Genomic DNA, 70,856 nt, shown 5'->3' on the forward strand with positions numbered 1-70,856 from the left:
CCCTCTGCGGGGAACAGCCTTCTGGGCAGGAGCAGAGACTCGGCAAGTTCAAGGGCTCAGTGAGGCTGGCTCTGGGGGCCCCTGCCTTTGTCTGGTCTTCCCTACATCCTGCACACATAGGGGGCAGATGAGAGAGGCCCAGCCTCCCATGGCCAACGGCTGATCATCAGAGTGAAACCCACGGTGGTCAGTGAGGGCCGGAAGGGGAGGGGGCCCCCAGAGTTCAGTGGAGAGCCCTGTAACAAGGGCCTTTGCCTCCCCAGAGCAGGAAAGGAGGTGTTCCAGGTTTGGGGAGGCTAAGGGTAAGAGGTGGTGACGCATGCCGTGTCCCCTGGGGGCTCTGGAGGGTTGTGAGGGGCGGTAAAGGCCTGGCTCTGTTCCCACACACTCCTCCCCTGGAAGCTCCAGGACTCACTCAGGGACCCCTTCCCTCCCCCAGCTTGCTCCCAGGGGCCCTTGCCACCCTCCCTGGGAAGGCCCCTTGTGCTCCCTTTGGCTGCTTCCCAGCTGGGCTGTTCTCCGGACACTCGAGGACCCGAGGCTCTGCCTGTGGGAAGGAGGCTGGGCCGCCAAGCAGCCACCATTGTCTCTGTTCAGCCAAGTGTGAGAGCCGGCTGCCTGCCAAAAGGGGCCACTCGCCACCCGCCTGCTGGCTGACGCACGCACGGCCTCTCCAGCCTTCCTGCCGCCCTGCCTTCTCCTTCATGCTTGTAACAAACACTGGGGCCTGCAACTCCACCAGGTGGGGCTGGCACTTGAGGGTCACCAACAAGTGTCTATCCGTGGCTGGGCCACGTACCCAATGGGTGCAAAATAAATACAGGCCAGTGAAGAAGGAGGTGTGTACCAGTGAGGGGGGTTGGGAGGAGCAGGCAGCTCTGGGCAGCTGAGGCCACCTTCTAGCACCTGCCTGAGGGTGGCAGGCTGGGTTCCCTTCGCCATGTGTGTGCATGTGTGTGTGTCTGTGTGTGCATGTGTACATCTGTGAATGTGTGTGCAGCACGCTAATCGTGTGCAGGACTCACATAGGCTGTCGCAGTGGGAGGGGACCTCAGAATCATTGATTCACCCACTCATGGTTCATTCTTTCATTTCTCCAATAATATTAAGTACCTTTATGGGCGAGTACTGTGAGATTGAGGCATGAATCAAGCATGTCCCTAGCCTCCAAGAGAGGACCATCCTGTTTTCTGGTGCGCAACTTGCAGTATAGAGTGGCACTGGAGACATTCCCATCCTACGCCCAGGAATCTGGATCCAGTAGGTCTGGGTCAGAGGCACCAACGGGTATTTTTAAAGCTCCACGGGCCTGGCAACCCACTCCAGTGTTCTTGCCTGGAGAATCCCAGGGATGGGGGAGCCTGGTTGGCTGCCGTCTATGGGGTCTCACAGAGTCGGACACGACTGAAGCGCCTTAGCAGCAGTAGCAGCAGCATGGGCCACTCTGATGGGCAGAGGCCAATTGTCTCATTTGATTGGGGTGGTAGACTAGCGCCATGTGGACGTGACTTGGTCCACAAGTGATGCTTACAGGCTGAACCGCCGTGAGTGGGTTATTTGACCTCACTGACCTGTATCCTTATTTCCAAAACCAGAATAAAAGGCAGAGGTTTGTTTGCATGCATGCATGTCTGTGACGCTTCCATGCTTTTTTGCTCTTGTAGAACTTGTACCTCCCTTTCACCTTGGCACAGGAGGTCTCCAAAGCCAGGTGCTTCAGGCTGCTGGGGTGCCCCCTGTCCAGCGCTGCCCCCGCCGGGTTTGGCCTGGAGGCTTGACGGGCTGTTAGGCTGCGGTTATGACATGTGACCACTAGGGGGCGGGCTTGCATCTCCCAAGCCTCAAGCGCTAGGTGTCCAGCTGCAGCTATGTCTGTAGAAGAACAGGAAGTGAGTTGGGTGCTCCTGGCAGTCACCGGACCAGGCTCCACCATTTCCCTAGGGCCATAGTGGCCCAGGTCAGGCTTCCCACCAGGCCAGGCCTCCCACCATCTGGGAAGGCGAAGGGCTGGTACTTCCTTCAGTGAAGTGCTTGTGCTTATTTGCCCAGGCATGTCTGACTCTCTGCGACCCCATGGACTGTGACCCGCCAGGCTCCTCTGTCTATGGGATTTTCCAGGCAAGAATACTGGAGTGGATTGCCATTTCCTTCTCCAGAGGATCTTCCCAACCCAGGGATCGAACCTGCATCTCCTGATGGTGGTCCTGAGTGACCGACTCATGGCTTGGGAGACAGCCTGGGAGTTTGGCTTTAAGATGCAATAACTTGAGTGAGTGAGCCCAGAATAGGGTAGATAATGGGAATGGCCTAGAGATGTGTCTCCTGCACTGCAGGCGAATTTTTTACCCACTGAGCCATCTGGGAAGACTCTCTTGCTGCTGATGGAGAGGAAAGTTTCTGGAGTCATACGGGACAGCCTAGGATTCCCTGCAGAATTGTCTCAGGGAACCTAGAACAGTGAAAACTAAATGAGTTTAGTTTTCACCCCGTCTCAGTCCTGCGTATGGAACAGATCAAACCCCACAGGCCTAGACTGACCTTGTCTCCACCCTCCTCTTCCTTCCCACCCAGGAGGGGAGTGGGCTGGTCCATTCCTTTGCAGGGGAAGGGACTGGACACGAGTTCTTGGTGAGCAGCTCAGACTGCATAAGGCTGGCTGAAGTCTGTCCTCAGGGCCTCCTTTCCCTTCTAGGGAGCTCAGCTCACTGCCATGAGCCAGGTGACACCCCGGTGCGACCTATTCCCGGTCTCTCAGCATCTCTGCTCTATCTGGCTTTCTGCTAATAACTTTCATTTATTTGTTGTTTGCTGGGCACCAGGGAGGAGTTAAAGGTCACTAAGGCCTGAGGGCTGGGTCATTTCCTTGCGGGGCTCAGAGTCAGATGGAAACAAGAGGGCTTTGTCGGGGTTGGAGGAGCTGCACTGGAGGGTTAGAGGGGGGATGGGGTAAGACACAGAGTGGTCAGGGTGGGCTCAGGCCAGATCATAAAGGAATTAGTGTCTATGGCCGTACCATCCTGAACACACCTGATCTCATCTGGTCTCAGAAGCTAAGCAGGGTTTGGCCTGGTTAGTACTTGGATGGGAGATCATAAAAGAATTGGTGGGCAGCTCAGAAGGGTGAGTTTTGAGCAGAACAGTTACCAACTCATGGCTTGGGAGACAGCCTGGGAGTTTGGCTTTAAGATGCAATAACTTGAGTGAGTGAGCCTAGAATAGGGTAGATAATGGGAATGGCCTAGAGATGTTTATACTATGTGTGCAAATTTTCTGTAAGAAAAGAGGGGCAGAGAGAATGATCTGGAACCTTGGGCCAACCTGGCATTCTCACACCTGGCCTCTCCTCCCTTCCTGTTCCCCTCCCCCAACCTGCGTGCTGCCCTGCTCATTTATGGGGTTTACTAAATGTCGAACTCTGTGTAATGGCCCCTCCTTATCACCCACTCTGCCAACACCTTTGTTATTGTTCAGTAGCTAAGTCATGTCCAATTCTTGCAGCCCCGTGGACTGCAGCACACCAGGCTTCCCTGTCCATCACCAACTCCTGGAGCTTGCTCAAACTCATGTCCATTGAGTTGATGATGCCATCCAACCATCTCATCCTCCGTTGTCCCCTTCTGCCCTCAATCTTTCCCAGCATCAGGGTCTTTTCCAATGAGTCGGCTCTTTGCATCAGGTGGCCCAAGTATTGGAGTTTCAACATCAGTCCTTCCAATGAATATTCAGGACTGATTTCCTTTAGGATGGACTGGTTTCATCTCCTTGCAGTCCAAGGGACTCTCAAGAGTCTTCTCCAGCACCACAGTTTGAAAGCATCAGTTCTTTGACACTCCAGCCTTCTTTACAGTTGAACCCTCACATCCTTACAATAACACTTTTGTCCCCAACTATTCTGCATCTGACTGGCGGCTCCACCTCCACCTGTTCCCTGTCTCCTGTGGAAGGGTGCTCCTTGCCTTTCTGGGACTATCCACCCTCTCTCCCCAATTTTCTGCCTGCCTTAGAGCTCCCCCTTGGGGGTCCCATCTGGGTCTTGGGCCTATGCTCTACCCCTTCATTATCTTGCCTTGTAAACAACTTGAAGAATCACCATCAGAAGGAAAAAGAAAAGCCTGTGTTTGACTCTCTGCTTCCTGTAGCTGAGACCGACGGATGGGTAGTCTTTGCCAGCTGTTTTGCTCCCTCACCTGGTTCCATTCACACCTGGCACATTGGCCTCCAGCCACCACTCTCCACTGATGACCCTCCATCACCAAAGTCTTCTCAATCTCCTCAGCCCTTCATCTCTCAGTGACCTTTGGCCCCATCTGCCCCTTGATCTGTGGACCCTACACGAGGCCCAGCGTGACCTGGCCACTTGCTTAGCCTCTTGTGCTTCGGTTTGCTTCTCTATAAAATGGGGATAATAACACCACTTACCTCACAGGGCCCTTAAGTGAAATTATGCACGTAAACAACTCAGAACAATGCCTGGCACAGGAGGAAGCCCGGTTAGCTATTAGCACTGGCTTTGCTGGCCTTCCCCAGGCACCCTCCCACCTCTGGGCTCCAGTTTACCTTCTGCCCTCAAACATGGGGTCCTTCTCCAAGGCTGGGCCACTGCACTCGGCTCTCTCTCTGCCTGGACATTGTGAGTGACAGATGTCAACTCAGATGGACTTTAGCAGAAACGGACATCATTTGGCTCCAGTAACTTGACAATCCGGGTCAGGTTCCGCACTGAGCCAGGAACCCACTTCTCTCTTGTCCAGGGCTCCACCTCCCAGGTCGAGGGAGACAGGAGCAACCCTCTTGATACCAACACTTATGGACCAAGATGGTCCCTAGGAACTCCCAAGGCTCCCGCTTCTTGGTACAAACCTGGCACACAGAGGATATCTGCTTCTCAGAAATGTCAAACTCAAGTCCAGGGTATGGTCTCTTTGAGCAACCTACCTTGGGCCAGGTGCCCACCTCTGAGCCAATCGGGGTGGGGTGTGGAGGCAATGCTACTCAGAGGATGGGGGCTGTGACCAGCTGCTGAGAAATACTGAGAGCTAGGACTGGGAAGAGGAAAAACCCACTGCCATCTGCATACCACTTCCTCTGTGAAGCCTTCTTTGCATTCTCCTCCCCCAGTTATCCCCTATTACATCAAAGCCGAAGTTTCTACATCCCTCCCCTGCCCTCCTCTCCAGTCTTTCCTGTCTGTCTGCTCTCGATGGAACGTGAACCTCCCAAAGGCGGGAACAATGCAGGTTGTTTTCCATCATATCGCAGGGCCTTGTCCAAGGCCTGGCTCTTGGTGTTGAAAATTATAAATGTCAAAACTTTATCCTCCCTGGGCTTCCGGTACTCCACATTCTCCTGGCTCTTTTTCTCCTTCCTTACATGTTCGTTTCCATCTTTCCTCTGCTTGTATCGCCCCTGCCCCCAGCCTTGAACTCAGCCTTTTCCCAAAGTGTAACCTCAGAGATCTTGCCTCACTGACTTCAGGGGCACCAGAGTAACTGCTGGGAAAGACTTCCAAATCTAAGCTTTCAGCCCTAATATTTTTTTCGGAATTGCAGACCTGGAGTTCTGTCTGTAGGGATATGGAGCCTCAATAAATCCTCCTGGAAATGGTAAATTTCTGTTCCTACCCCCACCCCCATGTGTGCATGCTCAATCATGTAGGACTCTTTGTGACCCCCAAGACCATACCCCACCAGGCTCCCCTGTCCATGGGAGTCTCCAGGCAAGAATATTGGAGTGGGTTTCCATTTCCTCCTCCTGGGGATCTTCCTGACCCAGGGATCGAACCTGCATCTCCTGAATTGGCAGGCAGATTCTTTACCACTGAGCTGCCAGGGAAGCCAAATTTCTATGTAAATGTTACTTATGACCCGTGAGACTGAACTTGAGGTCATCTCCCCTAAATTGTGATGCTGTGACAGGTTGTCCATTGCTTTGAAAGACCACACACCAGGATTATGGGGAGATTTGAGCCAGATGGGCCTTTGCCTCACCTTGGGATCAGGTAGAAGCTTCTGGTTCTCTGATTTCTTTGTCCCCATCTGATGTGACACGGACGGTGGGGGAGGGAGGTGTATGCACAGAGAGGTGCTGACTTCCTCACTGAACGAATGAGACTCAGTAAGTGACTATGACAGCACTTTTGCTTGGCCGCCAAGAGACTCTAGGCATGTTTGCGGTTCAGGACCCATCCTTCTACCCAGTCTATATTTTCTGTGGTTCCAGTGCTTTATTTCCTATTTGTATTTGACTAATTCATTGCATGCAGTTACTGTGAGCTGTCTCAGATCTTCTCTGGAACAAGGTGGGGAATGCATGAATATTTAAAATAAAATAAACAAAATGTCGGCATGTGTGTGTGTCTTAGGTTGGAAATTCCTTAAGGGCAGGGACCGTGTCTGTTTATATAGCACCTGGCACAGTGTCAAATTGAGGCTTAACAAATGAATTTTGATGAAGACGAGAAAGAAGCTGCCTGCAAGAAGATACAAAGGTTTTAGACCTCACCCTCCAGCCAAACCTCACCCAAATCCCCTTTTTGCAAGGAGTACCCTTCTTCAGGCTCCACCCAAATTCTCACCCTGATTCTGATCATCCAGGCTCCTTCTTGCCACCCCTACCTGTCCAAACCCCCCCGTCACCAACCCTGTGTGCGCATGTGTGCTAAGTCACTTCAGTCGTGTCCGACTCTTTGCAACCCTATAGACTGTAGCCCTCCAGGCTCCTCTGTCCATGGGATTCTCCAGGCATGAATATTGGAGTGGGTTGCCATGCCCTCCTCCAGGGGATCTTCCCGACCCGGGGATCAAACCCACATCTTTTATATTTCCTGCATTGGCAGGAGGATTCTTTACCACTAGCGCCACCTGGGAAGCCCTGTCCTCACCCACAAATCCTCCCCTTCCTCACACAGAGAACCTCAACCTCACTTCACTCGGGGTGGCTTCACCCCAAAACACCCAGGCCACCCTTTCCCCCAGTGTCCCAGCCCCGCAGGCCCATCCCCGGCTGGGCGGCAGCACGTGGTGCTGGGAAACACCACCTCTGGCCAAGTGTTTGAGGTGCTGTCCCCTCGCATGTCTTGGCCCCTTGGGGGTCTCCAGCCAGGCAGGGACTCGACAGAGGGAGGGGAGGGGATAAGCTGCTTCAAAACTCCAGATGCAGCAGTTAAAAAGAGGACAGAGGCAATGATCCTTCAAATTGCCACATCTGTATAATCTGCCTTTTATTTTCTGCTTCATGAAGTTTTATTTCCTATTATTTATTCACCTCCCCGCCCTCCCCTCCCCCGCCTCCGCTCTTCTTAGCAGGCGACATGCTCAGATGGGCCCCCGAGCCTCAGCCTGGGTCTCGGCCCCCACCCCTCCCCCACCCTGGGCTGCTGCTGGGAGAAGGCACCTGCTTCTCCACGGCGACTCCCTCTCCTCCCCTAGTCACTGCGTGTCAGCCCCCAAATGGCCCTCCCGCCACCCTCCAGGTAGAGCTGGGTGGAAACGTGCGTGGGGAACAGGTCCTGGAGGTGAGGCCTGTCCCCAAGGCCCAGGTCACTGTCACCACCCTGAGCCAGAGCTCAGGGGGTGGAGGAACCCAGGAGATAGAGATGTGGAACTCACAGCCAGGTGGCGTCCCCATCCCCCATCCCCATCCCCTCCACCTGCCTCCTCTACCCTCTCTACACAGCACCCTCATCCTTCTCTCTTGCCTCCAGTTTTTGGACCTGTGGTCAGGGGGTAGGCTGGCCCCAGCCTGGGTCAGGGAGCTGCTGAGATGGAGAGGAGGGGGCCAGGCAGGACCACAAGGAGGGGAGCTTTTGGTCTGTTTTGAGGTTCTGAGCATCTCCTGTACTCCCTACCCCACTGGAGAAATAAAGATTCCTGACTCAAAGAAAGACCCAGGCTGTCTGGTTCTAGTTAATCATGGCGGGAGGTGGTGGGGAGGCTGGCCCTCAGTGCCTGCAGTGGGGTGGGAGGGCCTCTGGGAAAGGGCGCCGACATTGAGACTTCTTGCCTAGAGCCCTCCCGAGCCCTCCTTGGGACACAGAAGTCAGGACAGTAATCCTTTTAAGGAAGAGGGGTGAGGCTGGAGGTTAGGATTTGCAGTTGGTGTTCCTAGAGGCTCCTGGGAGAAGCTATGGATGCTTGAGAAGGGCCTTGGGGTGGCAGGTGGCAGGCAGGAGGAATTTTGCAAATCTTACCCTGAAACCTGACAACACTTTATATCCCTTCTCTTCTGGCTTTTATCCCTTTCCTACCTTGCTCTATAGTGACATTTTTGTTGTTTATTTGTTTATTTTTGGCTGTGTCCGGCGTTAGGTGCAGTTCAGGGGTTGTTCGTTGCAGTGAACAATGAAGTGCTGGAGAAAGCGGAACTGTGATGGGTTCTTTGTCGCAGTGCGTGGATTTCTCTCTAGCTGTGGTGCTTAGTTGCCCCTGACACACGGGATCTTAGTTCCCTGTGTGCGTGCTGCACGCTAAATGGACTCAGTCGTGTCTGACTCTTTGTGACCATATGGACTGTGGCCTGCTAGGCTCCTCTGTCCATGGGATTCTCCAGGCAAGAATACTGGAGTGGGTTGCCATGCCCTTCTCTAAGGAATCTTCCTGACCTAGAGATCAAACCCATGTCTCATATGCCTCCTGCCTTGGTACGTGGGTTCTTTACCACTAGCACCACCTGGGAAGCCCTAGTTCCCTGACCAGGGCTCAAACCCACATCCCCTGTATTGAAGGATGGGGACAATCTGCACCTTCAACCAAGGAAGTCCTTAGAATGACTTTTGTAAAGGCTCTAAGCTCTGTGGTTTTTTGTTTTGGGTGACGGTGGGGTTGGAGGAGGGTAGTCTCATCCGGTTTGTCCCTCTTACAGGGACAGGCACAAAGTAGGTGGCTTATGATCTACTTCGGAATGAATGAATGAATGAATGAATGAATGAATGGATGTGAGACCTACACCTTCTCATGCCCTAGCCTGTACTAACTGTGGCTGTATTTGCTTTGCTCTGTTTTCTCATCTCTGCCCCAGCCTGTAATCCCCTGGAAGCCTGGCTTTCACCTAGCCAGCTGAGGCAGGACTCTAGTGCCCTGGGTGAGTGGGGCGCCAGAAGCCACTCTGTCCCTACGCCAAACAGAGACTGATTCCACATACGAAGTATGGTGTTTGCCTGATGGAAATTTACCTGGGGAATCTGGAAGAGAGCTTCATACCTGAACCAGTCAAATGAGTCCCATAATGCCTTTGATGACCGGGTGACTACTGATTCATGACCTTAGGGCTGGACATCATTCTGGCCAGAGCCGTGTATGGGGGGGTATGGCCCAGGAAGCTGAGGATGTCCCTGGGGTTGCCACCCAGGAGGTGATGGGGTGGGGACAGAGCCCCACACCCAGGCCCGGACTCTGCAGCAACGCTGTCTCCCGGGGGGTAAACAGATGACCATAACTAACAGCTCCAGTGACACCACAACCTCAGCCCCTAAAATAGCTGGTGACTAGGCCTTGTCTCTCGTCATCAGCAAAGAGGGTGGTTCTGGAGAAGACGTGGTTGTAATTTCAACAGGTAAACCTCAGTTCTTGTCGAGGTCAAGAGGCCTTACTTCCTCCCTTTTTTTTAGCATGTGTGCTCAGCCGCATCCAACTCTTTGCTACCCCATGGACTGTAGCCCGCCAGGCTCCTCTGTGCATGGGATTTCCCAGGCAAGAATACTGGAGTGGGTTGCCATTTCCTCCTCCAGGGGATCTTCCTGGATCGGGGATCAAACCTGCACCTCCTGCATTGGCAGGCAGATGCTTTACTGCTGAGTAACCTGGGAAGCCCTCCTTCTTTTTTACACACTTTCTTTTCCTTCTTTGCTTTGATGGAGAAATAAGTTTCCATTCAGAACAAGGGCATCCATTTATGGCTAGCATCTTTCCCGAAGCAATGTCCCCTGGTGGGTGTGTGACTGGACTGGGGGACTCTCTCTGGGCCAGGACCAATGGGGTGTGCTCCTCTTCCCAGGGGCTCATCTGCCTGGGGAGAGGTAAAAAGTATCCACCTGCAATGCAGGAGATACAGGAAATGTGGGTTTGATCCCTGGGTCGGGAAGATCCCCTGGAGAAGGAAATGACAACCCACTCCAGTACTCTTGCCTGGAGAATCCCACGGACAGAGGAGCCTGGCAGGCTACAGTCCATGGAGTCACAAGAATCAGACATGACTTAGCAACTAAATCACAACCACCACCTCTCCCCAGAGCGTGTATGGGGGCCGGGGGGAGCAGAAACCAATGTTGCCCACAGCTGGGGGCCTCTACTCAGGACTCCCTGTGAAGCAGGAGCAGGTCATAAGAATCGGGACTCAGTGGAGGGATGCAGTGGAGGGGAAGGTGGGTTCCCAGGCCTGGGCTGTTAGTGAAGTGACTAATGCCCCGCTCCTGGCAAAAAAGCAAATACATCTAAAACAAACAAAAAGAGTTATTTGTAAATGAACATGGCTCTCATTCAAGGATGGGCCCTTGGATCTGAGGCAGCAGGCGGGGCTGTGAGTGCACACACGCGTGTGGGCCTGGGCTCCCCTTACACGGGGGAGGATGCCTTGGCTAGGGAGGAGGGGGAGGGAAAGAGGGGGAGTCTGAGACGAGGGAGGACCAGGAGGCACGGTGGGGGGAGGGTGTTGGCTTCACGCTGGTACTAGTGTGATTTATCCCTAATGAGTTCTCAGCACATGGCTGCTCCCGGCTCACTCCGGGGGCCAGCGCGGCCTCCCGCGGGCCCCAGCCCGCCCCCCACTCCAGAACAGCCTCCACTCGCTCAGAAAAGAGCCAATTTCCACACTGCACAGTCCGCTTCACTCAAGGGGAAATCACATTTCCCTGGGAGAGCCGGAGGCAGCGCTTCACTCCCCAGCCTGGCCGGCTGCCACCGGGCACAGATGTGGAAGAGCTGGGCTCCAGCTTCTCTTCTCCCCCCAAAACAAAGCCCCAGACCCTGCACACCCAGCCCTCAACCTAAGTCTCAGGGCAGGCCCTCGGCACCTGAGGTTTAGCCTTTGCCGCTCAGCGAGAGAAGGAGAAAGGGTGATACTCAGGGAGGATGCTGGCCGGGAGGGGACCAGCCTTGCCTGCTTCCTCCAGCTTCATCCAGGAAGCCAGGTACCTGGTTTTGCTTGAGGCACTTAGAGATGTGGAGGTGGGGTTGCTGGTGGTGGTGTGTGTGTGTGTGTGTGTGCACACGTGTGCATGAGAGCAGGGAGCAGTAGGGAATCAGTATCTGCCATCAGGAGATAAAGACCTCCAGCATCTGTATCCCAAGTGCCCCCAGAGCTAGAGGAAGAGGAGAGAGCAGAGAGAAGAGAAACAGAAGGGAAAGGAGCGAGGGAGGAGAAATGCTTGCGGCATTTTCTGAGCAGATGCAGGACCTCTTAAGTCCTCACGAATATTCACTGGAGACACAAAAGGTCTCACAAAGGAATAATTTCTTTGGACTCCTGCAGAAGAGGGACTGGAACAGGAAACTAGAAGAGGTGAGAAAAGGAAGGAGAAAGAGATGAGGCAGGTAGAGAGAGGAGGTGGAGAAGGCAATGGCACCCCACTCCAGTATTCTTGCTTAGAAAATCCCATGGATGGAGGAGCCTGGTGGGCTGCAGACCATGGGATCGCGAAGTCAGACACGACTGAGCAAGTTCACTTTCACTTTTCACTCTCATGCATTGGAGAAGGAAATGGCAACCCACTCCAGTGTTCTTGCCTGAGAATCCCAGAGACAGAAGAGCCTAGTAGGCTGCCATCTCTGGGGTCGCACAGAGTCGGATACAACTGAAGCGACTTAGCAGCAGAGAGAGGAGGTGGCCCTTGTGGGACGAGATGCTTTCACTACCATCACAGCTGTGGGAGCATGGCTGGTCACTCTCTGTCTGCGAATGACACACAAGCTGGGACAGAGAAGCCATCAGATCCCTTGCAGGTGGAGGTGCTTTATGACCCTAAAAGCTGGAGGAGGGCTGAAGGTTCGGCCTGGGGGAGACTTGGGACCAAGGATGGAGGCTCAGCTGGCATTCCCCTCTGGCCCCAGCACTCCTTCCCAACCTGCAAGCTAACCTCTGGGTCCTTCATCCAGGACTGTCCCCACTTTGCGTGAGTGTGGCAGTGCCCCAGGCGGCCGTGAAACTCTGTACCTCACCAAAGAGTTACGGGAGCCTGAGGTCTCTGCGAAACCCGGCCACATCCTGCTATTCAAGGCCTTAGATTAGGATGCAGATTCAGCCTCAGATTAGAGTGCAGGCAGTGGTCTCAGCTCCTCTGAATGACCTTGAAAAATCCAGGCATCTCTTTTTCCCAGTTTCCCCAAGTGCGAAATGAGGCCAACATTCAGAATCGGAGACAAAAGTGGTCGTTGGGGTCAAAAAGAGTCGGACACGACTGAGCGACTAAACAATAATGCCAGGAATATTAAAGAAGTGACAGGAGGGCTCGGAACCAGCCTGGGGGCTGGCCTTAGAGCAGGGCCTTAGACCCACCTGCCCCCCACCCCCAGGCCATGGGGCAGGAGCCAGAGGGTCACAGCAGCTCCAGCCCACCTTAGACAGATGGGTTCTGCTCCACCCTAACTGCTCTGTCTCCCAGCAGGAAACCCACCCACGTGCAGGGGCTGCCTGGCCCACACTGACCCCTGAGCTGCAGGCACCCTGGGCTGGCCTGGTGTGAGCTGGGAGGGTACAGGGGGTGCTGGAGGAGCAGGGCGAGGATGGCAGACCAGGGAGAGCAGCCTGGAAAGCTGAGGAGGGCTCTCCACATAGGTAGTGAAAGGGCTGGTTCCAGGGCACAGTGTGGGTTGGGGATGGGGCAGGGGGTGGTGAGGCTGGGCTCTCTCTGACCAGGTCCAGGTCTTCAGGACCATCCCCTACTTCCCACCCGCTGCCCACAGATGCATCCCACACGCCCCAACCTGATCCTCTGTGGCCACGCCCCTTTCCTCCCATCTTTGTCTTCAGGCTCCTTCTTCACCACGGCCCCCTCATGTACCTCCCCGACTTGTCCCAACACCGCCCCCGAAGACAGGGCACCTCAGATCGTCTCTTTCCCCCAGCAAGTGTGTGCACATGTGCGCACTCAGTTGTGTCTCTTTGCAACCCTGTGGATCGTAGCCCACCAGGCTCCTCTGTCCATGGGATTCTCCAGGCAAGAATACTGGAATGGGTTGCCATTTCCTTCTTCAGGGGATCTTTCCAACCCAAGGATTGAACAAGGGTCTCCAGGGTCTCCTGCCTGTATTGCAGGCAGAGTCTTTACCATCTGAGCCACCAGAAAAGACCCTGACATGTAGATAGCTATATTTTCTAAGCCCCTGGGGTTTGACTATGGACACAATGTCCAGAGAAGTACTGGCTGGGACCCGCTGCACTTGAGCCATGTCACACACCCACGGACACCTGCTCTGAGCAGCATCCTGGGAGGCTCTGCTCACCTCCGAGGAAAAAGGGGAGAGCTGAGCTATCGTCACCCAGCAAAAGCACCGCCAAGTTCCTCTGTCATTCAGGGCTTAGAGAGGCTACCAGGGCACTGGTGTTCCCAGAAACGGTTTGGGTGTGAATAGAAAGGGTTGTTCTGCAGACTCCTTGGGGCACCAAGCAACTCGAGGTGGTTCCTGGGTGGGGACTGTCTTGGGGAGCTCAGGAACCCAGAGGTCTGGGATCATGAAGAGCCTCAGATATAATGGGATTCAGTCCTGCTCTAGGCTAGAGGGAAGTCCTCTTATTGAAGAACAAGACTCTTCTCAGATCCACAAGGAAGACACAAGGACCGGCTTTCTTTGTGGGAGGGTCCGCCTTGTCCATACCACCCTCAGCGAGCACTCCTGGCCTCTTTGTTGGGAGAACCGGGGCGGGGGGGGGGGGGGGTCAGAGTCTCTGCCCTCCCAGCCTGAGAGTCCCTGGGTATGAGGGGTTGTTGAGGAATCCCTTCCTCCATCAGACTCAGCCCCAGGTGCTGTTTGCCCAACTGTCAGCATTGTCCTGGGCATCCTGCCCCCCAACCCCGGCCTCGCTCCAGCTGGGTCCTTAGTGAAGATGGTCCACACAGACACCAGGCAGCTGCTGATGGGACGAGCATCCTCTTGCGGACAGAGCCAGCCCTTGCAGTCACCACCGTATTTCCCACCTTGTTCTGTGGAATTTCACAGAAGAGGGTTGTTCTAAGCCCCCACAGTAACTCCCTCACCCCTTCCTGTCCCCGGCTTCGTGACTACCCAGTCTTGCCAAATATTTCGCGTGTGGTCACTTGAGTAATGTCCAGCTCTTTGCAACTCTATGGACCGTAGCCTGCCAGGCTCCTCTGTCCATGGGGTTCTCCAGGCAAGAATACTGGAGAGGACTGCCATTAATTCCTCCAGGAGATCTTCCCTGGGATCCAACTCAAGACGCTTACCTGAATTGGCAGGCAAGCGCTTTACCACTAGCGTCACCTGGGAAGTCCTACAATATTGCCAAACAGTGGGTTGGCCCAAAAGTTCATTCAGTTTGGCCAACCCAATACTTAGGAACCAAGCCAAAAGATATTAGACTCTCAGGGGTAGTCCCTGGATCTCCCTTGGGTCTAGAACCCCTGGTATCCCTGATGAGTGCCCGTGATGCTAAGCCGTAGTGTTGGACTTAAGGTAAGAGGTTTTGATCTACCACTTCCTGCCTCAGGCAAGTTATTTCTTTATTTTCTGAGCCTCAGCTTCTCCATATGTAAAATAGGGCAAATCTCAGGTTCATTTATGTGAGGATTCCATGCAGCTCCTGGTGGCTCAGACAGTAAAGAATGTCCCTGCAATGCAGGAGACCCTGGTTCGATCCCTGGGTCGGGAAGGCCTCCTGGAGAAGGGAATGGCAATCCACTCCAGTATGCTTGCCTGGAGAGTACCACAGGGGAGCCTGGCAGGCTACAGTCCATGGGGTCACAAAGAGTCGGACATGACTGAGCGACTGACATTCTCAACACTTTCCCAGGCAGCTGAGCCCAATAACTGTCTTCTCTCTTCCCTCCTCTCACACCTCAGGGATCCTAAGAGCTGTTTATGCAGGCTCCTGTGTGGCGCTGTTCCTGGATCTGTCACCAGCCTTCCTGGCTGATTCTTTGGCTTCCTGTAAGTAACAGCAGCCACCACCTGCAGGGAGTCTGTGATTGGTCGGGCACCAGGCCACTTGCTTATTTTCTGCTCTCATTGACTCAGAGATGGAACAATCAAAGCTTGGGGTACGTGGTGTGCCTGGTGTCGAACATATCTCCCTGGGGCAGAATGCTAAGTCAGGGTTCTCCCAGACAGTAGTGGTCCTTTCAACACGCAGCCCCAATAAGAGTTCATTGGCTGCTAGGCTCTGAGGTTTTCTGGAGAAAACCCTGTCACAGGGTGCCTCCTACCCAGTCAACCCCAAAGCCAGAGACCAAGAGCAATGGTTTATTGAGTCATATGGCAATGGTGGGTTGTCTTTTAAAAAAGAAAGAAGCATCAAGGAGAGAAGCTGGACATGGCAGGGAAACGATACTGAGAGGAAAGGGGTAGTGTGACTTAAGTTGAGGCTCATTTACAGTATTTACAGTCAGGCCTGGTGGGGGCGGGGGTGGGAGCTGTGGGGCCCAGAGAGGCAACTGTAGGCGGGGTTGTGTCAGGGTCTCTGGTAGCTGTGGGTTTGGCAGGGCTGTTGGGAGCAGGAGGCGGGGTCCCCAGTTAGTACCTGGTTCTACTCTGGGCAGGGCTGCACTCCACCCCCCAGAGCCTGGGGCGGGGTGGGAGGGGTGCTTTGGAATGTCTGTCTCCAGCTGTAATGGGCTGGTCTGGCTGCCAAGGAGAGGGGTGGATTCTCCACTGCGGGGGAGCCCCTGGGATGGAATTGGTACATTCACAGCAGCAGGTAAGGGGAAGGCAGGTGGCTGACCACCTTGATCACTGGGTGGAGCTCCTGGTTGGCTGGACCCAGGGTTGAGCCTGTGACCAGGAGGGACGAGCAGGAAGAGCCAAGCAAGCTGCGTAGAGAAGGCGGTGCCTCTCAGGGTGGCGGTGGGGGTGAGCCTTTGCACCCACTGTGGCTGCAGGCTGGGCAGAAGCGCTCTGAGCCCATGGCCGTTAGAGCGTGTCGACAGTGGAGACACAGAGGCGCCTCTGTGTGCCCCGGAGCCCGTTGTGGGCCCCAAGGGCCATCCCTCTGCAGCCCTCTTCTCCACATTTCTCCTCCGATTCTGTCTCTTTGGAATGGGACAGTGTGTCCCCCTGGGACTCTTGTCCCTCATTAAGGAGTCCCGGAGGACTGGTGGCGTCTCCTCCACCATCGTCCTGTCTCTCATGGTTCACTGAATCAACCACACAGGGAGGGAGCTGCAGTGCTGGATTTGTGGTTATTTTTCATGTAATAAATAAAGATTCCTTTGTGTGACTCTCGGGGGCCTGTCCCAGGCTGAGTCTTCCCGTGGCTCGGTCGCTCCCACTGTCCCCATGGCAACTACAGATGGTCAAAGGCTGTGGCGGTGGTGGGCGGCGCACTCGGCCTTGATGTGGAACTGTAATAATATGGGGAACCTGGACAGGTTCAAAAAAAAAAAGAACAACAACAACAGTGCCGGTCAGAAGAAAAAAATTGCACCATAGCCTCCCCCTGCCTCTGCTAACCTTTAAGACAGCGTGAGTTAATCATTGATCCCTCTGGCCTATCTGATCATCAAAGATTAACTCCTCTCTGGCCCTTATTTCCTCCTTCTCTGGCCTCACCTTTGAGTTTCTGGCCAGAAGGAGAACAGTGGCTTCTTGCCCCTCCCCTCCCCACGATTCCTTTGACCTTCAGCACCCTTGCATTGAGAGAGGGCAAGCAACAGAAGTTACGACTAGAGCCCTGAAGAATCAAGTACTGACTGGGGGATCACTGGGGTGTTCCCTGGCCTTGCCCAAAAGGCACAAGATCAGAGGATCTTAGGAACCAGGGGGGATGGAAAGCTGACTGCTCAAGGGATATGTGGATTTGAGAATCTCCTCCAGGCTGCTCTGCACACCCACAGGATGGATGGCCAGGGAAAGTTCCATGGGGAGGGCACATCTCTATGCCCTCATCTTTCTGAGCTGAACTGGACCTAAGGGTGGCTTGAACTCACATGGCAAACAGAGCCCAAGTCAGTCAGCCTCCTAGTCATTCCTGGAACATGAGGAGGTAACAGGAGGAGGAGGGGGGGGTCTTGGGAATGGAGACCCTTGGGGTCGGCTGCACTGCGCTGCGGCTTCAACAGGGCTCACGTTTGCTCCCAAACCCTCCAGGTCACCCCTTCATGGAGACTCCAGAGGGATCCCTCACGTTCATTTATGGGGCTTGGTTTCCTGATTTCCTTGGTTTCTCAACCCAACCCCGGCCCAGGGGAAGGGGGGCCGATGAGAAGCCTGCAGTCCAGTTCATTATCTAGACCTCCATACTGAAGGCTGATGCCCACATCTCAAGCCAAATATCAGGAATATGGTGGAACAGAGGGTCTCTGTGTAAGGGCTTTGGGGCTGAATCATGAGTATTTTCGAGCCACTTAGATGGTTAATGAGAGCGACAGGATGGCACTGTTTGCAATCAGCACGCTCCCCAGCAGGAGGGTTGCTGGCACCCTCCTAGATGCGCAGGGGCATAGAGACGTGCCCTCCCCGTGGAACTTTCTTAGCCTGTCCATCCTGCAGAGATGTCCCCTCCAGCCCCACCCTCCCAAAGCCTGAGCCCTGAACCTTACACAGAACAGATTTCACAGACATGGCCTCAGGACAGAGAAGTGAGTGATGCCCAGGAGTCTCCCCTCCACCTCTCCCCGCAGACAACTTGGTACCCTGCCCTTCCCTGACCCGCTCGGATTATGGATAACACCTGTCTCTCCAGGCCCTCCATCGAACTGGGGATTCCTAGCTCTTAGACCACTTTGGTCCAACCTAGCACCTCCACCCGCCCCGAACAGTGGAGGGCCTGCGACGGCCCCAGAGGCAACTTACTCAGTAAGCTGGAGTTGGGGAAGCGCCAGGCCTCGCCGTAGGAGGAGTAGGGGGTGTGGCTGTAGGCGTTGCCAGAGTATTCGCTTCCTGTGGGAGGCACACAGGTGAGAGACCCATGAGGTGGATTCACGGCCTGAGGGCTGGGACTGGGGGATGAGGGTCTGCAGGCTGGACACAGAGCAAGCCCTGGGGGACAGGTGCGGCCAGGGCAGGGACAGTGGGAGCTCAGGAGACCCCTCCAAGAGCCCTTTGGAGGCCCCTCCGTCTGCATTCCTTTGGGGGCCAGTGCCTTTTCCGTCAGGGACTGGGGGTACCGCCCTGACATGACAGCTCTCACAGGAACCCCAGGAGGTAGATGTTATCATGATGCCCGTTTTCCAGATGAGGAAACAGTCTTGGGGATCTTGTAGCTCACACAGCTGCAGGGTTTGGTGGAATTTGAAAGCTGTGCTGTGACTCCAGGTACCAGGTTCTAATCAGTTCTGCTGCTGCCTGGACTTTCTGTAGAAAGGTCTTTCCAGGAGGGATCAATGTGAGTGAGAGAGGTTAGAGGTCAAGGAAGGACTCAAGGGAGTATAAACTGTGTTGTCGTTTAATCACTAGGTCGTGTCTGACTCTTGCGACCCCATGGACTGCAGCCTGCCAGGCTTCTCTGTCCATAGGATTTTCCAGGCAAGAATACTGGAGTGGGTTGCTGTTTCTTTCCCCAGGGGATCTTCCCAACCCACATTTCCTGTATTGTCAGGTGGGTTCTTTGTAGCCTCCTTCAATATGCTTTGTTACAGAGGTGGTGGGGGGGGAGAGAGAGAGAGAGAGAGAGAGAGAGAGTGAGTGTGTGTGTGTGTGTGTGTGTGTGTGTGTGTGTGTGTGTGGTTGGGGATGGGTGCAGAGGATGAAAGGCAGAAAAGGGGAGGGGCCTGGAGAGCATGTGGGTCCTGAGACTTCCTCTGAGGAGACTCTTGTCCCATCTCAAACCTGCCACTTGAAAAAAACTCAGCACACGACTTACACAAAGCAAATCAGATCGCCTGTTTCTGTGAGTGGATTCTTGGCCTCACTAGAATTACTTACCAAAGAAATGACTTGAGAATTCCCTTAAATAACAAAGCAGACCACCGCAATTACTGCTGGAACTCAGACGGAGCTTAAGGTTGGCAAAGCACTTTCCCACACTCGACGCCCCTTTATTCTCACAACTGAGAGGCGCCCATCAATAACGCCAATTTACAGAAGAGGAAACTGGAGTGCAGCATGAGTAAGGAGTTAGCCTCAAATCCCACAGATGGGAAATGGCAGAGGAGAAGTTGACCTGAGGGGTCTTCACTCGAAATTCCAGACCACCCATTTATGCACTTGGGAGACAGTTCCATCCACAAAGCGAGGTTCTCACCAATCCTGAACTCCAATGAATGTCCACACCGCCTTCCAGAATCTCATCTGCTGTTACAAGTCAAGTGCCTCCTTTGGCTCCTGAACTCATTCCCAGGCTCTGGGAGTGGGGCTCGAAGCTGCCTGGCTCTGGAGCCGGCCTGCCTGGAGCCAAATCTCCGTGCCCCACTTCCGACTTGTGCAGCCTTGGACAAGTCACTGAGCTGCTCTGACCTTTAGTTTCCTCATCTGTCAAACGGGGCAGATTATTGCCCCTATCTCACGGGGTTGTGGGGAGGATTCAATTCGATAACATACATCAAATGCTTATGGCACCACTCTTGGAACAGAAGAAGCAGGCAAGGAATGCCAGCATTTATGATTTCCCCATTAGGCAGGCACAAAAATAAAGCTCACCAGAGCCCCACATCCATCATCCAACTAGTGTTAAAGCCTGAGTTGGGGTCAGTGGGTGCTGATTTCCTGCCAGAGAGGTAGGCAATTGCACAGGAGGAATGGGAGCGAGGAGAAAGAGCCTGAAGGAGAGGAAGGCTTCTGGCTCCTTGTCCAGGGCATTAGTGACAGGCAGTAACACAGGAAGTTCATTAGGGGCAGGGATTAATCTAACAGGTCAGGTGAACACAAATACATGGAAGAGAAAGGAGGGAGGAAAAAAAGCAAAGGGATTAAAAAGAGAAAGAAAGAAACTAATGACCTCATCCAATCAATAACCTCAGACATGCAGATGACAACACCCTTATGGCAGAAAGTGAAGAGGAACTAAAAAGCCTCTTGATGAAAATGAAAGCAGAGAGTGAAAAAGTTGGCTTAAAGCTCAACATTCAGAAAATGAAGATCATGGCATCTGGTCCCATCACTTCATGCCAAATAGATGGGGAAACAGTGGAAACAGTGTCAGACTTTATTTTTTGGGGCTCCAAAATCACTGCAGATGGTGACTGCAGCCATGAAATTAAAAGACACTTACTCCTTGGAAGGAAAGTTATGACCAACCTAGACAGTATATTAAAAAGCAGAGACATTACTTTGCCAACAAAGGTCCATCTAGTCAAGGCTATGGTTTTCCCAGTTGTCATGTATGGATGTGAGAGTTGGACCATAAAGAAAGCTGAGCACTGAAGAATTGATGCTTTTGAACTGTGGTGTTGGAGAAGACTCTTGAGATTCCCTTGGACTGCAAGGAGATCCAACCAGTCCATTCTGAAGGAGATCAGCCCTGGGATTTCTTTGGAAGGAATGATGCTAAAGCTGAAACTCTAGTACTTTGGCCACCTCATGCGAAGAGTTGACTCATTGGAAAAGACTCTGATGCTGGGAGAGACTGGGGGCAGGAGGAGAAGGGGACGACAGAGGATGAGATGGCTGGATGGCATCACTGACTTGAGGGACGTGAGTCTGAGTGAACTCCGGGAGTTAGTGATGGACAGGGAGGCCTGGTGTGCTGCGATTCATGGGGTCGCAAAGAGTCGGACACAAATGAGTGACTGAACTGAACCGAGCCGAACCATTCATTTCACAAATGAAGAAACTGCTGCCCAGAGAGGGAAAGACATTTGCCCCAGGCCACATGTTCCCTTAGAACCTGCTAGGACCCTGGCCTTCAGTGCCTCCTCCAGTGCTCTTTCTTGTATTCACAGTGTGATCTGCTTTGTGTGCTGCTGGTGTACCCCATGCCTCCTTGCTTTCAGTGCATCCTTGGAGAAAGCCAATTGTACCTTAGCAATGCTCTCAGGCCTTGACCCTACTCCAGCCAATGCCAACCTCAGCCAGCTCCAAAGGACAGGAAGAAATGTGGAAAACCCAACGTATTTGCCCCTCACTGTGTCGCTTATTCATGCATTCATTCACTTGCTCACTTGTTCATTTATCCAGCGCACACTTACAGGGTACCTATGTGCTTTGGTCACACAGTAGTGGAGGAGAGGATGGGGCTGAGGAGGTGGTACACCCCTAGGTGCAGCATCCTTTCACCATCACGTCCGTCAACCCACCTTCATCCACAGCAGATGAAATGTCCTTGCTCTCATGAGAGGCCAACCTATCCTCTTTGCTCTGTATCCTACCCCACTCATCTTTCCATGGACTGGGTCCTCATAATTTATCCCTTCTCTTCACTCTTTGTCAACATCTCCCTTTCCAATCCATCATTCCCCTAGCCAGCCAATAGGCTCTGCTATTTTCTCTTTCAGAAATCCTCTTCTTAGCCCACATTTCTCTGCAGCTCACAGCCCTTCTCTGATCCATGGTCTCTGCCCTCACCTCCTCATCCCCCCTCCAGTCAGGCCAACGCTGATCCCTTCAAATCCCTACAACCTCTACCCCGATCACTCCAAAGGTCACTTGGCTGACTCTGATTCAGTTCATCACTCCCTCCCTGCCTTTGGGTTTCATGGTGCCAATTCCCCTGGTTTGCCACCTAACCCACTGGCCTTTCCTGCTCTCTTGCCTTGTTGGTTCCTTCTCTGCTATATCTCTAAATGTTGAAGGACCCCAGAGCTTGGTTACATCCTCAACGTCTCGTTTCTCCTCCTTCCCTGCTGCTTCCCTGGCGCATGCCACTGTCATGCCCTGTATCAACCACTGCAATTGTCCCTCCCCTACCTGGTCTCTAGGTGTCCTCTTCTGACTGTCTACCATCTGATTTCCCAATGACCCCGGCAGGCTTAAACTTTGACCTCCCACCTCCCCCCCACTACCAATATCTCTTCATTCTGTAGTGCTTTTCCTACTCACTCCCTGTTCTCAGTTATACTCACACTCTTCCCATGTGTAATCATGCTACACTACTAGTGCCTACCTTGGGGCCTTTGCACTTGCTGTTCTTTTGGGCTGGAGAATGGTCTGCCCCAGTTTATCACTTGGCTGACCACTCTGAACACCTTCTCAGAGAGGCCTCTCCTGATCACCCAATCTAAAATAGTTATCTTTTCTCCCTGCAGCTCTTTATTACATCATCCCATTTTATTGTCTGAACCAGAGCTTATCGCTATCTGAAATTATCTTGTTGATTCATTCGTTGACTTGTTTACTATACTTTTTTCTCCACTGTTAGGCTGTAGGCTCCATAAACAAATGGACCTGGCTTGGTCACTGCATCCCATACCAGAGAATCTCAACTCCTATTTGTTAAGTGAAAACTAGTATATGGATGGGAGGATGCAAGGATGGTTGAAAGGATGGATGACAGAAGTATGGATAATGGATAAAAGAAAGGATAGACGTATGAAAAGGTGCACGGAAGGATGAATAGAGGGATAAAAGGTTGAATAGATGAACTAAAGGATGGATGGATGACGGAAGACAGATGAATAGATGGATGGGAGGAAGGATGGATGAAGAAAAGATGAATAGAGGGTTGAATTGATAGAAGAATGGATGAATGAATTGACGTATGGATGGATGAATGGAAAGATGGGTGAATAGGTGAATGGATGGATGCATGAATAGAAAAATGGGTAGATGGATGGAAGAAAGGATGGATAAAGGAAAGATGAATAGAGGGCTGAATGATAGAATGATGGAAGGATGGATAAGAATATGCATGGATATACGGGAAAATGTGTGAAAAGATGAATGTATGGAAAGATGGAGAGATAGATGGGTGTATCCATCTTTCGGAGTTGTTGTTCAGCTCCAAAACTGATAAGAGGGCCATTAACAGTATTAACAGGGCAGGAAGAGCAACAGCAACAATTAGAAGGGAAAACAGAAGATGAATAGACAAGAGAAATCTGTGCCCTGGTCTTACTCCTGTGTTGCCCTCTTATAGCCCGTGTCGTTACTTCTGATATGATGGGAGGCAGTGTGGTATAGCAGAAAGAATGCAAGATTTGAAAATCAAAAGAATAGTGTTTGAACAACCCAGCCACTTAGTATGATTATAATTATGATCCCCAAGCACACCACTTTGCTTTTCTAAGCTTGATTCCTTATCTACATAAACCTAAGATTATATCAATGCTCCAGTCTTATGGAGAGGATTCAATGAGAAATAAACTTATACCTATGAATGGCCGGGCACCCAGAAAATGCAAACAAATGATCTCCTCTGTCCTTCTACAACTGACTGAAGACTGTCACTGGCATGCCTTGCTGAGAGCATTTTGTATCTATCTAGAACACAGTAGGTGCTCAATGAAAGTTTGACTTTAATGGAAGAAATCCCCCTTCAATCAATCAGGAGATTGTAACCACTGGTAAGAAATGGACAAATAGTTTTCCACCAAAAAAATTCCTTAAGAATTCATTTGTACCACCGAGTTACTAGGAACCAAGGGATGCGTTTAAATAACATTGCATTTTCTAAAAACTGATTTGCGTGAAACTTACTGGGTGCCCATCCACCTTGCCAGGAAAACCCCCTCTTGGAATTCACTTATGGTCCACAGTGTACTTGTGTTATTATTATTTCTTTTTTCTGCAACACCCACTCAGGATGAGGTCTTTAGAGAAACAACCTGGGAGACTTTGATGAGAGGCCTGCACCTCCCAGCTACCTCACAGGTCACATTCTGGGCCCCAGGAACCCTGTGCCCTGGGCCTGCCCCCGGGAAATGATTCATAATTAAGAGAAAAGCCCTGGGCTTTCTGTCTCTTCCTCCTCCTCTAAGCAGGCGGCAGGGAAAGGTGGAGAGGTTGGAAGGGGGATGGGGGCACTGACTGGAGCCTGGGATTGTGATTGAGAGGCCCCATTATCCACACTCTTAAAAAAATAACCGAATCTTTTCCTTTTTTATCTTGACCAATCTCATTTCACGCTCCAAAAGAGGAAGGGAGGGAGGGAGGGAGTCTGGGGCCAGGAGGGAGAGAGGAGTCAGTATTCTGTATTTTCAACGCTGCATTAAGCACATCGCCACGGTAACCAGGCAGCAACAAGTGCCAGCTCAGCGGGTTCCCAGGGAGCCCAGAGCCTCCTTCCCTCCCTCCCTCCTCCATCCCCTCCCTCTGCCCAGGAGCGCCCAGCCCACCTGCCTCACACAGGGCGCCCACAGTGGGTGGCTGGTAAAGAATAACCCCTGCTGGCGGGGGAGGGGAAGCAGGCCTGGGTGAAGGCCTTGAGTCTCTGGAGTCAGAGGCAGGTAGGCTGGTGGGGAGAAGGGGGGTCACAGATGCCCTGATTCAGAGCCTCTTCCAGAAGCTCCAGGTCCTCAGACCTCTCTGGGCAGTGCAAAGGGCTCTGAAAGTGTCCGTTGCTCAGTCAGGTCTGACTCTTTGCAACCCTATGCACTGTAGTCCTCTAGGCTCCTCTGTCCATGGAATTCTCCAGGCAAGAATAGTGGAGTGGGTAGCCATTCCCTTCTCCATGTAGGGATTGAACCCAGGTCTCCTGCATTGCAGGCAGATTCTTTACCATCTGAGCCACCAGGGACCCTATGCGTATGGCTCCACCCTATCCATTCTGAGGTTCTTCCTGTAGGGTTCCTTAAAGTATGAGATGCACCCAGAGAAACTCCCACTGTTCTCACTTGTCCAGACCTTGATACCCAAGTCACTGCTGGGTGATGATCATCCTGTCAGACAAAGAGACCCCCAGGACTGCTGGGGAGGGTTCCAGGACTGTCCAAGTGACGATGGAGACATACTCCCTGCTCATCTCACACTCTAGCACCTTTGGAATGCTCAAGCCATGGGTCCTGACTGTGCCGGGTTGAATGAATGTGAGGTGTGAAGGATATTTCAATCATCTTCATCGCCATCACCACCAACCCCATTCACACCCGTATTTTTCAGAAAGGGTAAACCAGGATTCATCAGAGGTAAATAACTGGGAGACCACAGGGTGCTTAAGAGCTGGGCTTAGGTTTACCTCCATTGTCTAATGGCTTCCGGATGACTCTCTATGAAGGCTTACTGAATCACTGGGACAAACAGCAGAGCTCTGATTTGAATGTTAGTCTGTCTCAGCCTCTTCCTTTGCATCATGATGGGAAATAGGGAGCCTCTGGGAAGAAGCGGGTTGAGCTGGAGGGAGAGTTAAGGGACCAGGACTGTACTGGGGTCTTTTCTCCTGGTGTTAACAAGGAGCTGCATCCCTTGGTCCATCCTTCAGTGTCCAGAAAGTCTGTGCCTGGGGCACACCCTACCTCTTGTACCGTCTTGCTCCACCTGTGGCCACCACTTCCTCTTTACAATGTTTCCCCTCCTGCCCAGCCCCACCCCTTACCTGCCACCATGCCTGCGATGGCAGAAGAGGCATAGCTGCCCTGTCCACTGGTGGGGATGTGGGGTGGGTATCCAGGCAGTGTGGGGCCCACCATCTCTCGCCCTGAAAAAATACAGCAAAGCATTATCAGGCAGGCCACTGTGGGCTCCTGTACTTACTGTCTTGCTCCGCGGAGGCTCTGCAAGCCTGACCTCTGCCATTCCCACTCTCTCCCCAGCCATTCTCTGGGCTTACTTCCTCCCTCCCCTCTCCTTCTCTGAGCCCAAGCTCCTCTCTACTCAGTGGGCCCTCACCAGGCCACGGGCTCCACCATGTAGGGGAGGCCTGGCTATTACAGGCCTCTATTATTCCCTCTCCTCCAATGATTTTATTTACAAGAATCTCAGTCATCATCATGGTATTGGAGAGAGGCTGGGGGCTATGTCTCCTAGGTCTTTGTGGTCCCCTGTGGCATTCGCATAGCAGCGAGCACAGTGGGCCGAAATAAACACATTAGAGGCCACTGGCCACTGGCCACCCTTTCAGCCCCAGCTCCCAGGAGAACCAAGGTCAAGGCCCTGTGAAAGGATGGCAAAGGGGTGGCTGGTTGGCCCATCACTGTCCTTTCCTGGACCTGTGGCAGACATTGTTAATCAAGCACCACACTCTTTGCCTCTGAGCCAGAATGGGGTTTCTGCTCCTCAACCTGGCCTTGCAGGTAGATATAACATATCAGAGCTGCAAGGGACATGAAACATGTTGCCTATTCCTGACCTGGAAAGGAGATGTGGGTTGACAGGCAGTGTTTACACAAGCCTGTGAACCACTGACATCTATCCATGCCATTCCTGAAAAGAACTATTTTCAGCCAAACAGACAAGTATCCCTCTCTTTGTTTATCTATAATTTGTGGGAAATATTCCGGCCTTGGTGACATGGAGGCTGCTCCGTGAAGTTCTGATGTTCTGGCTCTGCCTCTCCTCTCCTTCAGGTAGTCAAGCCTTCCCATTCTGGAGACCCCATTTAACCTGGTGATTTCTCTCCATCCACACCACGTACCAACAACCACAATCCTCCCCCGACCCGTGTCCCTTCTTTTCATGGCCCCTGTCTGGAAGGCCCACAGGATCCTCCCTCACCCAAGGATTCCTGACCAGGTTAAAAGACATCCCAATCTGCCTGGATATGAATACTGTCCCAGCATGTATACAAAGAACGCACATTTCACTCTCTTCCCTCTCAAAACACCCCATTTGATGATGAAGTCATCTGGTTGTCTGAGTTTTTGGTGATGTTTATGAGGTAGATAGGAGGTTTCCCAACCTCATCCCCGTTGACACTTGGGGCCAGATAATTCTCCGTGACGGGGGGTGGGGTGGGGGGAGGCTGTCTTGTGCATTACAGGATGTTGGACAGCATCCCTGGGGTCTACCCTCTAGATGCCAGTAAGTTCCCACCCAGTGCAACAACCCGGAATGTCTCCAGATATTGTCACATGACCCCAGGGTGGCAAAATCACCTCTGAATGAGAACCACTGGATTAGATTGTCACCATTTTATCAAAATGCCTTTACCTCTTTCCACCCTGGGGGCTGCCTTTTCTCCTAGGACCCACATGGATTCCCTGTGAGCCTCTGTCAACCAGGTTACCAAGTCCACCCCACCATGGCACTGTTTGCCCAATTTTCCCTCCATCAACCCCCCACCCCCACCCCTGGGGTCCTTCTTGTGTCAGACCCTCTAGGGGGTGCCTAGCAACAGTGGAAGAGAAGGTACCTCTCACAGAACCCTGTAGGTTGTCAATACAGCAGTAACTGCCTCCTGAAGACAATTCATTCATTTGACAAATATTGATTAATCCTGATATCCTGGGCACTTTAAGAAGCACTTGGGGATACAGCAGTAAGCAAGAATGTAAATGAGCAAGGCTAGGCACTAAGTCAAGGGAGGGTGGACTGGGAGGGGTACTGGAGCCAAGCCTGGGGGGCTCAACAGACGAGACCAGGCCTCCTGGACTTCCACCCTTCCTCTAGGGGGAAGGGTCCAGAAATCAGAGGACTTCGGTCCTCATTCTGCTTCTACAACTAATTTTCCAAGTGCCCTTAGACCAGCCACCTACATGCCCTAAGCCTCAGCTTCTTCACATGTAAAATGAGAAAAAATAAATAAATAAATAAATGAAAGTAGCCATACACACCTTATTACTATTACCATCATGTTATCAGCATCATTCAGAGTCAACAGTTTCATGCCACAGGAGCACACTGATTCATGCAATGGACACATTCTATAAGTTATTACATGCCAAGGGGAAACCTTACAGAATAAATCCTATTGGAAAGAGCTATTGGTGTTCATGGTTCAAAGCTGTGTGAATGTTTTGGTAAAAATGGACACTACCCCTTAAGTTCCTAATTTGTTTGGAGCATACTGCCTGGCAGTGGTTGGTGCTGGACCAAACAGAGTGGAACCCACTGGAATTTGACAGATGTGTTCAGTTGACACAGGCCTGAACAAACGAGGGCTTGGCAACACAGGTGATAGAAGGGGAACTTCAGTATAATGAGAAGGACAGGGGGACACAGGTAGAAAATTGGATCTTTCTTCAGAAAAGACTGCAGTACGATCAGCTCTCAGACTCAGCCCCTTCGACTCTTGGATGAAGCCCCTGGTACTAGAGCCCATGAGAGGCAAGGAGTGGCGTGAAGTCCCTGTGGGCAGATCCAGGACAGAGGGCGGACGTGACGTGAGTAGGAGAGTGACGGAAGAGGCCTGGAGCCTTTCCCCTTTCCTATTCCCTCGCGACTCCCGAGAGATGGACAGACATCTAGGTCTAGACTATGGCCAGGGAGGACAGCATCTAACTTCCCTGGCCTGCATCTTCTCATCTCTCTTATGAAGAGCTCAGTTAGATGACAGATTGTACACTGGGTTCACCTACATCAATACTTGACTGATTGGGAGGGGGCCTCCTGTTGCACTGCTGAGAAGGATTCTGAGGCTGCATCTATGTCTGCTGTGACTGGGGTTGGGGGTAAGTATTGGCTCTCAGACCACCTATTAGCTATTGTTGGCCTAGGTGCTCTCTGGGGCTCCTGTGGTCCCACATCTCCCCTTCTCATGTTACTCTCATCTTGTCCTTTTCCATCACCAGGTCCTGCTGCTTCTTAAGCTCTACAGCTCAGGGGGACAGAGCACCAGGACACAAGCTCTCCTTAAGCCATGATTTAATTTAGTCACAGTTGCCCCCCTCAGTCCCATCCCACAAGAACTAGCCCCTAAAATGCTCTTGGAAATTGAATTTCATCAGCTTTACTCCCTTGTATTCTGCGATTTTTAATCTTCATTTCTTCTCAGTCACCTAATTTTCTGCCAGTGGGACAGAGGTGTCTGAGTCAGATGCTGGAGCGTCAACTCCTGGAGGCTTCCTCCCCTGAAACTTGGCCCCCTTGAAAAGCCGGCTGAGACTGTCTTCAGGACACCCTTCACCCTCAACTTTTCCGTTAGTCCCCAGGAAAGAGTGAAAGTGTTAGTGGCTCAGTCATGTCTGACTCTTTGGGATCCCATGGACTGTAGCCCACCAGGCTCCTCTGTCCATGGGATTTCCCAGGCAGGAATACTGGAGAGGGTTGCCATTCCCTTCTCCAGGGGATCTTTCCAACCCAGTGTTTGAACCTGTGTCTCCTGCATTGCAGGCAGATTCTTTACCACTAGTGCTACCTGGGAAGCTCCAGGACTCTGCTTCAATTCCTTAAATATTCGGTTTCTTTCCCCAAAGCCAAGAACTTTACAACCTTCTTAGGAATGAAACTACAGAAGCCATGAGGTGGAGGCATGCCTTCACAGCCTATTTTCTGGACTTAATTGATTTTTAAGGCTCTTCACCATAAGCTTATCTTTGGTTTGTAATTCCATCTCTTCTGCACTCAAATATATTTTCAAAATAGTTCTATTTTTAAGAAGCGGATGTAGGACTTCCCTGGTGGTCCAGTGGATACGAATTTACCTGCCAATACAGGGGACATGGGTTCAATCCCTGGTCTGGGAAGATTCCACATATCTTGGAGCAACTAAGCATGTGCACCACAACTACTGAGCCTATGTTCTAGGGCGAGCAAGCTGCAGCTGCTGAAGCCTGTGTGCCTACAGCTCCACAACAAGAGAAGCCACCGCAAGGAGAAGCCCGCGCATCCAACTAGAGAGTAGTCCCCACTCTCCCCAACTAGAGAAATAAAAGTGGTAACACACTACTGTAGCACAGCAACAAAGATCCTGCACAGCCACACAAAGTAAAATAAATTATATATATATATATGGATACATATGAAAAGAAGCTGATGTAGACAAAGCTGCATATTAAAGGAAGTCAGGTTCTGCAAGAAAACACTAGCACCACAGAAATGCTGGTAAATATCCTACGTATCGATAGAGGCCAGCATCAGAAAACCAGGACTTGGGGGAATTCTGAGGGTAGAGGTGATTTCAGACCATTTATCGGCTCCTTTGATGTCCGCCCTCTATGTGACCTCTTTTCAACTCCTTATCTCGCTCTGATAGCAAGGAGAATTTATGGCAATCCAGAAATCTCTTTGGCAGGATTAAATATAATTTTGCACAGAAGGATGGAGGCGGGTAACGGACTCTTTGATGATAAAGCCAAAGTCAGGGCTTCCTCAACAGCTGAGCTGGAGTCAGCCGGGGAACAGACAGGACAAGGACAGCATCAATATTGCTCTCGGTCAGTGTGCTGGGACGCTAGACAGGGGCATCTGGGAGGAGCTTTTAGGGGCAATCTTCCTGCCTCCCAAACCCTGAGATTTTTTTCTTTTTTTGCTGATTAGGGAGAAGCTGAGACCCAGAAAAAAACATCCTTAACATTGCATTAGCAGAGGCTGGGCTGGGGAGAACGTGACCTGGTGGTGACTCTGAGGCAGGCAAAGACCTGGTGGGAGGCGGTAGGCAGGGTCCAGTCCATAGGTAGCTACTCAGAGAAGGAGAGCTGGGGAGGGCGTTCAGATAGGTGATGATTATGGAATGAAAATTTACCTAGTCCTTCATCCTCTCCCCTGTCTGAAGCATCATTACCTTGCATTAATTTGGTCTTGGCTTTCTTTTTATTCTTCCAAATCAATCCCTCGCTCCCTTGCATAGGTTTCCAGCCCCCAGACTCTTGATATCATTCCCTTCCTTTTTTTTTTTTTGGCCATGGTGCCCATGGCTTATGGGGTCTTAGTTTCCTGACCAGGGATTCAACCTGGGCCCACAGCAGTGAAATCGTGGAGTCCTAATCACTGGATCTTCAAGAAGTCTCAAATTATTCCCTTCCTAATCTGGTTTCTTCCTACCCCGTCTCCCCAGTCTGCTCACTCCGGCTTAGCCACGTGGTAGGCATTTAGGTCCAATCTTGATTGGAGGTTGCAAGGGGACAGTCTTTCAGGAGCTCCAGGCCACCACCTGGGCTCAGCATGGACACCAGCCATCCTGAACCCCTGTGCTGAGTCACAGGGCAGGCCCAGTTCTGTGGACTGTGGCCTTGACTTGCCTCCTGCTCTTAGTAACCATCTAGACCAAGCCTCTCCAAGCCTGGGCCCTGCTTGCTCTTCCCAGAGCCTCTGCCTCTGTGCTGCCTCTTCCACCCTCAGGCTGGGCTCCACAGCCTTCACGGGGATCACACCCTGCACATCAGCCTCACCAGAGTCTGCCTCTGGGGGGCCCCCGCCTGAATGACCACTGTGTGTCTGCTGCCTGCTGCTTTGCCCCATGCAGGGATGACCTCCCAGTCCTGCATGGACAACGGACACAGGACATGTCCGTTAAACTAAGAGCTCGTAGAAGTTGGAAGCATGATCCTTGATTTGATCGCATGTTGTCTGGAGGTGCCTGAAGCCCTTAAGGGAGGGGAGAAAGTAGAGGAGGGGGTTGAGGGTAGGTTCTCTGCACTGGGCTGTTTCAACCACACTTCACACCAATGCCCAGGTCTGTGCTCTGACCTATCTGCTTCCCACTGCCCTGGGTCCTTCTTGCTCCTCTCTGGCTGATCCTGCCCAGCCTCTTCACAATTCCCAGTAAGTGAAGAACTGCTCCCCGACACCACACGCTTCACCCACACCATCATCCCTTACCTGCCTCTTCTCGGCCCTCCTGGCCATCGCCCACCAGATACACAGGCAGGCAGTGGTGCCCAGTGAGTGGGCCCCACCCCACCACACATTGCATTTAAGTCTCTCTGACTTTCCCCCTCCTCTCTCCCCTCCTAACCCTGTCCCATTTTCTCCGGCTGACATCACTTCACTCAGCTCACAGCCTTTTCTTCTTTAATCACTTTGGTCAAAACAAATGACCCATCTCCGCTGACTTCACCCTCTTTTGAAATTCTGCACTGAGTCAACACTTTCCTCCTTGCTTCAGATCCTTCCTCACTGCCTCTCTGCCCACACGCTGGGCTTCCTTTATGAACCCTCTACCTCTGTGCCCACCTCCTCTAAGAGGTCCTCCTTCATTAGACATGGGGATGCACAGAGTGGGGAAAAAAGTCCTAGGTGCCAGACAGACATAAAATGTAGAGACAGTTATAATGAAGGGTCAATGGACTTGAATAAGATGACCTTGAGTTCCCTCTGGGTGGACAGAGGTCTGGTTCTTATGACGCAGTGATTTTCAAGTGCAAGGGCTTTCCCTGGGCAGAGCCCCTACTTTAGACAGAGCAGCTCTTCATTTGTCTGGTCTGGATACCTGACTTCTGTCAAACTTTTCATTTCAAGAGAGTGTTGTGAGGCCTGGCAAGCTTGAAAACCACTGGTCCAGAAGGGCTGGCCCACTCCTGGTTTCTTCCCTGGGTCCTGGTTCAATGCCTTGGACCCACTTCTGAAATAGTCTCATCTCTGTGGCCGCCTTTCAAATATCTGAAGACTGTTATGGACCTCTGTTCCCTCCCTCACTCCACCTCTAGCCTTCTCCCTGCCTAGCCAAACACCTCTGACTTTTTCAGCCACTGCTCAGACTTTGCCTGGACAGGCCAGTGTCCTTCTGCCAGGGAGACTCAGCTCTGCTGGGATCTGATCCACAGGGCGCACACAGGCTGACATGTCACCATGTTCCTATTCAGGGATTTTGGCCGGGTCTTTCTCTCTGGGCCTGTTGCCCATCAGTATAAGGAGAGATTTGAACTAAATGTCCCTAAGGTGCTTCCAGCCTTGAGTTGGATGAGGGTCTTGATGAAAAGTCCCTGTTTTCCTATCTCTTGGGTTGGTGAGTCACTCTGCCTGAGTGTCCTCCAAGAGAGACACTTAAGCTAGGGACACAAGAGTTACACTATGGAGACACAATTGGGACTGACCCTCCATCCTTAGAAATTTGATCCAGAATTTGGCCCCCAAAGCCAATGCCATTCTCTCTCCAGAGTTTTCTTTTTCTCTTCTTTTGCATTTTTTTTCACCCAGACCAAGGGTTTGGGGCTTTACTGAAGTCTGGCTCCTGGTCTTAGGGTTCTGGCATTTTCATGGGGCTTTGGGGCAAGGTTTTGGAAATCCACCAGGCACCCCCACTTCCAAGAACCCCCAGAGTGCCTGCCCCTCCCACGGCCTGACTCTGCAGGCATAGAGGACAGCATCTTGGCGCCTCCAAAAGCGGCCGGAGGAATGAGGGAAGAGGATGACGGTGGAGAGGACTCGGGGGGGAGTAGGGGCTAGACCCAAAGTAGGGAACTGGCGGCCGGCCGTGAGGACTCCCCCTCCCGCCCCCCGCGATGGCTGTACGGCCCGGGACCTCCCTGTCGTACCTGAGAGGAGGGCCTGGCCCGTGAACTGCCCGTACACGGAGGCAGCATGGGGAAAGGCATTGAAGGGCGGGACCGAGGCACCGGCTGGGACCCCGGAGCCGACTTGCTGCAGATCCAAAAAGGCGGAGCTAGATAAAGAGGAAGGGGTGGAGCTAGAACTGGACACCTCGGGGGTTTCCTGCTTTATGGCGAAGGGTGAATGAGGATCTGCCGGAGGGAGGGAGACAACAAGGAGAGAGGGGTGTGAGATGATGGGGCGGGAACATGCACAAACCAAGCCATGAGATGCGGGAGGGGCAGGGCGGCGAGGCGCGGGCGGGCTCCTCCCTGAGGCGGGGCGTGGGGAGTGGGCGGGGCTACGCGGTGTCACTCAGGGGAGGAGGTGAGAGGGCACTTCTGCCTCCCTGCTGTGCCTCTGTGAGTGTAGACGCAGGTTGCGTGTGCCCCGCGCTGGAGGGCAGGCGGAGAAAGGGCCGAGGACAGAAGGCTAGATCCTCTCGACCCGCCTGCTGACCGGCCAGCAGAGTTCCCCTCTCCTCTCCAGGCCCAGGGCCCTAACACCTTCCTCCTCTCCACCAGCCAGCTCTGCCCGCCAGCCGGCCCCCGCATGGCCCAGGAGATTCTGGGCTTCGTACCTGCCACCACGGGGTAGGTCTGATGAGTCGAGAGGTTGCGCCCCAAGGGTGTATTGGAGGGGGTCAGGGTGGCCTTCCCGTCGTCCAGGGCGCTGTTGAGCAAGGGCAGCGGGTAAAGACCCTGGGGAACAAGAAGAAGTGAGCGCACAGAGGCTGTGGGCGGCAGGCTCTCCTTTTAAAGCCCCCCCACCCTACCCCCGCCAGCCGGCTCCCCCTAGAAAATACCCGCTTCCTCTGTCCCCTCTCCCCGCTCAGTCGCTCAGTCTTGACTCCACTTAGTCTGTTTAATCAGTTCTTATTCTCTGACTGACAGCCCTTCTGTTTTTCTCCCAGTTCTAGGGGCAGAACTCGCCCTCCGACAGCTCTGGAATTCAAGGCTGGCTGGTGGCAACGGCGCCAGACACAGAAGAGAGTGGGTCCTTCTAAGGACCACACCCTGGCTGGATGCGGGGCTCCTTCCGGGTTTCCTCACCCTTTCTGGGCCCACGGAGGGCAAGATGCAGGGCTGGGGCAGTTAGCACGTGGGACTGTTCAGGGTGCTTTCCTCCTTTCATTAAAATATTCTCCAGATGGGCAATGGAGGCACAGGGCTGGTCAAGACACTTCTCACACTCCCACAGGTCACACTCCCCTGGTCTGACTCCAGGACCTATGTTCTCAACCACTGCTCTGTGGTGGATAATATCATAACATCTTACATGTAAAGAGAGCAGGCATTAGATGTTGCCTGTGTTATCCTGATCCATTTCTCCCAACAGCCTTGTGATGTAGGCAAGCAATATTATGTCTGAGATGCTGAGAGCCTGAAGACCAGAGAGGTGAATGTCCTAGGTGAGTATGAAGTGGAGTCTAAATCTGATCCTGACCGCTGTGCTCTCTCCTTCAGTAAAAGGACAGATCTGACACCTAAGCAAAACAGGTAGACTTCTTCCCTCTCTCTCCATGTCCAAGCAAATACAAATGTGCACATTCAGCTTGAAGATGATATTTGTGGTTACTTTTGTTTAAAAATTATCAAGTGCCCCCAGGGGTTTTCTTTGTGAACCTCATTTTAGACATCACTGAGCCTCCCCTGACATGAGTGGGCCATCTCCTCCAGTGCTTCTTCCAAGAAGAACTTGTTCAATTAAAGGCAAGGGTACATCACCCCTCATCATGATACCCTCCCATGAGCCCATGAAATAGCACACACCTCTGCTCCCCACATGCAGATCACACATGTCACCAATGTGCTCTGTGAACCAGTGTGCAAAAACTGAAACCAAGGCTTGTGCTCCGTGGTTATATAACAGCTCTCTAAAGGCAATCACTTTCAACGATTTGAGCTGGGTTCTCCAAGGAGCCACAGCAGTTTCTGGTTGCATGCCAGGGACTTATGGAAGTTGCAGTCAACTCTGGAGACCACAAGGGCACCATTATCCTGTAGCAGCAATTACTGACTAAATGGCACTCTGGTTCTACACCTTCTGAGGGAGCTTCCTGCTTCTAGGCAGGGTAGAGTTACTTAGAGCCTGGTTTCACGAAATTGAACAAAATGCCTGATTTCTAGAAAGTGTAAGAAAAGTTTAAAATGTTTTGTGGACATGTTGATCTGATACAAAATACCTCCTCAAAACCCTGGTGATGTTAGTTACTCAGTCATGTCTGACACTCTGCGACCCTATGGACTGTAGCTCACCAGGCTCTCTGAGCATGGAATTCTCCAGGCAAGAATACTGGAGTTGGCTGCCCTTCCCTTCTCCAGGGGCTCTTCCCGACGCAGGGATTGAACCCAAGTCTCCTGTATTGCAGACAGATTCTTTGCCATCTGAGCCACCAGGGAGGTGAAAGTCGCTCAGTTGTGTCTGACTCTTTATGACCCTTCAGGCCAGAGTACTGGAGTGGGTAGTCGTTGCTCTCTTCTCCAGGGGATATTCCCAACTCAGGGATCGAACCCAGGTCTCCCACATTGCAGGCAGATTCTTTACCAGCTGAGGCACAAGGGAAGAGAGCCACCAGGGAAGCCCCACCTCAAAATCCTATAGCTCTCCAAAATCTAACAATTCAGTGAAAAACAAACAAACCTATAAATCAGACATTTCAGTAATGTTACCCTAAATGCCTTAAACATATCAAGGATGATTGGATTTCTTATTGGGGTGGGACTTGAATTGGGGTGCAAAGGGCACAATTCCTCAGGACTTGGACAAGTTTGAACTCTTAGCTTTAGTCTCCTTGACCTCTCTGAGTCTTGGTTTTCTCACCTGGGTAACAGGGATAATAGATCTTCTTTACAAGGCTGATGCAAGGATTAAAGGAGATTTTATATACCTACATTAAACACCTAGCACAAAATGCTCAGTAACAAACATGTTCAATAAATAGCTACTTTAGAGTTATGTGAAGGGTCACAAGCTGCCCAGTTCTTGAGGCTCTGTCATCATAATATTCACATTGTGTTGATCTGTTCTTGATACACTTGTGAAATAGAGGAACAAGAGCTTTTCAGACTCCTAACTGTGCCTGGTAGTAAAATAGCAACCAGAAATGAGCCCACAGAAATGTTTATGTTGAATGCTTTGCCTTTCGTTGATTTTACAGAAAAGATGGCCGTGCTTTTGCCCCATCCTGAGGCCAGGTGTGAGGACCCGTGCTTCTCTCTCAGCTCCCCAGACCAGAGGCCCTTTCCCTGCCCAGCAAGAGGACACTGGGGTGTTCCTTTGGCAGCAATGGCAGCTGTGGGAAAGGCAAAGAGCCCCAGGCACAGGCTAGGTCCTCCCTGTCCTTCCACATCGAGCAGGGGAATGAATGAGGGAGGGAGTAATTAGCTGAGCGAGGCACTGAATCAGTAATGAACATGACTGAACCTCCATCTCCTCAACAGTAGGATGAAGGAGTAGAGTAGTTGTGTGGTTTTTAAGTTCTCTTTTTCCAGTCTTCAAATAAGAACTCGCATAGGAGCACCATATTTAAAACAGGTGACAGTGGACCAGTCTGAATGAAACCAGGGCCTGTAGGTCTGAGGTCTACGAACTTTCACTCCTGTCAGCCCTCTCCACCCTCCTTGGCCCTAGTCCTCTCCAGGCAGATGGAAAGACGGGACTGAATGGGCCCTGCGGGCCCTCTGGCTCAAGACTCTCCATTGGCATGATCCCCTATGTATGGATGTCAGTTTGGAGTAGGGTCTTGGGACTCCTTATAATCAAGCAAGGTCCCTCAGAGGGGTAAGGGAGCTCATGAATGGTTCTGCACAACCCAGTGGGTCTCAGCAGCAAGGTTTCTCTACCAGGACACTGAGTTGTGTGGGGTCCATGTCTCACAGCAGGTTCCTGGCAGACCTACTGCTGTGGCCCCATTCCCCTCCTGCCCAGTCAACCCCGGCCTGGGGAGCCATGTGCTGACTCGTGGCTGATCGCCCTGCCCTCTCCCCAGGTCTGCTGACAGCCAGCCTTCTCTGAAGCCCTCCTGGTTGCCACAGCCGAGGCTGATAAAATCGCTGACGCAGATTGCCTGCCCAGCTGCGTTGTTGGCAAGGGCCCAGCCACCCAGCCGGTCACTGGCAGTGGTTCAGCCGGCGACTGGCATCGTCACCATTGTCCTGCTCAGATCTTAAAGCTACACGGGCTTACCTCACTCCTGGCTCAGATGACACCTTGAGCTGAGAGGAGTGAGCAGACACTGCTCTAGAGAAAATCCTCAGCTGATTGATGGTGTTGGTTTGGGGGATGGGGAAGTCACTGAGACTGTGGTGTTGACAGAAGATAATTAACAGAGGTGCAGTCATTTTTTGGCTTCTGGAGACACTTTGGACATCTCTGCCAGTCTTTCATAGAAGCCAGCCTCTGATAAGCCATTTCACCTGTCCTGAACACTGGGAATAAAACTTTGCTTGTAGCTTGCATTTCTCGGGTTGCATTTCTCATTGCATTTACTCTGCTGCTGCTGCTGAGTCACTTCAGTCGTGTCTGACTCTGTGCTACCCCAGAGATGGCAGCCCACCAGGCTCCCCCGTCCCTGGGATTCTCCAGGCAAGAACACTGGAATGGGTTGCCATTTCCTTCTCCAATGCATGAAAGTGAAAAGTGAAAGTGAAATCGCTCAGTCGTGTCTGACTCCTAGCGACCCCATGGACTGCAGCCCACCAGGCTCCTGCGTCCATGGGATTTGCCAGGCAAGAGTACTGGAGTGGGGCACCAGTGCCTTCTCCGCGCATTTACTCGTCTACCTTTATTAAGCATCTGTTAGAGGGGCACAATGGGAGATGCTGGAGGTAAAAAGGATGCCTTGAGATGCTGCCCTGTGCTCAAGAAATGTGCTGTATCTTGACATCTCTGTCCGCTAGGCAGTGACGCTACCCCATGAGTTCTGGGGAGTGGCCCCTCCCACCCCAGACATGCAGAAGTCTGGGAGAGTGAAAATGAAGCGTGTCTGAGGGGCAGGGAAGAATTCATGGACCAGGTGAGGCTTGAGCTGAGTCATACTAGCCGAGCAGTACTTTTCCAGGCAGAGAAGTGGGAGGAAGGCATTCAGCGAGGCGGGCACACCGTGTGCCAGGGCAGAGAGGTGTGAATGAGAGGAGTGTGGGCATGGCAGGCACAGGGGTGGGGAGGCGTGAGTGGCTCGAGGCGGGGCTGGAGGTGTCGGTGGAGGTCACGCTGTAAAGGCCGGAGCTGCAACTTTATTGCTGTAGGACCTGACCCTGCTATCTGGGGGAGACACTGTGGCAGGGGGATGGCACGGTTGGTTGCATTGCTCTAAGCTCAGAGGCTACAGGTGAGGGAAGGCAGGGGACTGGAAGGATGAGCAGGAAGATGCTGCTAGTGTCTGGTGAAATAATGCCCATGATGGCCTTGGAGCTGCTGGAAGCACGTGCCCTGGGCCCATCAAGCAACTTCTAGATGCTTTTAGAATTGCCAGTTGATTAGGGAGCTTTCAGAGACCATGTCTTGCTCTGCCCTCCCTCCCACCTGTCTGCTCACCTCCCATGCCCGGCTGGCCCCTCACCTGCTCGCCTTTGGTGTGGCTGGGGGAGGCGTAGGCCTCCGGGTAGTGCTGCCGATCAAAGGAGCATTCAAGCGACTCGAGGTGGTGCTGGCTGAAGGTGTCCGTGCGGAGGTGTTTGCGGGGCCCGCTGCTGCTGCTCTGGGAGTCAATGCTCAGCCGGCAGCTGTCCTGGTCACCTGGCAGGCATCCCCCAGCAGGGAGAAAGCTTTCAGGGGGCTTGTCGACCCATCGCCCAGGCCAGAGGGCCAGAGTGGGGAAGCAGACTCACTTGGGAAGAGGGAAGAGCAAGACTTCCGGGTGGCTTAGAGGCAATCCACAAAGTCCTGGGCCTAAGGGGGTCTCTGTCTCATCAGTAGTAGTAGTGTTAGTCACTCAGTCATGTCTGACTCTTTGTGACCCAGTGGACTGTAGCCCTCCGGGCTCCTCTGTTCATGGGATTCTCCAGGCAAAAATAATGAAGTGGGTAGCTATGCCCTCCTCCAGGGGATCTTCCTGACCCAGGGATCAAACCCGTGTCTTCTGCATTGCAGGTGGATTTTTTACCACCTGAGCCACCAGAGAAGCCCTGTCTGAGCAGTTACCCTCCTGCACCCCCAACCTACCCTCTCGTCCCCCCAACACTCACTGTCATCCATCTTCCTCTTGCTGTCGCTGCCAGGCTGGGCGATCCCCAGGAGCCCATTGATGGAGTAAGTAGAACCCAGAGAGTCCGACTGCGGAGATTCTGGGGGCGTCACAGCTGAGCTGGGGACTGCAGTGGGGCAAGACAGAGGGTCAGGATGTGGGCCTGACACCCCTCAGAGCCCCTGCCACCACCACAGAAGAGTCAGGGGCCCTGCATACTGGTGCCAGGGTTCTGGCCTGCGTTGTTTCCAGCCCTCAACATTTCAGAAAATCTTCCCTGGGATTCCAGCCAGGTTTGGGCTCAGTTCGAACACATGGGTGTGTCTGTGTGGACATGTTTGTGTGCAACTCTGTGTGTGTACTTGGATGGGAGTGTGTATGCAAGGGGCTGATTGTGACTGTGGGACCCTCGGCACTCACTCAGCGTGTGTCCTGGGCTCAGGGACTTGGTGGCCACGCAGCTGTCCATGGGAAGGTTGAATGGCTGCTGCACTTTAGTCCGGATGATTCTGTAAGGAAGAGAAGAAAGGCTCTTATAGCAGGAGACAGGGCTTCTGGCTGCCTCAGCTCCATCCACCTTTTAGAGATCCCACTTGAGTATCTATAGACACCTCAAACTCAGCCCATTCTTTTAGCTGCTAAATTTCATCCGACTCTTTGCAACCCCGTGGACTGTAGCCCACCAGGCTCCTCTGTCCATGGGATTTTCCAAGCAAGAATACTACAGTGAGTTGCCATTTCCTCCTCCGGGGATCTTCCAGACGCAGGGATCGAACTTGAGTCTCCTGCATTGCAAGCAGATTCTTTACCCACTGAGCCATCCGGGAAGCCCCGAACTCAACCTGTCCACACTCAAACCCATGACCTTACTCCTCACGCCTGGTCCTTCCCACCGTTCCCGTTCCATGATTAGCCCACCGGTCACTCAAGGCAGAAATACAGGCGGGGCTCGGTATCTGCCTCCCTCCCTCCTCCACTGAGCTGTCATCAGGTTTGGCAGATTTGACCTCTTGTCTCTCTTCAGCTTTGATCCCTCTCTGCATCTCACTGCCCCCACTAAACTCTACCTCCAGGGTCACTCACTGGCCCTCTCCTATCTGCTCCTGACCCTTTCTAATCTTTTCTTTCTATTGCAGCCAGACTGGACTTTCTGAAATGCAAGTCAGCCTCATGGTTAACATCTCATGTGCAGGTTCTTGCCATTGCTTATCGGTGAGAGGTAAGAACACATAGCATGACACCCGGCCTCTGAGGGGCAAACAGCCTTTACTCACATCTCCACCTCGGTCTACCTCTGTGCTCCCCTTCCCTTTACCTGCTGGCTTTCTTTTCAGCTTTTCGTTTCTTTTTCTTTTGGCCATGCGGCTTGTGGGATCTTAGTTTCCCAACCAGGGATCGAACTCAGGCCCTCAGAAGTGAAAGTGCAGAGTCTTAACCACGGGACTTCCCTCTTTCAGCTTCTTGTATAAGATCTTATTAGCCACAGGGCCCTTGCATGTGCTATCTCAAGCTCCTTTCACCTAGGTAACTCTTATTTGTTATTTCTTACTTGGGACATCTTTTCATAACCTCCCTAAACCAAGCCACCTGACACCAGCTCGATGCCCTCGTATTTTTCTCCCTAGCCAGACTTAGAACTGCATTTTTGCAGTTGTTTGTGTGGACGTCAATTAGGACTTGATTAGTGTCTGTTTTCCCACTGGACTGTAAGTGTCACACAGACAAGGCTTGTGCATCCTCAGGGTGTACATGTGTGCTAAGTCATTTCAGTCGTGTCCGACTCTTTGCAACCCAATGGACTGGATGTTCCTCTGTCCATGGGAGTTCCAGCTAAGAGCACTGGAGTGGGTTGCCATTTCCTACTCCAGCCTTAGGGCCTACACGTGAGTAAATTATGTGTGAATGAATGAGTGAGTGAATAACTGACTGAGGTGGTGACTGAATGACTGAATGGCTAAGCAAATGAGTGGATGCTTGAATGAGGTCCAGGTTAGGGGTCTTGTGTCTCATGCAGGAAAGGCTCGATTCAAGAAGAAGTTTCTTTTATTGAATGAAAGAGGATGTGGTATGTGGGGAAGGAAACTGCAGGGAGTCCAGCCCTGGGGAGGGGGGTAGGTTGAGGTGGGAGTGGGGATGCTATAGAGGGGTGGTACCTACCCTGGGCCCAGGGCACTTCCAGCCTGACTTTTCAGCATGCACTGCCCTCCAAGGTTCTGTTCCACTCAAGTCAGGTCTCCATCATGATTCCCCCAAAGCCCAGGGACCCCAGTCCCCGGCTGCGGTGTCCCTCTCACCTGTTGATGGAGCTGACACTGGGCACAGTGTCATTGTCACAGACACCCTCGGCCAGGAGCCGGTCCCGAATCTCCCAGGCGAACATGGTTGGGTTCTGCCGCTTGTAGTCCCCGATCTTCTCCACCACCTTGGGGGTGGCCACCTTAGGCTTTGAGCCCCCTATCACTCCAGGCCGGATGCTGCCAGTCTCGTAGTACCTACTCCAATAGAGAACCCCAAAGAAGTACCCAGTAAGCAGGTGGGGATCTTTGGGCAGCAAATTAGCCAAAGACTCTCGTTCCCCTCTGAGGCTTCTTGGGGAAGGGCCTGAGGGGGTGAATGGTGACCCCCAAGGCTGGTCTCTGGCACCACGATCCTGTCACTGCCTGTTTCCCTTGCACGGGTAGGTTTATGCTGCTGCTGAACCAGAACGCTCTTCAAAAGGCCTCACCCGGGGATGCCTGGTTTCTCTCTTTCCTGTCATCCCTCTGGCCAGTCTCCTGCACCTGAACACCTTCAGGAAGCACCTTATGGAGCACAAAAGATCTCCCTTCTAAGGAAGGACATTTTGAGTGTGCTCTGTGTGTATACACAGGCTCAAGGTGGTGGCCGTGTGCTCCATCCAGTTTTCCTTGGCTGAAGCATGACTGACTGTTCTCGACCATCCTGGTTCTACTCCTCCTTCCCCAGAAAGCCAGCTGGGGTCATTGGGCCCTCTGCCCTGACTTTCTGGTTTCACCTTTGTTCTCCATAAAACCCCTCCAACCCCCCTCCACCCCACCCCACAGCCCCGGCCACTGGTTTTCCACCCGGTTACATGGTTCAGGTTGAAGCTGGTCCTCATGGACTCTGGAACACCAGCCTGGCTTGGAGCCCTGGCCATGTCCAGCTCCTTAAGCTAAGCCAGCTCTCTTGGGGTCTCCCCACACCCCATCCCCCATCCCCCAACCAGCTGCTTAGGCAGATCAGTGACCTGTGTCAGGATAGCCTACCTCTCCTCCTTGGGGGAAACTCTGGCCTCTTCAGCCATGAAATAAAACCTGGCTCCTTAATACTTCCTTTAGGGTGTCATCATCCACTAGCACTCAGCTCCTCTTGGGGTGCGGCAACCCACCTGGGAAACCCCTCTCCTGACCCCAGGAGACCTGGGGACCACACTTTTCCCTGATGACTTCCGCCAGGGAGGCAGGGCTTCCCACATTCAATTATAAGCCTTGACCTCTTTGAACCAGAGTTCCTCCTGAATCTCACTTATGGGTTGGGTAAGGGAGACACTGAACTGACACAAAGCCCAGAATACCCCACGCATGGGCACTTCCACTGGAAGTGGTCCTCCAGGCTGGACTACGCTTTGCTGCTCCTGGTCCCTCCTGAACCTTTAGGTTAATAGCTCTTAACTCTGGCTGCAGAAAATTAGAATCTTAGGGCTTAACACTATGCCCAAACTTGGGCTCATTCCCCTAAAGTTTTGCCTTAACTGGTGTGGGCCGGAGCTTAGACATCCAGTTCTTTTCTAATTTAAGATTCCCCAGGTGACTCCACTGTGCGGCCAGGGTTGTGAACTGCTGATTCGGAGTTAGCGTTCGTAAGCGTCACCTGGTCATCTCATAAAAATCACAGTGCCCTGATCTGGCTCCCAGAGAGGGTGCTGCCATGGGCCTGGTCGGGGGCTTAGGATCTGCATTTCATCAAAACACCCCAGTGCTTCTGTTGCAAGTGCTCTGGGAGTTACAGTTTGAGAAGCACAAACTCAGACACTCCTCGTGCTGGAGCGAGACCTTAGGAGCCACCTCTGATTGCGTGTCCCCTCCCTGTTGTTGCTGTTCAGTCGCTCAGTCATGTCCGACTCTTTGCGACTCCAAGGACTGCAGCATGCCAGGCTTCCCTGTCCTTCACCACCTCTCGGAGTTTGTTCAAACTCAAGTCCATCCCTTGGTCTCAGCAGAGGGGAAGCCTTTTGGGAAGATTCTTCTGCTTTAGGAACAAAGAAGCGCATAGAAAACAGGACATGGGGCAGACGAGCAGCAGATGGGCGAGGCCCGCACATCCTGTTCAGACCCTGGGACCCAGGCCAGACACCAGAGTGGACCCGAGTCCCTGGGAGGGAAGGGGGTGGGGGTAAATTTTGTGCTTACCTGCCAAGGATCTTGCTGACACAGCCATGGCTGACACGGAGCTGGCGGGAGATGTCGCAAGGCCTCACGCCCTGGTGGGCTAGGTCCACGATGCGCTGACGCACCACTTCAGGCAGGGGTCTGCCATTCACAAAGGCCCCTCCCAGCTGGTTCAGCCCTCCGTGGCCTGAAAGACAGTAATCCGGGGGGACTGCTGTCAGGGCCACCAGGCAGAGAATCAGCCAGCATGTGGGCCTTGGCTGATGAGAGCCCCTAAACTTGAGCTCTGTTGGTCACACCCCCTGGGGCTCTGCTTCCCGCCTCTGAGTAGGGGCTAGCTCAGGGTGGCAGGGGCAGGGATGTATGATGCCACAGAGGGGCATATTCCACTCTGGGGACCTTTTGTGTCTGCTTAGCATCCTCTCGTGGGCTCCCCAGAGGGCTCAACAGATAAAGAATCCACCTGCGATGAGGAGACACAGGAGACACAGGTTCAGTCTCTGGATCAGGGAGATCCTCTGGAAGAGGAAATGGCAACCCCCTCCAGTATTCTTGCCTGGAGAAGTCCGTGGACAGAGGAGCCTGGCAGGCTACAGTCCATGGGGTTGCAGAGTCAGACATGACAGAGTACACACACACAGTCTCCTTTCAGACCCCCAGCACCTCACTCCAAATAACAATCCCATCACCTTCCTCTACCCTCTGGAAAGTATCTGAAGAGTTGAGGATTCAGATTGTCTTCCTACTCTGATGCTGAACTGTGTAATCTTGGGGAAGTCTCCATGTTTTCTCTGTGTCTCTGTTCACCTCTAAAATGAGGGCATGGGACAAAGAAATCAGTGGTATTTAAGTGTGTTGTCCTCATTCTTCTTTTGAACTATAGAGCAAGATTTTTTTAAGCACAGAGACAATGAGAAACCCAGACTCAAAAGAATAAAAGCAGAGCTTCTCTGGCTCAGCTAGGACAGAGTGGGCCTTGTCCTTGGGCTCCCAACTTGAGCTCTGTTCAGAGCACTGAGAGGCAGGCAGAGACCTCACTGGCCCATGTTCTGGGGCTTCCAGGACTGACGTGCCAGGCAGTGGGCAGTGGCACAGAACGTGGACACACCGTGATGTGCCCCTGTCTCCTTAGCTGCCTTCCTGACTTGGCCTCTACCCTCCAGCCCCAGCGTGTGTTTCATTCTGAGCCCATCCACCTATTCTCAACACATATTTCTTGAGTACCGACTACATGGCAGGCACTGTACCAGGCCCTCCCAATGTTGAGTTGGATAAGGTAGGTATGATTCCTGTACTTGCCTCATGGGGTTCAAATGAAGAGTTAGACCAGCTGGTGGCCATATGGCCACATCTGGGACACCAGAAAGGGACCTGAGCCAGCACTGGGACTCGGACATGAAAGGGGTTATGGGAACCCCTGGAGGGGACCAAGCCCAGGCTCAGGGGACCAGAGAAAGGTTCCTGGTATTGGTATTGGATTAGTTGCTAAGTCGTGTCTGACTCTTGCAACCCCATGGACTATAGCCTGCCCGCATCCTCTAACCATGGGACTCTCCAGGCGAGAATACTGGAGTGGGTTGCCATCTGCTTCTCCAAGGGATCTTCCTGACCCAGGAATTGAACCCAGGTCTCCTGCATGGCAGGCAGATTCTTTACCAGCTGAGCTGTGAGGGAAGCCCTAGAAGAGTTCCTGGAGAAGTCTAAACTGAGGCTGAAGATAAAGAGGTGTCAGACTAGAGAAGGAGATGAGGAAGAAAACTGTTCCAGGCAGTGGGAACAGCATGTACAAAGGCTTAGGTAAGAAGGCATCTGTTAGATTTATTAACATACTCAGTTCTCTAAAATCCCTAGATTCTGGGTGGGCAAACTTCAGGCCTGAGGTCTTCCTTTGGCCAATGAGGACACCAGGGCTTAGAGAGTCACAGTGAACATTCATGTGACTGATGTGACTCAGCCTGCATGATGGGGGGTCAAGATCTAACCAGGAACAAATGCTCCTGTTGGGGCTGCTGGGAGAGCCCTGTTCTATAGCCAGAACAGATCCTGGAAACTTGGCCTTGGCCCTACAGTCCCACGCTAGAGATGCCATGGTCCCGGCATGATGATTTGGTGATCTGGCTAGGATGGCAGAGCCCCGGGGTGGGAGTCAGGGGAACAGGCGGGCGGGTAAGGAGGAAGAGCCATTGCCAGGCCTCCTGTGTCCGCCTGTTAAGGACTATTTATGGCTGAGGGCTGGACGTGCCTCTGCTAGGCACACTGTGCTCATTACTGCCCACTGACTTAGCACATTCAGAACTGCCTTGCAATGACCCCTCAGGGGCTCAAGCTGTCTTCAGCAGAGCGGTCAATGTCTGTTTTTTTTAAGAGGCTACAAGTGCCTCTGGCCTGGGCACTGAGTCAGGAGGAAAAGCCTGCTAGCCAAACACCTGGCAGGAAGGACGCTATGATCCATCTCCCTAGTGGAGGCCACTGGGTGACCTTGGGCACTGCTTCCACCTGTCCAGTTCTAGGCAACTCGCCTTAGCCAGTGTGTTTCCACCAGGGCCGGGAAGACATCCAGGTGCTCCGCAGAGAGGCCTGAGCCCGCTTTGGAGAGGGCTGACTTCTCACTGGCCACAGGCAGTCCTGGAGAGTGGCTCAGCCTTTCCACCCTCACTCCGTTCCTGCCGCTTTTGGGTCTTCTGGGTCCAGACACTGAACACAAGGGGGCACCAGAGAGCCACCCAAAGGGACAAGACCTGGAGCCGCTCATCTTTGTCCCCATTTTCCAGAACTTAAGACTGCCAAGCCATCTAGGAGCTTAGGTGTCCATGCTAGGTCCACTACATCTGAAAGCTAGGGTTCCTACAGGAGGAAGTCTTCACCCCTAGAAAGGCAATTGGTTAAAAAAAAACCAAAGGCTATTTTTTTGGCAGCATGAATTGGAAATTGTGCCTTAAACACAAACCTATCCTGTTTCTCCATTGAAGCTGAGGGTCACTGTCCTAAATCTTCCTGAAGGGCTTGCTGATCGATATCCTTAGAGACTCAAACTCTCTGGAACCCGTTGGAAGGGTTATTTACTGGATCAGCTGGCATCTGTGTGACAGGGAAGATGTACTCATACCTCTGGCTCTTAAACTGCAAAGTCCCTGGTGATTTATTTCATTTTATTGACTTCTGAGTTCTTTATATGACCGTGCAAAGGGTGTTGGGCTAGATTCCTGTGCTGACTCTGCCTATTTTAATTTCTTTTTTCAGTAGTTTTTTTATTCTGAAAAGTTGCTTGAATTATTTTTAAAAATTCTTTAAATTTCCTTCTGAAGAGTAGTTTCTTTCTCCCCCTCCCAGGCTTATTATTATTAATTTGTTTATCCCTCCATGTATACAGTATTTTACCATCTAGTCATTTTTTTAAATAGTAGGTCCTTGTTTGTTACCTATTTTATTTATTTATTTTTTTGGCCACGCCACATGGCACGTGGAATCTTAGTTTCCCAACCAGGAATCAAACCCACACCCCCTTCATTGGGAGCACAGAGTCTTAGCCACTGTTGTACCAGAGAAGTCCCTAGTTATCTATTTTAAATATAGCAGTGTGTACCTGTCAATCCTAAACTCCCAATCTATCCCTACCCCCTTTACCCCTTGGTAATGATGAGTTTATTTTCTAAGTCTGTGAATCTGTATTTGCTTTGTAAATAAGTTCATTGGTATCAATTTTTTAGGTTCTGCATATAAGCATTATCATATGATATTGTCTTTCTCGCCTTATATTTTTTATACATTTTTTAAGAGTTACGCTCCATTTACTGCCTGTTTTAATTTTATGATTTGAGAAAGTTGGGTTTTTTTTTCAAGCATATTGTTTCTATCCACTTATTAAGAACTAAACAAAACGTCCTGCAGTGTCTGATGCTGACCTCAGGTAAAGAAAATTTCAGAGGAAAACTAACTGCATGTACACCCCCCACCTCAGCCCCATCTTCTTAGAACAATGATTTTTATTTTTTGTGTATTACAGTTTTCATCGCTTTTGATCTCAACACATATATACCAAGCGGGTGTATGCTTAGTCTTGAAGTCTTATCTGACACTTTGTGACCCCATGGACTGCAGCCCACCAGACTCCTCTGTCCATGGAATTCTCCAGGCAAGAATACTGGAGTCTGTTGCCATTTCCTCCTCCAGGGAGTCTTCCTGACCCAGGGATGGAAACTATGTCCCCTGTGTCTCCTGCATTGGCAGGTGAATTCTTTACTCACTGAGCCACCTGGGAAGCCCGTAGACACCAAGTACTGAGTATAAATCAGAACACTGGGAAAGTCACCTTGAACAAGACAGGAAAGCTGGCCCTCGAGGACCTTACAATCTTTGGAGAGATGCAGTCAGATAAATTGAACTCCCCTGGTGGCTCAGACAGTAAAGAATCTGCCTGCAATGCAGGACACTTGGGTTCCATTCTAGGGTTGGGAAGATCCCCTGGAGAAGGGAATGGCTAGCCACTCCAGTACACTTGTCTGGAGAATCCCATGGACAGAAGAGCCTGGTGGCTACAGTCCATGGGGTGGTAAAGAGTTGGACACAACTGAGCGACTAACACACACGCAATCAGATAAATTGGGAATCATCATGTTAAGAGAGAGGTTTTTAGGAATAGGTAAGTCAGATGCCAGAAGAGCCCAAAAGTGGTCAGAGGGAAGCTGTAAGGCAGAATGACTAGGAGGTAACCAGGAGAAGAAGCTTCCATAGGAAGAAAATCCACACACAAGGCTTTGGTGCTCTCAAGACATGGAAAGACATTTACTATAGCTGTCGGAGAGGCAGGGTAGAGGGTGGAAAGAGCCTGCTGGCTGCGAATGGAGATAGGCCCAATGGTTTGAGGTTTGGAGCCGAGTCCTCGTCACCCAAAGGCTTTTGTCCCTCCTGTGTCCGGTGTGGGGGAGTGGATGCCTTTGGGCGAGTCACCACCAGACTAGCAGCCTAGAGGTGGGCGCATCCTTCCTTCCTGCCCCAGGGTTACCCACCATACTGACCACCTGTCCATGTGGCTGTGAACCAGGTGGGCTCTCAGGCCGGAAGCCAGGAATGAGTAGGAGCCCCTGGTTGGGCGGGGGTGGGAGGTGGGGAAGGTGTGACCCAGGAAGAGGTTTGAGGCTTCCTGAACAAAGGCCCTTTGTTGGTCTGGAGGTCGTGGGGGTGGAGGAAGAAGATAAGACGGCCTGGCTGGACATAAGTGGCTTCTGACTGTGAGATCCTCAGACAAAGGGATGCCAGCTTGCCTGGGCACAGAGAACTCTGAGCCTATAGTGAGGGGACAAAGCTCTACAAAGGTCTGGGTGAAGCCTGCGGTCCAGAAATGTATATTTTGGAAAAGTGGCCATTTGGAGAGATCTGAGGGCTTTCTTTTGTCATTCTTCAGTCCTTAACAGCGCTCTGAGGAGTAAGAATGGTAGGAGGAAAACAGTAGGGGCTTCCCAGGTGGCGCTAGTGGTAAAGATTCCACTTGCCAGTGCAGGAGACACAAGGGACATGGGTTCCATCCCTGGGTCGGGAAGATCCCCTGGAGTAGAAAATGGCAACCGACTCCAGTATTCTTGCCTGAAAACTTCCATGGACAGAGGAACCTGGCAGGTTACAGCTCATGGGGTTGCAAAGAATCAGACACAGCTGAGCATGCATGCACAAGGACCAGAGAAAAGTTATTGCCCTGAATTCCTGCTACATGCATGGTACTCAGACCCTTCAGATGTAGGATAATTTCCCTGTGCCCCACAATCCATTTTCAATCTTGATTTAATTTTTCTTGGCCACGCCACATGCACAGAATGTGGGTTCTTAGTTTCCCAGACCAGGGATTGAACCCATGCCACTGGAGTGGAAGCACAGAGTTTTAACCACTGGACCACCAGGGAAGTCCCTGAGCCCCAGAGCCTGAGTCTTAGTCCCAGCACTGGTTGCACTGGACAGTACCTTGATCCGTTTAGATTCTTTTATGAGCTCTCAAGGGCAGGAATTCTGTCTTTGTCTACCTAGCACCTGTTACAAAAGTTTAATTAACACTTTGGTAAATACATGTGGCAGAAAAATGCTTTACAAATGTGAGGGGGGCTGTTGTGATGGTTGGTGAGTGGATTCCCCACTGCAAGACCCCCAAGTCCCATGGTTGGGTACTTTCCCCACTTTATGTTCTATCTAATTTCTCACATTGCTGCCTAGCCCGAAAGCGAGAATGGTTCAATGTATTGTGCTGTGAAAATTTCCACTTGGCTATCTGGAGATTTTTGTTTCAGCCTAAAAGAACTGTCAAGACGAGCATCTGAGCCTTGGAAGGACTGCAGTGGAGGGTGCAGTTGCTGCTCTCAGGTGCCCTGTAAATCTCGCTGTGCCTGCTTGTCCTCCCCAAGGCACGGGTCCCCAACCTCTAGGATCCAATGAGTGATGATCTGAGGTGGAGTTGATGAGACAATAATAGAAATAAAGTGCACAATAAATGTCAGCACTTGAATCATCCCAAGACCATCCCCTTACCCTCTACTCTGTAGTTTAATTGTCTTCCAGGAAGAAGGTCCCTGGTGCCAGAAAGGTTGGGGACCACTGCCTCAAGCATGGTGGCCGTGCCAGAGCTGCCCAGTCTCTGACCATCTCAGCCACATGATGTTGTCTCCCCAGCACACTCACCTGCGGGCCTGTAATTTCCTGCTATAACCTCACAGCTGTTCCCTTAGGCTCCATGCCTTTCTGGCACAGAAAGGAATAAAGACCAGGACCTCTGCCTCAAATCACTGCTAAGGGAGACGCTCCAGGGCCGTGGAGACCTAGTGTTCCAACCTCTTGTCCCACCTTCCACCCTAAGTCTACATGCTGAGTCCCTCCATATCTATGAGGTTTAGGTTACCTGGGCACATTAAGCCTTTGGACTACAACACAGGGGCCGATATGCTGAGAAGCAGCAGCGTGCATCTGGTTTTACCCTGGACTTGCTGCGTGACCTTGGTCTCTGTGCCTTGCACTCCTCCCAAGGGTGACCAGAGAAGAGAGACAGTAGGTCGGTAAGGCTGCTGCTTGAAACCCTCTCATCCGTCTCTCACTGGTTCCTTCCACCTGTGTCGCAACTCTGTCCATCAGCCTCCTATGTCTTTGCCTTTTATGTTAGTTGTGCATTCTTAGTCGCTTAGTGGTGTCTGACTCTTTGCAACCCCATGGACTGTAGCCTGCCAGATTCTCCTGTCCATGGGGATTCTCCAGGCAAGAATTCTGGAGTGGGTTGCCATGCCCTTCTCCAGGGGATCGTCCCAACCCAGGGATCAAATCCAGGTCTCCCACATTGCAGGCAGATTCTTTACTGCCTGAGCCACCAGGGGAGCCCAAAGAAGAAGTAACTAACTTTATATTATGTCTCCTTTTTTTTTTTTTTACCAGGCCCATCCTCTGGACCTGTAAACAACTAAATTCATCTATGCTGCCTCCCCAGCGTCTGCTTACAAAACAAAACCAAACCTCCCCTTGACTAGGAAACCTCTCTTTCTTATTGATGTCAACCAGATTTCAACAAGTGGTCATACTTGGCTGTTCCTGTGTCCTTCCCTTCATCCCTTGCTATTCAGGGATCACCCCGTGATATGCCTCATGCTTAGCAGGCGCTCAGATGCTAGGAAGTTGGTGGATGGCAGGTGCTGAGTTATCCCTCTTAAAGAGTCTTCCATGACAAGGCTTGGCACTTGGTCCCAGTTCCTTGTGTTTCTCTTTAATGAGGTTCTCTTCCCTGCTTTGTTCTATGTTATCTACTCTTTTTCAGGCTTCATTCAGGTCTCAGTGCTGCCTCACTCCACACCATCATCCTTGGTGATCCCACCCTCTCTCCTTGTTTTACCTTCTAACCCTGTACTGATGGGATCCGGGCATCCAGCTATCGTCAGTCCAGATCTCTCCCCCCATTAAAAAAATAATTTTATTTACTTATTTCTGACCACACTGGGTCTTCGTTGTGCTGTGCGGGCTTCTCTTTCGCTGTAGTGAGCAGGGGCTACTCTCTGGTTCCTGTGCAAGGACTCATTGCAGTGGCTTCTCTTATTGCAGAGCACGGGCTCTTGGGCATGTGGGCTTCTGTGGTTGTGGCTTCCAGGCTCTGGAGCGCAGGCTCAGTAGTTGTGGCTCACAGACTTAGTTGCTCCACAGCATGTGGGATCTTCCCAGATTAGAGATCGACCTGTGTCTCCTGCACCGGCAGGCAGATTCTTTACCACTGAGCCACCAGGGAAGTGCTTCCCTCATGTTTATATTCAGCTTGCTATCAGAAATTTCTGGGTGACAGAGGCACTAAGACTGTCTGGGCTGGTCACAATACCACCCGCCATGGAAGCATAAAACCTGACCTTCAGCTTCATCAGAGGCCACCTTCTACCACACTCTCTGCACTACACGTTCAGAGACCTTGTCTGTGACCTTGGAGCTCAGTGTGTCCTCCTGTCTTGGGGCCTTTGCACACGATATTCCCTCTGCCTGGCTGCTTCTTCTTTTTTAAAAAACGTATTTCTTTATTTGGCTGTGTCTGATCTTAGTTGCATCATGTAGGATCTTTTATTGAGGTGCATGGACTCTCTAGTTGTGGTTCAAAGGCTCCAGAGTGGTAGGCTCATGGGCTTTCTCACTATGATGCATGTGGGATCTTAGTTCCCTGACCAGGGACCAAACCCACGCCCCCTGCATTGCAAGGCAGTTTCTTAACCACTGGACCACAAGGGAAGTCCCTGCCTGGCTTCTTCTTCTCTGAAACCCTAATCTCTAATGTAATGCTTGACGCACAGTAGGTACCCAATAAATGCTGGTTGAGTTCATTCCTGGAAGGAAGGGAAGAGAGGGGAAAGAAGGGAGGGAGGGAAGAGAGGGAGGGAGGGAAGAGGGAGGCAGGAAAGAAAGCAGGCCCAAAGCAAGCTGAGTGAAGCCCACACACTCTTTGCTTTCAGCAGAATTCTGTCTCTCTCAATGACACATACTCTCAGACATGAGTTGTTTTAAACAGGAGGCCCAGACATCATGACACAGGAGAAGAGAGGTCTGCCTTCCTTCTGCAGGAACCATGGGATGAATGCAAGGGCCTTTCAGTTGGCTTTCACATCCAAGCTTCAAGGTCATCATTAAGGTGTGACACTTGTCAGGCTTACACCTTTGCGGGGAGCATAATGGCTCACACACACCCTTGTCATTTCGGCAGGACAATTCTGTGAGATGAATATTCCTGTCACCAGTTTACACCAATAAGAAGACTCACCAACTCAGGACTTTGGGTTCCAAATTGGGAAGCCTTTTTTTCCCTAACCCTGGCCATAGAGGGCTATGGAGAATGATGAGGGGTTTACAATGCTGGTGGGGAGACTTCTACGTGCACTGAAGGAGAGAGCCACAAGAGCCGGCTCCAGCTAGGGAGGACCACAGTTTGATAGCAGAAACCTCCTCTCCTGGCAACTGGGACATCCCTGACTCAGAGACCCACTTGATAAGTTTGTGACTCAGGGCTGTGGGGTGATATTACCCTTTATGTCTGTCTGTAAAAAAGAAACTGGCTCCCCAGACCTCATAGCCAAGGAGTTCAGCACTGTGTTTTGGGTTCAAGGCCAAGGATATGACCAAGCCAGTCCTGGGATCCTATTTCCTCTGACTTCCTCTGGCATTAAGTAAAGCATCAGTCAGGAGCTGATCAGAAAACACAAATCTGTTTCTAGGTATTTCAGCAGAGGTGCTTGAATAGAGGGACCTGTTTATCTAGGTGGTTGGAGGCTATAAGAGCAGGGAGGAGCACTGGGATAACCCCGAGACAGTAACTGTGGAAAGATGCCCCCATTCCTAGGACCAGGGAAAAAATAGAAGAGGTTGGACTTATCACTTGACACTTTGAGGATGGGCCAGGGGGCTGGGCTCAGACCTCCAAGGTGATGGTAACTCTTGGCTGCCGCTCGTCCATCTGAGGGGCACAGGGGGCAGGGTTCCTGGAGAGTTTGTCTCTGGATCACCTGCTGCTGGTGAGGCAGTGCTGACAAGAACCACATGCAATAAGGGGAAAGCCCTGTCTCATCCTTCAGCTTTTGAGCCCTTCTGTGTGGCACGCTTACCAGTCCTTCATAGAAGCCCAAACTATAAGAAATTTGCAAATCTGTCCTCTTGCCCTGATGAGTGAGGTGAGGTTCATTTATTCATTTATTTTCATCCACTGAAGCTGTATAGGGTAGAGGTTAGAAGAGCAAGCTCAGGAGACAGACTGCCTACATACAAAGCCCTGCTCCCCCTCTGATTTTGGCATGAGCTTCACCTCTCTCTGCCTCTCTTCCTAGGCGTGCTGTGTGATATACATCGTGTTGTGTGCCATACACGATGCGTGTACAGCACTCAAAAACATTCTCCATTATCATCTGACCATCACTGCTCCCAGGCCAGGCATGGCTCCAGGCTCCGGGGATGTACAGGGATTAAGACAGGTGGATCTTCACCGTCTTGGAGGTTATAATTTTATCGGGATAGTTTTAATTTAATAAACTTATTTCTCTGCAGGTGACAAAGCTCTCACACCCCACCTACCCCATCTTCCTGCCTGGATCAGTTTCTGCTTTTCCTCCTTCAAAATCTTGAGTGATGAGCAAAAGGTGAGGTTCTAGAATTCCCTGAGGGACAGGAAGTCATCCCAGCTCCTTTTTCCCCTCTTGGGTTCCCTGGCTGGGTGGTTAGTCACTGATTTCTGGGCTTATTCTTGTGATTCCTTCTCCTAGCCTATTGGCCACTGTCCCTCCTGTGGGGCCTTCATGCACTTTAATGCAGCCCAGGAGGCCCCCAGGTTGTAAGGTCATGAGGACCAGCTCCCAGCCCCCTACACTCTGATGTTTTGGCAGATCTGAGGGTCTCCCAGAGCCCTTGGAATAAGAGGTAAGAGGTCTGGCTTCCTCAGATGCTCTTGCCTTAGATCAGCCCAGAGGTGGGAGGGTGTAGCCCTGTTCTTTCATCTCCAACAGGGAGAGAGGACTGGCAGGGGTGGAGGGAGAGAGGCAGAGGGAGGATAAAGAGGATCCCCTGTATTAGTCTCTAACTGGGAAAGAACTAAGCTTGGCTGGTATTTTACCAAGATTTTCTTAAAAGAAGAAGAAAGAGGGGAAAGACAAAGAGAGGACGGGCTACTTTCAGTATTCACTGCCCTCCCCCTAGAGTCAAACCTAGACAAATCTAGTTTAGTTCAGTTCATTCGCTCAGTTGTGTCCGATTCTGCAACCCCATGAATCGCAGCACGCCAGGCCTCCTTGTCCATCACCAACTCCCGGAGTTCACTCAGACTCACGCCCATCAAGTCAGTGATACCATCCAGCCATCTCATCCTCTGTCGTCCCCTTCTCCTCCTGCCCCAATCCCTTCCAGCATCAGAGTCTTTTCCAATAAGTCAACTCTTTGCATGAGGTGGTCAAAGTATCGGAGTTTCAGCTTTTAGCATCAGTCCTTCCAATGAACACCCAGGAGTACGTCAAGGCTATATATTGTCACCCTGCTTATTTAACTTATATGCAGAGTACATCATGAGAAACGTGGGGCTGGAAGAAGCACAAGCTGGAATCAAGATTGCCAGGAGAAATATCAATAACCTCAGATAGGCAGATGACACCACCCTTATGGCAGAAAGTGAAGAGGAACTAAAAAGCCTCTTGATGAAAGTGAAAGAGAAGAGTGAAAAAGTTGGCTTAAAGCTTAACATTCAGAAAACTAAGATCATGGCATCTGGTCCCATCACTTCATGGGAAATAGATGGGGAAACAGTGGAAACAGTGTCAGACTTTATTTTTGGGGGCTCCAAAATCACTGCAGATGGTGACTGCAGCCATGAAATTAAAAGACGCTTACTCCTTGGAAGGAAAGTTATGACCAACCTAGATAGCATATTCAAAAGCAGAGACACCACTTTGCCAACAAAGGTCCACATAGTCAAAGCTATAGTTTCTCCAGTAGTCATGTATGTACCTGAGAGTTGGACCATAAGGAAGGCTGAGTGCCAAAGAATTGATGCTTTTGAACTGTGGTGCTGGAGAAGACTCTTGAGAGTCTTTGGACAGCAAGCAGATCCAACCAGTCAATCCTAAAGGAAATCAACCCTGAATACCCACTGGAAGGACTGATGCTGAAGCTGCAGCTCCAATACTTTGGCCACTGATGCAGAGCCAGCTCATTGGAAAAGACCCCCATGCTGGGCAAGATTGAGGGCAGGAGGACAAGGGGATGACAGATGATGAGATGGTTGGATGGCATTATTGGCTAAATGGACAGATGTTTGAGCAACCTCTGGGAGATAGTGGAGGACAGGGAAGCCTGCCGTGCTTCAGTCCACGGGGTCGCAAAGAATCAGACACAACTGAGCTGAACAACAACCCCCCCAGAGTCAATGCTTAGGAATAACACTGACAGCCAGCGGAGTGGGAAGGGCTCACTCTGGGGCCAGGCTGAGCTCTCTATGTGCATCTTCTCATCCAGTTCTCATAACAGCACATGATCCCCATTTTACAGATGAAGAGATGTGAGCAGAGACTGTCTGTAACTTGCCCAAGGGTGCATCATTACCAAAGGGCAGAACTGAGACTCCAGCTGAGGGCTCCCAGGTGCCCCCAGCACTGCCCCTGGCAGAGTGTGGCCATTCCTGATGGACAGTCAGAACTTTCTCTGCGGGCGAATGTGTCTTCACATCACCTGCCAAGCATGGGTACATGGCAAAGCCCACTTCGAAAGCCTCTCTGGGTTTTCATGCTGTTGAGGTTGAATTTTTCCTTTTTTACAAGTTTTCTTTAGCCAGAGAATGAACCGAATTCCATTATATTTCCCCCCTCTTCCACATTGGTTTGTCCTCCTCTGTGTCTTGAATGCCATCCACCTCCACTCCCTTTCTGCCCCCAACCCTTCCTATGCAGGTTTTTATTCCTCTGTCCTCAGTCTTCTCCCATTGTCTTGCTAGTTTTTCTTTCCATCCCTTGCTCATGGCCCTGCTCCTCTTGGCCCCTTCCCTGCCCCAGTTCCCTCCACTCCTGTCCAAGATGGCAGACCCCTCCCCTGCACCTCTCCCCTAACTCATTCATCCCCAGTTTTCCCTTCTCTCTACCTTCCCCCCTCCCCTCGCTCTTCTGGCCGATTCCCCCTCCCTGAGCTCTCTTGTCTTTATTGCCTGCATGACTGCTCTGGTTCTCTAGCCCATCTTCCCCTCAAAGGCATTCACAGCTCGGCTGTTATTCTTGTATTAGCATTGAACCCATTAAAGCTAATTTGTTTGCCCTAATCTCCATTTATTTTTCCCTAGTTGATATTAGATTTCCCTTTCTATTGCTCCAGCATGATTTTCTCTTTGTCTTCCTAATGGTCTACCCCCCACCCCCTTCTTCTATTAATCTGGTTGGCTTCACTGTGTGGTTTCAAGGCCTTTCTCCACCTCCTCCAGCCCTGAGATTAACCCTGTCACCTCTCTCCTAGGAAGGGACCCAGGGGTTGGATTTCCAGGGATGGAGCTCCTGTAAATGTCAGTCGACATCTTGTTGTTATCGTTTAGTTGCTAAGCCATGTCTGCCTCTTTTGAGACCTCTATGGACTATAGCCTGACAGACTCTTCTGTCTATGGGATTTCCCAAGCAAGAATACTGGTGTGGGTTGCCATTTGCTGTTCCAGGGGATCTTCCCCACCCAGGGACTGAATCCAGATCTCCTTCATCACAGGTAGATTCTTTACCCCTGATCAACCAGGCAAGCCCCCTAAATGACCTCTTAGCTCCCTCACAAAAGTATCTGATGAGAGTTCCTGCCTTATCCTGAAGCCTGTCTGGAAAGCTCAAGGATGCGGGGTCTGGAGAACTGGAGGCAAGTGGAATGCAATAGGCTGTTCTGAGCCCTGAAAGATCACCCAGCCCAAGGGTTTCCTGGCTATCCTCCCCTTTGGGGCTGTCTCAAGTTTTCTGGAACCCTCTGCAAGCTTCTCAGATCCCATAGATTGTTGCTGTTGGTGTTCAGTCTCTCAGTTGTGTCCAACTCCCTGCGACCCCACAGATGACAGCACGCCAGGCTTCCCTGTCCTTCACCATCTCCTGGAGTTTGCTCACACTCATGTCCACTGAGTCGATGATGCTGGGAAGCCAAACAGCACTGGGCCACTTTCTCCCTGTGATTAATATTGGGCATTGCCTCTCCTCCATCCTTGTTTCCCAAGCTGGAGACACATTCCCTCCCCTTCCTGAAGAGCAGAAGCTTCCTCTCTGTGGATGTGGCTTTGGGGTGGCTAAAACACACCCTGCACCCGGGCCGTCATGTTACCGAGGACAGAGGCCTGCCTGGACCACTTCTCAAAAGCCTTCCTTATCCCCTATTCTCTTCCACTCTGACTGCCCTGGTCCACAGTCCTCCATCTGAGCCTCATTATTGGTCTTTCTTGGGGCCAGTGCTCTGCCTGCTCCCTGGACACCTAGCTCCTGGAGGACAGGTATAGTGTCTGACCATCTAAGCTTGCATCACAGGAAGAAGACTGGTGCTTTCCACCCTGGTTGCCTGCTAGAGTATCTGGGGTATTCAGAAACTTTCCACCCCTGTCAGTTCAACCAGAATCTCTTGGCACAAGGTATATATTTTAAAAAAGTTCATCTGGCGATTGCCCAGAGTTTATATCCACCTGTAGATGGTCAATAAATATTTATTGAAAGCATGAATTTATGGATTAAACACAAACTTCTGGTGAGAGGCTGCAAATGGAACTTGCCAGTACTTGCTGGTGGTTGCCTAGAGGTCATTGTCAGCTCCTTCCTTGCCACCGAGCCTCTTAGATGCCTCCAGATCCCTGGACTCGCACACCTGGGGCTGCAGTGGGAAGGACCAGGGCCTCCGCATTTCGGAGAGTGGGCACATGCGAGGCAGGCATGTCGGCACTCAGTGACCCCGCCCTCAGGAGCCCGGCGTCTGCACCCGTCGCTGTGCTGTGCCCTCGACTCCCCCGGGGCCAGGGGCTCATGGGTGTTAATGCTGGTTTTCTTTTAGTGGTTCTATATTAAGGCAATTTTCAGTTCATTAGATTTCAATTCAACGAAAGCCCACTCTATGCCTAATAATATTCCAGGCTGTGTGTATGAGGGGAGATGGTTTCTGAGTAGAAGACACAGTTCTTGCCCTTGAGAAACTTACAGGTTCATCACCCCTGATACCGAAAAGAAGCCTAAAGTTTTAAAATCTATTCACAAGCACTGTCTCCTTCAATTCTTTTTATAACCCTGTGGAAAACCTGTGGTGGGGTGTATGTGTACATTTCTGTGCACGCACGTGTGTATGTGTGGCTGTTTGTGCTCCAGTGTATGTCTGTATGAGTGTGTGAGTGTGTCTGTTTGTGTCCCTATGTGTATGTGGCTGTTTGTATCCCTATGTGTTTATATGAGTGTGTGTGTCCCTCGTTATATATGAATGTGTGTGTATGTGGCTGTGTTCTTTTTTTTTTTTAATGTGGCTGTGTTCTTGTGTGTGTGTATCTGAGTGTGTGTGGGTGCATCTGTGTCCCTGTGTGTATATATGTGTATGTGTGTGTGGCTGTTCATGTCTGTGTGTATGTGGCTGTGTGTGTTCCTGTGTGTTTATATGAGTGTGTGTGTCCCTTGGTTTGTATGAATGTGTGTGTGTGTGTGTGTATTCTTGCCCTTGTGTGTGTGTATATGAGTGTGTGTGGGTGAGTCTGTGTCCCTCTGTGTACATATGTGTATGTGTGTGGGGCTGTTCATGCCCGTGTATGTGTGGTTGTTTGTATCCCTGTGTGTATGTATAAGTGTGTGAGTGTGTGTCTGTGTCCCTATGTGCATGTGTGTGTGTGTCTGTGTCCCCGTGTGTCTGTATGAGTCTGTGTGGGTGTGGTTGTTTATGTCCCTGTGTGTGTGTATGTGTGTGGCTGTTCATGTCTGTGTGTGTATAGCTGTTTGTATCCCTGTGTGTGTGTGGTGTGTGCATGTGACTGTTTGTGTCCCTGCGTGTATATATAAGTGTGTGGGATTGTGTCCGTGTCCCTATGTGTGTGTGTATGTGTGTCTCTGTGTGTCCCGTGGTTGTGGGAGCAGGATGGTCTTGGCCACCCTGAGGAGTCAAACAGGTTGGAACAAATGAAGAACAATGGCTCTTGTGAGTCTGACACACTGAGCAAAATCTGTGACAAAACTGCGTATCTGTGGCTTCCACACCTGTCAGCAGCTGGTTCCCCAGAATCAGAAGCTGCAGCAGCGTGGACTACACACTGTACAAGACTGCCTGAGGAGACAAGAAGGTGCAGGGGGCAGACTCAGCCTGCAGGTTGTGGTTTCAGGGAGGAAACGGGAGGGGCGCTGAGAACTTGGAGACCAGGGTCGCACCGGCTCTGGGGCCCTCCTGCCTGTACTTTGCTTTCCTCATCTGGCTTGAAAGGCACAGATCGTCTCTACTGTCCTTTTAGTCCTGACATCCACAACTGCACGATTGCCCTCAGGCCTGAGAATGGAGGCCAGGAACTGCTGATACTAGACGGGGTGCGAGAGAGCTCTGCTGGGGGGACAGTGGGCGAGTTTTCCACGGGAGAAACTCGGGGCCACCTAAGGAAAGATGAAGGGAGAGACGCACAGTGGGCCCTCAGGCTGCTCGTGACCTGAGCGATGGAAGACAAAGATGCTCCGCTGACTGACGACGGAGGGGGACATGTGTGAGTGCCAGGCTGTGGGCCACATCCGAGAGGGTCCCCAGCCAGGAGGAGAGGTCACCTGCCTGAGGCCACAGACTCACGTCACGGCAGAGCCCAGGCAGGACTCATGTTTTCTGAACCATGTTCCCATTCATTCCACAGCCCAGTGGGCCCTGTGGGGATTTCAGCACCATCTCAACTAGGGCCATCTTGGCCGACAGTGAAGGAAGATGGCAGTGCGGGTGACGGACGATGTATTCTGAGCCCAGGCGCACCCTGAAAGAGTCCTGGTCCTTTTACCAGTTTGCTTGTCACTTGATTTTCTTCTGTGGGGAAGGCAAGTCTTGAAGCCCTTATCGGTGGGTTCTGAGTTTGGGAACCAGAGTCCCTTCCTCCATGGGATTATGGGGCTGTGAGCAACAAGAAGTCCCTCAAGAACAGGTGTCACTTCTCCCCCTTGTTTTGTTAGTGTTAGATTTGTTTGTTTGTTACTTAGGCTGTGCTGGGTCTTCACTGCTACGTGCAGGCTTTCTTTGGTTGTGCTGAGTGGGGGCTACTCTCGAGTTGGGGTGCAGGGGCTTCTCACTGCAGTGGTTTCTCTGGTTGTGGAGCACAGGCTCTAGGGCATGAAGGCTCAGTACTTGTGACACACCAGCCTAGTTGCTCCATGAATGTGGAATCTCCCCGGACCAAGGGTTGAACCTGTGTCCTCTGCACTGGCAAGCAGATTCTCAACCGCTGGACCAATAGAGAAGTCCACTTCTCTCTCGGTCAGTCCCAAACCAGGGCTTCTACAGCTGGTATCATGCAAACCCAAAAAGGCTAAAGTGGGACTGAGCTAGACCTACCACCAGCAACACTCAGACTGTTACACATTGAACTGTGCTCCCCCAAAACTCACACGTGGATGTCCTAAGCCCCAGCATTTCAGAATGTGACCGTATATGGAAATAGGGTCTCTGTAGATGATCAAGTTAAGGTGAAGTCATCAGGGTGAGCCCTAATTCATTGTGGCCACATCCTTTCAAAAGGAGAAATTTGGACACAGAGAGAGAGAGAGACATGGGCAGAATGCCATGAGAAGATCAGAGTGATGCTGTTGCAAGCCAAGGAACAGCAACCATGGCCAGCACATCACCGACGCTAGAGGAGCAACACCGAACAGATTCTCCCTCTCAGCCCTCAGTTGAAACCAACCCCGCCAACATCTTGACCTCAGACCTCCAGCCTCCAGAACCATGAGACCATGCATGTCTGTTGTGAAGTCCCTAGTTTGTGGTACTTTGTTACAGCAGCTCCAGGAAACACACACACAGATCAAGAAGCTCTGAACAGACACAGCAGGCTTGGGGAAGCCCCCTTGTAGTTGAGGACATCACCTTGGATAGTTAAGGAGGTGGCACTAGCAGTAAGGAACTCACTTGTCAGTGCAGGAGACATAAGATATGCGGGTTTGATCCATGGCTCAGGAAGACCCCCTGGAGGAGGGCATGGATACTTTCTCTAGTATTCTGGCCTGGAGAATCCCATGGACAGAGGAACCTGGCAGGCTACAGTCCATGGGATTTCCAAGAGTCGACACGACTGAAGAGACTCAGCACACATAGTTAAGAGCAAAACTGAGACTGCACCTGAGTCTGACCCACTCCTGTCCATACCCAGATGGGAGATGTCCCAGTAGAGGAGTTGCCAGGCACATAGAAGGACTGACGTTCTCTCCAGAAGGCTGGCATGAGAGACTCCACATGGGATTAACTTCCAGCTGGGACTTGCGGTGGGCTGACTTCAGATCACTGGTTCCCCGATGCTGATCCACAGTGGCAACATGGGAAGCCAGTGAAGGAGGTAGATCCCAGGGCACCACACTGGGTAACAGAGCCCCAGGAGCCTTTGATGCTAGACTAGAGACCACACTTGAGAAATATTTGTAGAAAGCAAGTTTTCAAAAAGGTTCTTTCATTTAGCAAATATTTATTAAGCATCTAGCATATATCTTGCTTGTTTAGTCACTAAGTCATGTCCAACTCCTGCCAGGCTCCTTTGTTCATGGAATTTTTCAGGCAAGAATACTGGAGTGGGTGGCCATTTTGTCCTCCAGGGGATCTTCCCAACTCAGGGATCAAACCCAGGTCCATTGCATTGGCAGGGAGATTCTTTATTGCTGAGCCACCTAGGAAGCCCTCACCTCAGTTCCACAGTGGCCACTTACTATAAAGAAAAATAGGAGAGTAATTACTGTAATATCATATGAAAAGATCAAGTATATTTCAGATTGGGAAAACTTCATTTAAAACTTCAGAAATACAAGTTAGGTCAACTAGGAAGAGAACGAAGCATGTTATGAGAGAATTATGCGAAAACTACCATCATGAAGTTATATGGGACCCTCACTCCCTACAGGATTTTAGAGAAATGCTGGGGATGCAGAGACAACTAGAAGAGTTCTTATTCTAGCTCAGAGGCAGGTGAAGTGGGCAGTCAGACACGATGGTCACTAAATGTGAGGGTATCAGACAGGGAGGGTTTGGTTTAAGGAAGTCTTGTTGTTGAGTTGCCAAGTCGTGTCTGACTCTTTTGGGACCCTATGGACTGTACCCGCCAGGCTACTCTGTCCACAAGATTTTCTAGACAAGAATACTGGAGTGCGTTGCCATTTCCTCTGCCAGGGGATCTTCCCAACCCAGGGATCGAACCTGCGTTCCTATGTTGCAGGCTGATCCTTTACCACTGAGCCACCTGGGAAGCCCAAGGAAGTCTTGGGTTGGCCAAAAAGCTTGTTTGGGTTTTTCTGTAACATGGAAAAAACCGAGCAAACTTTTTGGCCAACCCCAAAGAACATAAACAGGGCATTGTGAAGGGGAGTAAGGGGTGGGGATAAAGTTCCAGGCAGCTGCCACTGACTGGGCAGAGGCACATTGGTGGCAATGTACATGGTGTATTTTGGAAACAAAGGCTAGTTGGCTGGAACATGAGTTTGCATACAGAAATAGTGGGAAATAGGGTCAGAGGGGTGAGATCAAAGCTTCTCGGGTTGTTCACCAGCGGTTTGCCCACAAATGCCTGCTGATGACTGGATGCAAAGGAAGAGTTAGCAGGACTCGAAGGTGAATTTGGAAAATCACCAGACTCAGATTCTCTGTAACAGGACTGGAAAAGGAGGGAAACCAGAACATTTTGATAATGTGAATCATCTAGTGATCACAGACCATTGCCAAGCGGTTCCACTTAATAAAAATACCACAAAGCCCAAAGAAGACAGAGTAAGTGGGTATGTGGCTCTAACAAGAGAACTAAAAGGAATTTGGAAATCAGCAACAAGAGAAACGTGGAGTCCAGCTAGCAGAGGACGGCAGTTTCCATGCACAGCAAGTGAAAAGCTCCCAACCCCCCATGCATATTGAGTGCACTGGACTCAGACTTGGTGATGGCAGGGTTAGAGTGAACTCCTTCATCTGGCCCCTCTGGTCCAAGCCCCACACAGTCTGTCTGAACCCACCTGTCTTGCTATTGCTGTCTGCTATGGGCAGGGCTGACCCTGAGTCCTGGAACCTGCCCACACTCCTAGGACATCACATCTCTGCTCCCACTGGTCCCTCCTGAATCCCTGGTGGATTTCTGCCCCTGTCTCAGGGCAGGCTCCCACCCGCCATCCACTCACAGCCCCGCATGCCATCACCTCCTAGCTCAGCATTTTGTGCCTCTCTGGACTGAAACCCTCACTCTCTCTCTGTGCTGTGGCTAAAAGCCCAGTTTGCTTTCCTCTCTAGAATGTCAGCATAAATGCAGAAGCATGGTTCTTGAGCCCTATAATCCCATAGCTAAATTCCATGCCAGGACTCAGTGGATGTTTACTTACTGGGCTGAATATTAGAGTAGTGATGTCCTTTGAGACAGGAGTGAGAACTCTAGGCTTCTGTGGCTGGGAATGTAGGTTCGGGGAGAGCACATTATAAGAATTGGGAGTAACTGAGCATGATTGGTGGGGGTGAGGTGAGACACACGTGCCAGGCACTGCCAGGCAGGTACAGGCTTGCCAGGGAGTCAGAGTCAGAAATGAAGTGACTACAGATGGACCCTTAGAAGCTACAGTAAAACCTGGAGTGATGCAGGCACAGCGTCCACAGGGAGACCCACTTAGAATTGAAAGAGGCCAGGAGGAGCGGAAACAGGTGCATCATAGGAGTAGAGGGCAGGGAACAGAAGCACCTCTGGAGGGTGGACAAAGTGGCCTGTGCATCCAAAAGGAAGAAAAATATACCATGATTTCTATGGCTGGTGTCATGGGCTGAGCATTTGTGTCCATCCCAATTCATATGTTGATGACCTAACCCCTAATATGGTAATATTTGGAGGTGGAGGCTTCTGGAAGATGATTAAGGTCAGATGAAGTTGTGAGAGTGGGCGGCTCATTACGGGATTAGTGCCCTTGTAAGAGGAGGAAGAGACACCAGAGCTCTCTCTCTTTAGTCCCCTGCACTGAGGAAAACCCATGCGAAGACACAGCAACAAGGCAGCCTTCTGCAACTGGGAAGAGCCCCCTCATCAGAGCCTGACCGTGCTGGCACTTCCCCCTAGACTTCCAGCCTCTAGAGCTTGAGAAATAGGTGTCTGTTGTTTAAGCCACATAGTTTGTGGCATTTTGACATCAAAGCCCAGGCTGACTAAGACAGGTGACTGGGATGCAAAGGTCAGAGGTGACAGGATCTTCAGAGAAAATATTGAGTGGAGGTGACACGGCTCTAGGTGTATGCGCGGGAAGCTGAGAATGAGGCAAAGGAGCAACTGCTCAAGGTGTGACGGGCAAATGGATGCAGGCAGCTGAGTGCCAGGAGACCCCAATCCAGTAGCCTGCCTTTTCTGTGTATGTCCTTATGGTCCACAAAGTGACTGGGTTCCTTAAATGACCGATACACAGGTGCTGTATTATACCAAGTGCCTGGAAAGAAGGGGGTGTGTCAGGGAAAGTAAAGATGAGAGGAAGGGGCACATCTTCTCTTTGGATGGTGGCAATGTAAATTCCCCATGATGGATATGCTCAGAATGCTTTCTGACACAGGCATGGGGACCTCATCATTTCACAGAATTGGGGTCACTGTGTGGATGTCAGGCAACACCAGTCTCATATTGACCTCAGCTGTTCCCAAGGGTTGGGGCATCTGGAGGGTCTCACACAGTGTTCTTCCAGGAACACCACAGCAAACTCAACCTAGGGAAATTAGAACATGCTGCTAAATCAACTCCTGGCTTCCCAGGAGGTTCTGTAGTAAAGAACCTGCCTGCCAGTGCAGGAGACATGGGCTCAATCCCTGTGTCAGGAAGATCCCTAGAGAAGTAAATAGCAACCCACTCCAGTACTCTTGCCTGGGAAATCCTATGGACAGAGGAGCCTGGCAGGCTACAGTCCATGAGGTCGCAAAGAGTCAGACAAGACCGAGCGACTAAGTACACATGCATGCTAAATCAACTCCTAGGACCCAAGAAAGAGTGTGAGGTAGAGGCCACTAGAGAGGGAAAAAAATGCTCCTTTAACTCAAAGGTATTTTATCCATAAATGTAGTTTTTCCTGCCACCACTGCTCATTACTCATCATATCCACAAGTGGGTACCTTTGCCCACTCCGCAGGGCAACATTGTTCAAGAATCACTGATTTATGGAAGTTATACAAATGTTTGTTGATCAAATGCATGAAATATTTCCTGTGTACCACACTGTTTGTAGTGATCGGTTCCTGTGGTGCTGCAACAAGTATGGTGTGGCGTTGTTTGTCCACAAGACTGTGGTTCCCGCTCACGTTGCACCTGCTAGTTTAGTGCACAGGGCGTGCGTGTTCCTAAGGTTCCAGGGCAGGGCTTCCAGGGATTCTGAGCAAGGACATTCTCGCTGTCTGAGCCAAGGAGCCCACCAGTGACAGCTTTCCGCCAGCTGTCTTCCATGTTGTCATCCTTGGGGAAGCAAGGGGTCAGATTCTTGAACAGGCAAGTCCAAGTCCTGCTGCTGTTGCTCACACTCTTGGTAACACTTTCCTCACTTGGGCAGAGCTGCCATGAAGCCCAGAGCCTGAGCATTTCCAGCGGCTCTGACACTGGCCTGACAAGCAACCTGTGCCAATGACTGACTGCCCTTGGGTCTCATTTGAAAACAAGGTCTCTGCAGGGCTCCACAGCCACAGATGTCCCATAATCTAAGGCGGGTGGAGCAGAGGTCATGACTGGACAGTGGAGTTTCTCTGCTCAGACTTCAAACCACAGATTTCAAGAACATGGAGGTTACAAGTCAGTAACCGCAGGAGAGACTGACCAGAATTGATACTCAACATACTGCAGGCTCCCTGGACCTCTTGGCACCTCACTTTCTTCACTGTGTCTAGAGTCATGGACTCAGTCAGCTCTCATCAATTGCTCCTGTAATTTCACAACCAAGTCTCTTGGGGTCTCTGATAGCAGAGATTTCTTTGGCCGTCATTTTTATCACTCCCAAACCAAGGAAAATGTTCTGGCACACACATGTGCTTATGTGTATGAAAGGGTGAGTCTTGTATGCATGCATGTGTGTGTGTGAGTACTTGTCACCCATGTGTGTAAGAGTGTAGGTATAACTGGGTAGGTGTGTGTATCATAGACTGTGGACCAGGGTGAGGACAGCCAGGAACCCAAGGTATAGAATTTAAGGGGGCACTTGCTTTCACGGCTGATTCTGTCCTTTAATGAGCCCAAGAGTGGGACCTCCTTAAATTTTGCACTTTGCATGCTTTGGTGACTCACTGTAGTCTCAGCCTCGGTTGTGTGATGTGTCTGTATGTCCGAGTCTCTGTACATTGGTGTGTATGGGAGCGTGTGTATGTGTGTGCATACATGTGGGTGTGAGTATGAGTGTATATGTGTGTGCACTTCCGTCTGTCTTGGCAGCTGTCATTGGGCTTTGCCCATCCAGTCAGAAACTAGGGGGCTCCTTCTTCTCATTCCCCTGGGTCAGCTTTCACTGTACCCCATGCCACCCTTCAAAAGGGAGTACCATATCATGAGAGTCCCAGTGATAGGCATGGAGCCATTCCTCTACCACTAACCTATGCCATCTGGGACACGGCATAGTTATCTGACCTCAGTTTCCTTGTCGGTAAAATGGGGAAACAGGGCTTCACTCTCCTGGCCTTGAACAACTCTGGGTCTAGGTAGCCAATCTGATGTACCAGAACCTACAAGGCTTCTGTGACATCCCATCCTCAAGTCTAGAAGGTGAGAGGTATAGAAACAGACATTCTTATACAAAGTGGGCTGCAAAACATGCCATAAAAATAAGGTACTAAAGACACTGGGGAGAAGGAGAGGAATTGTGGAAGGCTCTAAGGGGAGGTAGCATTTGAGCAGCATGTGTTGAGGATGCCTGAGATGTATGTATCATGGATGCGAGGTTCAGCAGGCCCCCCAGCCGCCCACTGAGGCAGGAATCATGGGTCTTCCCTGCTGGCTCAGACAGTAAAGAATCTGCCTGCATTGCAGGGGACCTGGGTTGGATCTCTGGGTTGGGAAGATTCTCTGGAGAAGGGAATGGCAATCCATTCCAGTATTCTTGCCTCGAGAATCCCATGGACAGAGGAGCCTGGCAGACTACAGTCCATGGAGTCACAAGAGTTGGACACAACTGAGTGACTAACACACACAAAAAAAACATCCAAGGTAAAGAGGTTCCCAGGCCTCTATGCAGGGCAGGCTAATGAACACACAGAAAACAGTCTGTAAACAATACAAGGCTGTGTGCAATCGTGTGTACACGGTAGGACAGTGAGTGACTTCCCGGAAGGTGGGGACAGAGAGCAGCGTGGGCAGGGGCTCACCACGCTCCTGCTTAAGCTTTCCTGGGGGGATGGACACCTTCCAGCCAACCGACCAGTCAGACTCCAAGGAAAGCAACTGCGATGAAGTAATCAGGGTGGCAACTGTGTGGCTCCAGGAAGACTCTAGAGAGGGTGACACTCAACAAGAGGGTGAACCCCAAGACCCAGAGAATGTCTGTTCCAGTTGGGGGCACCTGTCCAGACAACTCTGAGGCCAGCAGGAGATGAGCAGCTTGTGGGATCTCTGGGGTGTTATTATATTCTGTGATGCAGAAGACCCCGGTTCCATCCCTGGGTTGGGAAAATTCCCTGGAGAAAGGAATGGCTTACCCACTCCAGTATTCTTACCTGGAAAATTTCATGGTCAGAGGAGCCTGGTGGGCTACAATCCATGGGGTTGCAAAGAGTCGGACACAACTGGGCGACTGACACTTTCACTTTCATATCACCAGAGGACAGGGGGACTGGAAGGACCCAGGTCTTGTCACTCTGCCTAAAGGGAGATGTCTTATAAAATCTGCAAATCTCTGAACACACGGGGGTTAAGCATTAGATGTGCCCAGCAAAGTTCTGATCTGGTCCACGCTGTTTGCACCTACAATTCTGCAACATTTTGCCACAAGCTGGCCAGCCACCCAGAGCCCCGGTGTACACTGTCATGGAGCTGACTGATCCAACACAGCCTCACATGCTGCCTTTCTTGAACAGTGACTTCTCCAGAGATCAGTCAGGCTCCAGAAAGCCAGATGAGGTTTATCTGTTATCAGCAACCACATGACTGCGCTGGGGTGGCTCCTGGCTATAAATGACCTTTAGTGCTCCCACTATTTGGGTTGTTAGTTTGCAGTCCTCATCCAGACACTGAATTGTTTTGTCTGATTATTTTCAGCCCTGGTACTGTGTGTTTGATCCTTTTGACAGGGAATCATAAGACTTTAGCTCCCTGCTCCAAGATGGTGCCTCTCACCCCTCTTATTTGCCTGGACTACCCTGGCACTGGGTGTCACCAGCAACGGCATGATGCTCTGCACGTGGCAGGCAACATCCACAAGCGCTTGTGAAATTGGATGAAAGCTCTGACCTTCAGATTCCAGCTTGACCTCAGTGTCTCTCCTGCCCCAGCATCCTCCCCCCAGCCTCTTCCTCCAATTCGAAGTCACAGCCAGCTGCCCCGAGGACTTGTCAGGGAACCACCCCATTCCTGCCATCTCCATTTTGACAGTCATCAAGAACAATCTCAGGTTCAAGGGGAAGAGCACAACAGAGCTGGAGTCAGAAATCTCTTGCTTAGCTAATTCCAGACTTTTAAATGTCAACCAGGGTTTGCTATGCTGCCAAAGCTGGATTACTGTTACACAAAGTAGGAAAATATCAGACAGAAGGTAGGGGTGGAGATGGAGAGAAGGAGAAAGAAAGCAGAAGATTCATGAATTCTTTTTTTTTTTTTTTTAAACATATGGTTCTGGATCAATTAGGAATCAGGACTCAAGGCATGCAGGAGATGTGGGTTCTATCTCTGGGTCAGGAAAATCCTCCTGAGGAGGGCATGGCAACCCACTCCAGTATTCTTGCCTGGAGAATCCCATGGACAGAGGAGCCTGGCAGGCTACAGTTCACGGAGTCGCAGAGTTGGACTCAACTGAAGCAACTGAGCATGCACGCACACATTCAAAGCACATCTCCCTTTGGTCCTATCTCAGCTACACATACAGCACAGATGCATGCTCACTCTAGTTCATCCTTTTTCGAAGGCCAGTTCCACCAAAACCCTAGAATGTTCTGGATGCCAACATAAAATCCACAGACAGCCCATTCTATCGTGAACCTGCTGCTTCCCCGATGATTGGGTTTTCTGGTAAAAGGAAACAAGGACTCCTTTTTCAGAGTGGATTGGGGTAGCAGCTGATCATAGCCACAGGGCTCTGAGTCAGCACCTTTCATGAATCCTTTCATTTAATCCAACACCCCTAGACTGCAGGTCTGTGATTTTGTCCAAGTAGAATATTAACATGTCTGTCCTAAATCTTTTTTTCCCCTTAATTTATTTTTGTTATTTCTGGCTGTGCTGGGTCTTCATTGCTGCACTGGTTTTTCTCTAATTGTGACATGCAGGAGCTACTCTTCAGCTGCTGTGCTGGGGCTTCTCCTCTTGCAGAGCACAGGCTCTAGGGCACGTGGGCTCAGTAGTTTCAGTTCCCAGGTTCTACAGGGCAGGCTCAATAGTTAAGGCACACGGGCTTAGTTGCTCTGTGGAATGTGGGATCTTCCTGGACTAGGGATCGAACCTGTGTCTCCTGCACTAGAAGGCGATTCTTTCCCACTGAGCCACCAGGGAAGCCCTGTCCTAAATCTTAACTGGAGCAAAATTTTGACACAGGGTTTCAAGTTACACAAGGAGAGTTTCACAGGAAGTGCTAAAATCGTGTCTTGTTTGAACATCTGTCCCGGAGAATTTGGAAGGACTCTTCTCCCCCGGTA

At 51.4% G+C, this 70,856-nt stretch overlaps 1 protein-coding gene across 1 annotated transcript; it reads right to left on the minus strand.

Moving 5' to 3' along the window:
• Positions 1-16,322: 16,322 nt before the first annotated feature.
• On the minus strand, positions 16,323-58,782 carry PAX8 (paired box 8). The gene is made up of 11 exons (XM_052648247.1): positions 58,716-58,782; positions 43,914-44,079; positions 41,799-41,996; positions 39,925-40,013; positions 39,506-39,631; positions 38,881-39,056; positions 33,898-34,018; positions 33,263-33,469; positions 25,507-25,608; positions 17,955-18,041; positions 16,323-16,523 (listed from the first exon to the last, which is right to left on the minus strand). Exons 1-11 carry the CDS (start codon positions 58,780-58,782, stop codon positions 16,447-16,449), a joined length of 1,416 nt encoding a protein of 471 aa, XP_052504207.1. The 3' UTR covers positions 16,323-16,446.
• Between the last annotated feature and the right edge of the window lie 12,074 nt (positions 58,783-70,856).

This window comes from Budorcas taxicolor, chromosome 11, assembly GCF_023091745.1.
Source record: "Budorcas taxicolor isolate Tak-1 chromosome 11, Takin1.1, whole genome shotgun sequence".
NCBI classification, from domain to species: domain Eukaryota; kingdom Metazoa; phylum Chordata; class Mammalia; order Artiodactyla; family Bovidae; genus Budorcas; species Budorcas taxicolor.

Bases quoted from the DNA above. Each gene is read 5' to 3' on its own strand.
- PAX8 (XM_052648247.1), bottom strand. From the start codon at position 58,782: ATGCCTGCCTCGCATGTGCCCACTCTCCGAAATGCGGAGGCCCTGGTC. The intron at 41,997-43,913 runs GTAAGCACAAAA...CTATTGGAGTAG, and splicing joins GTCAGCAAGATCCTTGGCAG to GTACTACGAGACTGGCAGCA. The intron at 34,019-38,880 runs GTGAGGGGCCAG...CTTGTTCCCCAG, and splicing joins GCCACACCAAAGGCGAGCAG to GGTCTTTACCCGCTGCCCTT.